The 72,089-nt window shown below is 42.5% G+C and overlaps 1 protein-coding gene and 1 non-coding gene across 2 annotated transcripts; one reads left to right on the forward strand and one right to left on the reverse strand.

Annotated features, from left to right (window-relative positions):
• The first annotated feature begins 30,402 nt into the window (after positions 1 to 30,402).
• Positions 30,403 to 30,477, forward strand: Trnas-cga (transfer RNA serine (anticodon CGA)). The gene has a single exon. It is a non-coding gene; the product is annotated as a tRNA-Ser (tRNA).
• An 11,074-nt stretch (positions 30,478 to 41,551) lies between these two features.
• On the reverse strand, positions 41,552 to 58,268 carry LOC126419608 (arylsulfatase B-like). Its single transcript, XM_050086798.1, has 8 exons — positions 58,167 to 58,268; positions 55,827 to 55,986; positions 52,242 to 52,465; positions 49,332 to 49,581; positions 48,973 to 49,121; positions 45,293 to 45,428; positions 43,289 to 43,447; positions 41,552 to 42,030 (listed from the first exon to the last, which is right to left on the reverse strand). The coding sequence occupies exons 1-8, from the start codon at positions 58,266 to 58,268 to the stop codon at positions 41,552 to 41,554; spliced, it is 1,659 nt and encodes a 552-aa protein (XP_049942755.1).
• Positions 58,269 to 72,089: the final 13,821 nt, after the last annotated feature.

The raw sequence follows: 72,089 nt of genomic DNA on the forward strand, positions 1-72,089 counted from the left end.
CTCTGTGGCATGCTCGAAGTTAGTTCAAAGTTCTACATCTGAAGACTTCTCTCTGTTCAGAATGACATCTGTCTTTGGTCTCCCAGAATCTCTACAGTCCAGTCACACAGTTGCACAGAGGTGTTCTGATATTCGTTATGCTCGTATTTTGTTCATTAGGCGGAAGTGCAGAACCACATCGAATGCTTTCTGAAAGTCAGGAAACATGCCATCTATCTGAACGCCTGAACCTACAGCTTTCTGGGTTTCGTGGATGAAAAGAGTGAGCAGGGTTTCACACGAGCAGTAGAGCAACCTCCGTTTTGGGCCATTTTGGAAGTGTGTGTTGCCTACATCAGGGGCAGGTATGCACTCAGGTTTGCACCCGAGTTCATACCTGGCCCTGATGTTGGCAACATGCACTAACAAAATGGCCCAAAACGAAGGTTGCTCTACTACTCACATGATCCCCAGCCTTCAGAAATGTTGTAATAAGCGTGCATAAAATATCTTCCAAAATTCAAACTGACCTACACCATAGATATAGGCCTGTGATTCTGTACTTCTCTTCGACGACCCTTCTTGAAAACGGGACTGCCATGTGCTTCTTTCTAGTTATCAGGAACACGTAACTCCCCTAGAGATCTACAGTTCACTGCTGCAAGAAGTGGCGGCAATTCTTTCGCATACTCTGTGTAAGATCGTATTGTCATCCAGTTAGATCCACTGGCCTTCCTTCTGTTGAACGATTTCAGTTTCTTTTCTGTCCCATGGTCATTTATTTCGGTTTAAGCGATTTTCTTGTTTGTCCGACGATTTAAACGAGGCACTGCAGTCTGATCTTACTGTGTCATCCTCCGTTTCAATGCCGTTATGGCCATAGTATGTCGGGAAAGATGGCTTTCGTCTGTTTAGTGACTTTGCATAAGACCAAAACTTCTTAGGATTTTCTGTCAAGTCGGTAGACAGAATTTTACTTTCGAATTCGTTGGACACTACACGTATTACTCTCCTTATGCTGATATGGTTCCGTTTAGTTTTTATTTATTGTAGCTTTTGGTATGTTGAAATTTGCAGTGAAGCTGTCTCTGCTTTTGTAACAGTTTTCTGACATGACTGTCGAATCACGGTGGATTTCACAACTATGCTTGGCACATATCTGTTTAAACCCTATTGTATATTGCTTTCGAAACTTATCCATTGATACTTAACGTTGTTAAGGCTGGAGATGAAACTTTCGTCCTGATTGCTAAGGTAAAGCGAAATCTGTTTATTGTCGCTATTGCTAAACAGAAAGATCTTCCTCCCATCCTTTGTATTCCTATTTACTATTCAGTATGGTGGTAACCGCTTTAAGGCCGCTGAATCTCTGTTCTGCGCCAACTGAGTCAAAAAGTTCGGGTTTGTTTGTCACCAGCATGTCAAATATGTTATCTTCAAAATGGTTCAAATGGCTCTGAGAACTATGCGACTTAACTTCTGAGGTCATCAGCCTCAAGAACTTAGAACTACTTAAACCTAACTAACCTAAGCACATCACACACATCCATGCCCGAGGCACGATTTGAACCTGCAACCGTAGCAGTCCCGCGGTTCCAGACTGAAGTGCCTAGAACCGCTCGGCCACAGCGGCCGGCAATATGTTATCTTCTCGAGTCGGTTCTCTGATTAACTGCTAAAGGCAATTTACCAGATAAAGCACTTACAACAATTTCACGCGATTCTCTGTCCTTACTACCTGTCGTAATCATTTGTGTGCCCCGTACTACAACTGGTAAGTTAAAACCTCCACCAAAAATTATAACATAACCAGGAAAATTACGCGAAGTATTCTCCAAGTTTTCTCTGTATTGAGATACTAAACTACAAATAGTGAATGAGTACTTAAAGTTTTAAGCATCTACACAGAAGCGCCAATGAAACTGGTATAAGCATCCACATTCATATACAGAAATATATAAACAGGCAGAATATGGCGCTGCGGTCGGCAACGCCTATGCAAGACAACAAACGTCAGGCGAAGTTCTTAGGTCGGTTACTATTGCTACAATGGCAGCTTATCAAGATTTAAGTAACACAGCATCTCCTACGTAGCGATGAAGTGGAGATTTTCCCGTACGATTATTTCACAAGTGTGCTCTGAATATCAGGAATCCGGTAAAACATCAAATCTCCGACATCGTTGCGCCCGGAAAAAAATCTTACAAAAATGGGACCAACGATGACTGAACAGAATCGTTCATAGTGACAGAAGTGAACCCTTACGCAAATTGCTGCAGATTTCATTCCCCAGGCTGTGATTGAGGCACGCCACCGCAGTAGCCTTTCTTTCAGGAGCATTAGTCCTGCAAGATTCACGAGAGAACTTCTTTGAAGTTGGGAAAGTAGAAGATGACGTACAGGCGGAAGCAGAGCTGTGGGGGCCAAGCAGGATTAGACGAGCGGTCTAAGGCGCTGCAGTCATGGGCTGTGAGGCTGATCCCGGCGAACGTTCGAGTCCTCCCACGGGCATGGGTGTGTGTGTTTCTCCTTAGGATAATTTAGGTTAAGTAGTGTGTAAGCTTGTAAGCTTAGGGACTGATGACCTTAGCAGTTAAGTCCCATAAGATTTCACACACATAAAAAAAAAAAAAAAGAGAGAGAGCCGTGGGGAGCGGACGTGAGTGGTGTTTGGTTTTCTCAGTTGGTAGGGCACTTGCTCAGGAAATATAGAGGTCCCACGTTCGAGTCCCGATGCTGCACTCGTCTAATCTGCCAGGAAATATCATATCAGCACTGACACCACTGCAAGGCGAAAACTTCATTCTACATAGAAGAACTTGTCATTCAAAACTATTAAGATTAATTTTCTGTTTGAAAATACATCAAGATTTATGTTTAATGAAAATAACTCGAGCTAAAAACGTTCTAATTTATCTAGATTATTTTTCATTTGGTTCAAAATGTTATTGATCAATCTCCTGCCTGAAATGATGCATGTACTACAATCTAATATTTAGTAACACTGTATTTTGTATTGAAATACTGCATCCAAAGTTAGAAGACGCTAATAAGAGAGTCTCTTAGCAGAGAACTTGAGATTAATTGGAGATTCGCTATATTCTTATTTCCCCGTTATTGTGGTGAAGAAATGTTTCGAAATGTCATAGATTCCCACGCGTTAATTTCAAATCGGCTCTTGTCGTAAAGAGCTCTCTGTAACGCAGATGTAGTATTACACGCATTTTCCGATATAACTTAAGATAATCATCAGCAACGATAGCAAACGATTTTCAGAATGCCAAGTATAAAGAGACTTTATAACGTGAAGTGCTGTCCAACATTATCTAATCTCAACGCACAGCACGCGCTAAGAAAGCAGATTTCGAAATATCGTACGAAAAGAATTTCCAGTTTGAAACCACAGTTATTCGCGAAGACTGACATGTATCATTTAATATGTTTGCTTGATAATGTTCTCTTAACAACTGACGATGCATCAAACTGCAACTTTTGAAAACTATAGACGTTTATTCACCAATAAATTCAATCACTGCTATTGCTAATTTATACGGATCTCGTTCCGAGACGTAGAAATCTGATTTATGTTGAAAACTTCCTCCACACCTGCAAATCGCTCTGAGGAGCCTGAGAGAATGTACTTCACGTTGTACTGCTTACTGGAGCTCTCTCGTGTTCCATTCGTGTATGGGGGGCAGGAGGTAAGATTCCCTTTGTGCTCTCTGCAGTTAGACTAACTTTCCGTTAGTGATCCTTCTGACAGCTATACATAGAGGTCGTAAATTCCTGACTTGGAGCTGGTTCTTGAATTTTTTAAATACGCGTTTATGAGATAATTTTCCTACATCTTCAAGTACCTTCCAAGGTAATTCTTTCAGCGTCTGTGTGACATTCTCCAATGTATAAAATGAACCTCTGATTATTCGTGCTACTCTTCTTTGAATACGTTTAGTACTCGTTGTTAGCCCTATCTCGTATGCGTCCCACACACCTGAGCCATATTCCTGAATTGGTCGCACGAGGGATTTGTAAGCAGTCTCGTTTGCGGACAGATTGCATTTCTCTAGCACTCTACCAATGAATCGACGTCTGTCACCTGCTTTCCCTACTGCTGAGCGTATGACGAGTGGATCGTTTCATTTAATGTTGCTGTTGTAGCCCGAAGATTGGGTTGATGCAGTTATACATACTACTCTATCCTGTGGAAACCTGTTCGTGTCTAGTAATTGTGTCTTCCCGGAGCTGTGTGTTTGCATGTGTTTTCGCTGGTGTTTGTATGGATGTGTGGATGGGTGCCTTACACAATCCCAGCGGTTGAGCTTTATTCATGCTAGTGTAGCGTAGCAGTGGGGCGAACAGCTGTGGTGCAGGTTATAGTTTGGTGTATTTAACCTACACCATCCCTGCTCGTCCCACTGCTCGCAACGATCTTCGATTATATCAAACTAATCTTTTTCGCCGCACTGCTACCTGAAACTTGATCTGTGACTGGTTGCTTAAAGGTGATTCCACCAGCGCTGCATTTTTGCTGTCTTCACTCTGCTCGATATGCGAACAGCTGCAGGGAAATTATTCCCGGTGGCCAGGCGAGTAGCGAGCAGTGAGGTATGATGTACCACCAGAGAGCAGGGCGGCTGCAACATAAACATGCTCTAGGAGCCCAGAGAGCAATAGTCGCCGCATCTCCCAGAAAACTGCGGGCAGCCGCAAATAAAGAAGAGGATTTTGGCCTCACATAAATGGTGCACATACGGAATTCAACGTTACAATAACTCACGGGCGACGATGTAGATCATTGACTACAGTCTACGGAAATGGTGACATGCAAGCCGTACCAAAAACATCTGTTCCGAGTTGATGTAGTGTTACGTGTCAAGCTAATTTCTATGTGAATGGAATCACAGATGTTGGTCAAATGTCAGCCTTCTTGGATGAATAGATCAAAGGTAATTGGCACATACAAAGTGCTGGCTTGGCGTGGTATATGGGGGTTTCGCATTGTTGGGAACTACTTCATTCAAAGTACACTAAGACCAGCCCATTATCTGCAGTTGTTAAACGAATGTGTTCTGCCATTGCTGATGTCTGAAGAAGGGACATTTCTTTTCCCAGAACAATGGTGCCCTATCTCATTACATGCTAGCTCTCCGAGCATTTCCTGTATACCCCGTTTCCTTGTAGTAGTATAGGATGTAGAGGCTGTCACACGCTTTGATTTAAATCGATCAGATTGCTATCAATGTGTGCCTAAGATTAGAAACCACTCACACCTCAGAAAGCAGACGGTTGATGTCGCATTGTGGTGCATGTGTTGGTTAATGTTCAGGAAGAATGGGTGAAAAGAATAACAAGAACCTCTCAACATGCAAAACAGAACGTGGAACACATCCAGTAGCCTTCATCCAATATCATCGGCATTTTACTCGTTTTGTGCAAAATACAACGTAACTCGGGAATGCTAAAATGAACGGCATCATAGTTTCTCTTGAAAAATTCTATATCTGCGTGACATGCCAGATGATCATCCTATGAGTTTAAATCTACTTTGACCGATTCATATTCTATATGATATGAAATCGAAGTGTGCATTCATCACCATCATTATTCCACTTAGCTGTGAAGTTATGAATAAAAATCTGCAGACTACAGCTATTCCAGCGTGTAGATGGAAGGAATTGTGTATCTTCAGCCTAGGAATGGGCGATTTTTCCTTGTTGTTCCCGCAACAAGTCAGGCCGCAAACTAATCCATATGCGCTAACCCTCAGGAACTCAGTTGAAAAATATCTTGTGTCAAACGAAACATGAAACTTGTTAAAGTTTCTTTCCAGTTTCGAGACTCTTTTTTTCTCTCTCAATATTGAATTGCTTGAAAATTTGTTGAAAACTTTGAAGACCAATGTATGTAAAAATATAGACTCTTTTCCCAATTTAAAAAACAGGCGGTGTGTTTCGAGTCTTTGCGGCTCATCTTCAGGTGTTTGTACAGTCTACATCATTTTTCGAATTAAGGTTACTACTGATTCTGTTAAGAGTACATAGCTAAATTGCAAAGTGGCACATTGTGACTACAATTGCCTTACGAAAGTAATACAGTCACAGAAGCAATGCTGACAAAAAAAATTATTGTTTTGGTAAAATGTTGTGGGAATGAGGGCGTAAAGCCCAAAGACTCTCCTCCATTTCCCATCCTCTAGATCAGAGCCTAAAAGTGTGGACAATATCTGACCACCAGCAACATTCCTCAACTATTCTACCCAGTGAGTATGACAGCTGGCAGCTTCGGGATGTTGGAATACACTTGTTTCACGGTTTTACACAAACAATCACGAAAATTAATGGTGATTTGGTGGTTCTTTCAAGTACTGAGTGCCTGTTCTACTTGTGGAGTACGTAACTGTTTACAAGTGTCAGTACAGCGGTGAGGCCGGCAATAACCAGCGTTTCTGTAAGTTTTGTGTTGTCATGTCGTATGACTTTTAATGGACGATGAGTGTTTTCCTGGTATTCCTGCACGTGAGATTCATGAAGGAAGTGACTTGTTTATGCGATTATATTCGTGATACGAGTGATAGCACGTACTGTCCATCTCCTGCACTTTCATCCATAATCTACTGATTAAGCAGATGTGTTTGCAAGGTAATGGAGATAACAGGGCATCTGAAGAACCAGTTCAAGTAGTTATCCCACTGTAATCTAATCTTGCAAGGGACTACCAAGAAGGCACATTTTGGTGAATAACATGCCTGTGTTTCTAGAAAGTGCATATAACGACGAGCACTGCGTATTTAGTCTAAACAGGTAATGGCATATGTCTTTCTTACCATTTTTACCTCCTTCTCCGTAAAGAAGAATCACGAATGATAAAAAACTAACTGCTAAAGGTTACATTTTCCATTTGCCATTTCAGTGAACCTGCCTCATAGACTAAATATCCAGGATTGGAATGACTTCTGTGGTACGAGCGTGAATTTCAAATGCACTCTCACTATATGTGTTCTCTCTGACCGGAAAATTGTATTATCAATTGATATGAGAACACATTTGTCTGTCTCGTTCCAGAAGATGATGAGAGAGCTACATATAATACTGACTCTCGTATATGAACACGTAATAGAAATTCCTGTGAAATTGTCAAGGACCTAGGACCTAATTAAGGAAATAGAGGTAGTCCTTATGGGATATTTGAATGGTCGAAGAGGTTCAGAGGTGGATGATGATATAGTAGGACAATGTGCAGAGTATTTCGTAAATGAAAATGGGGAAAGATTAGTAAATACATCCACTGCATTGGATCTGAAAATCTTAAATGGTTTCTTCCCACATAAATGAATATATACATACACATGAATTTGATATTTGAGGACAATCATTGATTCTAGGCAGCGTGGCTGTCGTAATGGTATTTAGATGCCTACAGATGTCTGGAATGTGACTCCGACTACTTTTTGCTTGTAGCAGAGTTTGTCATTCCACCTTGGAAAATAGTGTTCCTATTTAAAATTCTAAATTACGTTAATTATAATGCATATATTGTCAAAGATGAAAGTGCGAAATTACTTTAAAAAGTGAGACTAGCTAGCAGTATTTAAAGTTTTGATGAACGCAATAATACTGAAGGGAAATGTGAACAAATTAAAAGATGCTTTCATGAGGCAGTATATGAGTGTCAACAAAGCAAAGAAAGAAAGCAAAGCATGAAGAAGAAAAAGTATAAGGAGGACGAGAGGTCTTGAAGATAGGGAAAATGAGATTTGGGAAAAATTATGTGAGTAATCAGATAGACGTATGGGAGGTACAAAGGCAGCAGAACCTTGGGAAACAGTGAAGAGTTCGAGATGTGAAAGAAGGGATAAATATGACAGTTTTGGCGACAGAAAATGAGAAAATCATTTCAAGACACTGCTAACGAAAAAGAGAAAGAGGTATAAGTACAGAATTTCGAAAATGAATTACTACTGGATATGTAGACCCAATAACTGCGGAAGAAGTTGAAAATCTGTGAAAGAATAGGAAAATCTCCTGGACAAGGAAACATACCAATAAAATTAGTGCCGGCCGGTGTGGCCGAGCGGTTCTAGGCGCTTCATTCAGGATCCGCGCGACCGCTACGGTCGCAGGTTAGAATCCTGCCTCGGGCATGGATGTGTGTGATGTCCTTAGGTTAGTTAGGTTTAAGTAGTTCTAAGTTCTAGGGGACTGATGACGTCAGTAGTTACGTCCCATAGTGCTCAGAGCCATTTGAACCAATTTTTGAATAAAATTAGTGAAGTATGTGTCGGATGAGTAACGGAAATGTTTGAGCAAGTTGTTTAAAGCTTGCATGTTAGAGGGAAAAGAAATGAACAAGGAATGGCAGTTTGCATGTTTAACTCCATTTTATAAGAAATGGAGTAATAAGATATGTGGAAATTATCGTGGAATCAATGTTACAAACACCATTGGTACACTTCACGGTCGGCTCCTAAAAGTCGGGATAGAGGAGATGTTGTTGGACAGAGTAAAGTGGATTCTGGAAAGGAAGAATCTTGCAATAACAACATTTGTACTTTAAGATAGCTAATGGCAAGGTGACTGGAAAGGAATCTGAGTAGCCTGTTAGTGTTTACAGATTCCGAAAGCCCTATCACACCGTGTCACTGAAGAAACTATTTTTAATCCTGAGGGGCAGTGAGCTTCAAATGTCATGTGTTGGAGATACACAGTAAATGCAACCCTTCCAAGTCTGCAGAATGTGTAACCAAAATGGGGAATAAAATTTCGTCACAGTCTTTCAGAATTAGGAAAGAATTAAAACAAGGATGCTGCTTATCTCCTACAGCATTTAAAATATACATTCAGAAAGCCTTACAACTAGCCCCAGTGCAGAAAATATTCCCTAGTTATCTGATGAGGCAGCACGCAATGACAGCCACCGACAGGCGCCACCCCCACACCTGCCAGCGGGCCAAAATGAACGAGGGAAGCTTTTCCGGCATTTGGCAGTTCCGTTGGCGATGAACTGTGCTGACAGAATTGAGACACACACCCTGCAGTTTTTCGCAAACGATTTTACAAAAACTAATCGGTAAAAAAACTGATTTTTCTTTGTAATCTAGAAACTTAACTACTAGCTTCGTTCCATTAAGGCCCTTGAGGCTATTTGATTTTGAAGTTAATTATACTGTCTGGAAATAATTTCATAATGACAGAATATGTAGCTACACGTATAAAATCACACTTCAGGGCCATGAGGATGTGGAAAAGCAAAGAGTATTGTTTTACTTCAATGGTCACACATCCTTTTTCCTTTTGTCCTTCCTGCCATGTGTAAGTATGAATGATTGTGTGTTTGTGCTAGTAGCAGAAAGACTAAACAAAGATACAGTGAGGGTGGGTGTTTGGAAAGATGAAACTGTAGGGAAGGCTGGGCAAGAAAAGTAGCAAGCGTTAAGGGTAGCGAGTATCCACAGCTAGAGAGGGAGTCAGACGGCTCAACCGATAGCAGCCCTCTTGTATGGGGCAGAGAATGCTGTGTTTGGGATATGACATTGTGGCAGTGTGTTCCATTCTGGCTGAGAAGGAAGAAACCTCACGCTCGAAGCCAAAAGTGTAAGAAAAGTGTCCAGTAAATGAGGCACAGAATCGTTGATCTTCAGAGCAATGAGTGCTTTGTAGTCAGTGTCAATGGAGAAATATATCATAGCACAATTATTTTGGCGATTTTGGTCTAATTTACTGGTGGTAAGATAGAGACTTAGGTTCTTCAGATGGAATACTGCCTATCAGATTCGTACCAGCGTAAGTCAATAGTTGGTAGCTGAAGGTGTCTCAGTGCATAGCTCAAGTGATATGGTGCGATCTCTTGTGCAGTTTGTAATTGTTGAATGATAAAGTTACATACCTATCTATCATAGTAGAGTGCACAATTGACGCAAAAACGGACAGGGGTCTTAAGCCATGAAATTCTCAAGTTTCTTTCACCGTTCTGCGCTAGAAGGGTTTTACTTGTTTGTGGAAAAGAAGCATCGTTGGTTTACATCAGCGAATTTGAAATTTTTGGAGAATATTTTTGTGTTGGTTACTGGTACAACGGTTTGTGCTACGCGCTGACAACGAACAGTACATTCTGGCTTTAGATACGAAGTAACCGAGTAGTTAGCAGAAATAGCTGTGAATTCAAGCACAACTTAATGTGGGATAATTTTCGGTATTTTGTGCCATTTCCTTTGTGCTTAACACACGGGAGCGCACGTCGCGACAAATCCTTTAGTGGGTTTGAGTTGGCTCATATCCTCATGTGTGTTCATTAGTATAAATTTAGGTATTATTTAAAGTCAATTGCAGCCCAGTCAGTGTATTTACATGATATTATAATGCCTATCATGTGTACTGTAACTGCTGCCATGTGTAGGATCAATTAGTAGGTATTGAGTATTTGTGTTAGTCTGTTCTAAGAAGCGTGATGGGCACCAGACGCTTGTAATGTTTCCCGTGGTTTCAGCAATTCAGAATAATAATATTGCTTGTTGAATGTAGGGGAAATTTTCAGTTCACGATAATTTATCGTAAGTCGTGGCGTTCCCGAGATCGATCGCATAACCAGTCAGATGCAATTAGAAAGCACAGAGAGTACAAACCATAGGATAATCAAAGTTTCTTCCCATTATATTAAAATAACTGAGTATTTCCGTCCTAAATCCTTCACTGAGAGCTAAAACAATTTATTACGCGTTATTCTGCTAGGTCCAACTAGGTCAGCCGCTGCACAGTGATTTTATAATTGTAGTAGCTTAGATTATCGTACGGTTTGCGTTCCCGTGTGTTGAATCCGAAACATTTTGTTTCACATAATTATGTATTCCACGATGTTGCAGCGCCTATGTTATTCCGAATTATTATGCAATGTTCCTCCGGACATACATGCGTGATGTTGCATCGAAATTCGGAATAACACAGGTGCTGCAATATCTTACTTATCCGCCGACAGTCGGCAAGCGACTTTCAAGTAAAATGTCATATTTGTACGGGAATATATATAGATGTCTCAGTACAGGTTGTAAGCATATGGCAGTGTCGTCATATCATTACACAGGTGATGATTGTCCATAATCACAATTACGAATACATTTCAGGTATTATGTATTCCCCTTGAGTCCTTTGTAGTGTGACACCCTTAATTAAGGATTAAGAGACCCATTGACAATAAACCTAAAGTAATGACAATTAATTCTGCATATACAGAAAATGAACTGAACACAAGTAATGTTTCTGAAATAGAAAATATATCGTGATTATACTCAAATCTCCCCATTGATAAGAGATACCTCCTGAGACTGTCATCAACCGGATGTCAAGTCATATACCTATAGAGAAATTTGAGATAGTTCATTACAGAACGAAGCAGATGGGTAAATACACAAACTTCACCATCGTTCTAGACTGCTCGCTCTGAATGCAGGGAAGTGTAAAAAAGTTTCAGTCCTGACGAGAGCTAAGTTGTCTTTTTTCTTGTCGTGCCATTAATAAAAAAATTACCCTGCTGCCTAACATTCACAATGTGCAGAGGGCGGTAGCCTCCAAAATCAGATCAAATAGTATTATGCCATTGCACAGTGGATTTATAAGAGGCAGTACATTGACTAGCAGGTCGAGAGTACGTTTGCAAGCTTCATGGTAAAGTGCCCATACTTGTGATATTTGCAGTTAAGACGCTGCGCGAATTTCGAAAATTCTTGCAGTGAAAAGTATGGTTCGCTATGATGTTGTCTTTTGGGCATATTACACCATACGTTGTTGCGAATGTTATTTAGCTAAGACATTGAATTTTTCCTTAGACTTTGTAGGAGGCCCCTGTATTTGTCAAATTTCGAGAAAACGGAGTTCATGTGGCAATTTCAATTCCGCCCACACTCACACGATAATGAAATATTCATAACATCCCTTATGTGTCCTAAACCGTTCGAGATATCGATAAGAGATTTTGGCAAATGATAGCATCCAAAGAGGAGAGCACTTTGCCACATAGTTAACATGCAGTTGCTTTGTCGGCTCCCTTTCCTTTTGCTAATTGCCCGTCTCGTCCGCATGAGTTTGCAGTCGCAGTACAGAGTGCTCTGTTCATCTAGAGGGCGTGGAAGCTGTGGCACCATCGGAGAAGTGAGGCTTTGCCACGGGTAGTAGAGAGGTGGGACTTCTCGTGCTTGGTCGGCGACGTCCTCCCCTCCCGGTTCTTAATGCGTCAAGTAGCTGGAATTTGTGGCGATGCACACTGACTTTGGGCATTGGGAAATTTGTGTGTGTATAACGGCTTTCACAGTCTAGAGCTCACTCAAGTCTTGCGGATCTGATTAATTTGCAGTGTGGTAATCTATCTGCGCTTGGTACCCGATTCGTGGCCGCGAAATTAAGCCCCCTTGTTCCTTGTTCACCTAATTTTGGCTCCGGAAAGCCCATTTCTTCTCTAAGAGGATAGCTCGAACTTTTACGAGCGAGCGTAATTGTTCCGGTCTTACTACGTTACTGCCTTACGGCCTTACTGCCCCATATGTCTGTTTTCCAGTGCCTATGCACGAGGGTTGCCCAGAAAGTACTGCACTGAATTTTTTTTTCTCAGCCGAAATGCTACGAATTCGAAACGTTACGCATGTATTATTTGAAGTCTCCTGAGTGAGCGCGCCAAGTTTCCGTCACTTCCGACAGTTGTAGGACAGTTTCAAAATGGCGTCTGTAGGTGATATACGCTGCAAGCAGCATGCCGTCATTGAATTTCTGACTACAGAGAAAGAAACTGTGGGGAATATTCACAAACTCTTGTGCAAAGCCTATTGGGCATCTGCTGTCGACAGACGTACAGTTAGTCCCTGGGCACGGAGGGTGAGGTCATCAGAAGGCTGATCGGCGATGCTCCACGATTTGCAGCGGCCGGGGAGACCATCCACGGCTGTCACCCTTGACATGTTGCAAAGAGCTGATGTTGTCATTCGCAAGGACAGACGCATTACGACTCGGCAGCTGGCGCGGCATCTGTCAGTCAACAAAGGAAGAGTGGATGCAACTAACTCTTGGATATTGAAAAGTATGTGCAAGATGGGTCCCGCTGTATCTAACGGTGGACCACAATAATGGTTCAAATGGCTCTGAGCACTATAGGACTTAACGTCTAAGGTCATCAGCCCCTAGAACTTAGAGCTACTTAAACCTAACTAACCTAAGGACATCACACACATCCATGTCCGAGGCAGGATTCCAACCTGCGACCGTAGCGGTCGCGCGGTTCCAGACTGGTGGATCACAAATCGGGAGCTGTAACGGCAGTGGCTTTAACGGAGCTAGTGCTTGGTTTGGATACAGTTTACTGTACTTCGTAGGCGCTTTACCTAGACGCAACCAGGTTGCTTTTAGCCGGTCGGAGTGTCACAGCGGTTCTAGGTGCTACAGTCTGGGGCCACGCCACCGCTACGGTAGTAGTTAAGTCCCATAGTGCTCAGAGCCATTTGAAGATTGTTTTTAGTTCCTTACTTTGTCAAGTCATCGTCCTGTTGAGTTCTGTTTATTTTTTCGTGTTACCAGTCAGCCTTGTAAGAGGTAAAGCATATAATCTGCCTTGCGTAATTAAACCTCGTGCTTAACGAGATTTATCTCTGACGAACATTTTGGTCGTGCGTTGTTAACTGTCACCAGTCTGGTACAGTGCAGAGTTCCTTGGTACAGAATATTTTATTTAAAAAAAAAGTAAAAATTAAAAAAAGGAAAGGAAAAATGCAGGGAGAAAGAAAGGCCACAATGTCACTTATGAATTTTTTTTCTCTCGTTTAATTCTAAGGTTAGCTACGGTTGTTGTTGTGGTCTTCAGTCCTGAGACTGGTTTGATGCAGCTCTCCATGCTACTCTATCCTGTGCAAGCCTCTTCATCTCCCAGTACCTACTGCAACCTACATCCTTCTGAATCTGCTTAGTGTATTGATCTCTTGGTCTCCCTCTACGATTTTTACCCTCCACGCTGCCCTCCAATGCTAAATTTATGATCCCTTGATGCCTCAAAACATGTCCTACCAACCGATCCCTTCATCTAGTCAAGTTGTGCCACAAACTTCTCTTCTCCCCAATCCTATTCAATACCTCCTCATTAGTTACGTGATCTACCCACCTTATCTTCAGCATTCTTCTGTAGCACCACATTTCGAAAGCTTCTATTACCTTCTTGTCCAAACTGGTTATCGTCCATGTTTCACTTCCATACATGGCTACACTCCATACAAATACTTTCAGAAACGACCTCCTGACACTTTATACTCGATGTTAACAAATTTCTCTTCTTCAGAAACGATTTCCTTGCCATTGCCAGTCTACATTTTATATCCTCTCTACTTCGACCATCATCAGTTATTTTACTCCCTAAATAGCAAAACTCCTTTACTACTTTAAGTGTCTCATTTCCTAATCTAATCCTCTCAGCATCACCCGATTTAATTTGACTACATTCCATTATCCTCGTTTTGCTTTTGTTGATGTTCATCTTATATCCTCCTTTTAAGACACTGTCCATTCCGTTCAACTGCTCTTCCAAGTCCTTTGCTGTCTCTGACAGAATTACAATGTTATCGGCGAACCTCAAAGTTTTTATTTCTTCTCCATCGATTTTAATACCTACTCCGAATTTTTCTTTTGTTTCCTTTACTGCTTGCTCAATATACATATTGAATAACATCGGGGAGAGGCTAAAACCCTGTCTCACTCCTTTCCCAACCACTGCTTCCCTTTCATGCCCCTCGACTCTTATAACTGCCATCTGTTTCTGTACAAATTGTAAATAGCCTTTCGCTCCCTGTATTTTACCCCTGCCACCTTCAGAATTTGAAAGAGAGTATTCCAGTTAACGTTGTCAAAAGCTTTCTCTAAGTCTACAAATGCTAGAAACGTAGGTTTGCCTTTTCTTAATCTTTCTTCTAAGATAAGTCGTAAGGTTAGTATTACCTCACGTGTTCCAACATTTCTACGGAATCCAAACTGATCTTCCCCGAGGTCCGCTTCTACCAGTTTTTCCATTCGTCTGTAAAGAATTCGCGTTAGTATTTTGCAGCTGTGACTTATTAAACTGATAATTCGGTAATTTTCACATCTGTCAACACCTGCTTTCTTTGGGATTGGAATTATTATATTCTTCTTGAAGTCTGTGGGTATTTCGCCTGTCTCATACATCTTGCTCACCAGATGGTAGAGTTTTGTCATGACTGGCTCTCCCAAGGCCATCAGTAGTTCTAATGGAATGTTGTCTACTCCCGGGGCCTTGTTTCGACACAGGTATTTCAGTGCTCTGTCAAACTCTTCACGTAGTATTGTATCTCCCATTTCATCTTCATCTACATCCTCTTCCATTTCCATAATATTGTCCTCAAGTACATCACCCTTGTATAGACCCTCTATATACTCCTTCCACCTTTCTGCTTTCCCTTCTTTGCTTAGAACTGGGTTGCCATCTGAGCTCTTGATATTCATACAAGTGGTTCTCTTCTCTCCAAAGGTCTCTTTAATTTTCCTGTAGGCAGTATCTATCTTACCCCTAGTGAGACAAGCCTCTACATCCTTACATTTGTCCTCTAGCCATCCCTGCTTAGCCGTTTTGCACTTCCTGTCGATCTCATTTTTGAGACGTTTGTATTCCTTTTTGCCTGCTTCATTTACTGCATTTTTATATTTCCTCCTTTCATCAATTAAATTCAATATTTCTTCTGTTACCCAAGGATTTCTATTAGCCCTCGTCTTTTTACCTACTTGATCCTCTGCTGCCTTCACTACTTCATCCCTCAGAGCTACCCATTCTTCTTCTACTGTATTTCTTTCCCCCATTCCTGTCAATTGTTCCCTTATGCTCCCCTGAAACTCTGTACAACCTCTGGTTCTTTCAGTTTATCCAGGTCCCATCTCCTTAAATTACCGCCTTTTTGCAGTTTCTTCAGTTTCAATCTGCAGTTCATAACCAATATATTGTGGTCAGAATCCACATCTGCCCCTGGAAATGTCTTACAATTTACAACCTGGTTCCTAAATCTCTGTCTTACCATTATGTAATCTATCTGATACCTTTTAGTATCTCCAGGATTCTTCCAGGTATACAACGTTCTTTCATGATTCTTGAACCAAGTGTTAGCTACAAGGCGGCTTCCTCTTTCATTTCGTCCCCCCAATCCATATTCACCTACTATGTTTCCTTCTCTCCCTTTTCCTACTGACGAATTCCAGTCACCCATGACTATTAAATTTTCGTCTCCCTTCACTACCTGAATAATTTCTTTTATCTCGTCATACATTTCATCAATTTCTTCATTATCTGCAGAGCTAGTTGGCATATAAACTTGTACTACTGTAGTAGGCATGGGCTTTGTGTCTATCTTGGCCGCAATAATGCGTTCACTATGCTGTTTGTAGTAGCTAACCCGCACTCCTATTTTTTTATTCATTATTAAACCTACTCCTGCATTACCCCTATTTGATTTTGTATTTATAACCCTGTAATCACCTGACCAAAAGTCTTGTTCCTCCTGCCACCGAACTTCACTAATTCCCACTATATCTAACTTTAACCTATCCATTTCCCTTTTTAAATTTTCTAACCTACCTGCCCGATTAAGGGATCTGACATTCCATGCTCCGATCTGTAGAATGCCAGTTTTCTTTCTCCTGATAATGACGTCCTCCTGAGTAGTCCCCGCCCGGAGATCCGAATGGGAGACTATTTTACCTTCGGAATATTTTACCCAAGAGGACGCCATCATCATTTAATCATACAGTAAAGCTGCATGTCCTTGGGAAAAATTACGGCTGTAGTTTCCCCTTCCTTTCAGCCGTTCGCAGTACCAGCACAGCAAGGCCGTTTTGGTTAATGTTACAAGGCCAGATCAGTCAATCATCCAGACTGTTGCCCCTGCAACTACTGAAAAGGCTGCTGCCCCTCTTCAGGAACCACATGTTTGTCTGGCCTCTCAACAGATACCCCTCCGTTGTGGTTGCACCTACGGTACGGCCATCTGTATTGCTGAGGCACGCAAGCCTCCCCACCAACGGCAAGGTCCATGGTTCATGGGGGGTTAGTTACGGTACCGGAATTTTTCTCGCTGGAGATAGAGGCAGCATCTAGTCCTGACATTTCATGTTATATTTTTTACTTTTAAAATTCAAACCGTTGCGTTGTAGATTCATCTTTGTAGCCCTTTCATGGGCAACGGGATGATACCTACTCACATACTTTTATGTCCTACAGGGTCCAAGTAACTCGACATTCCCACGCCCTGCTCGTGCTGCCATCTGCATATTAAAAAGAGCAAAGTTGAACATTCCCACCGGTGCCAGCAGTTGCACTGGCAACAATTGATGGAGTATTATATACATGTTGTGCCCAATATGATGATAGAAAGATGTCGTTCTGATGATATTTCATGGTTTTGTTTGTTTCTCTAAATACAATGACGTTTGTAAGCACTCCACCGTACTTCTGTCATGTGTTGTGCAAATTTCTTGATGTTAATGATAATTTCTAATCCAATGTAACACATCAAAAAATGTTGTAAACATGAGGGAATAATTGCTCCCATGGTCCGAGCTGGCCATACATCTAGCAGTTTCACACATTTAGTGTAGACAAAATGCTTATTTACTGAGATGTTACTAGCAATATTCACTTAGCTTAGATATTTCTCATTACAGAATTACTTTACCAGAGAGGAAGATATGCCGGAGTATCTTGTTCCACTTCCTCGTGAGTCATTTTTCGACATTGAATCAGACGATTTTTCAAAATATTAGGAAAATAATATACTGAAAACCGACACACAGTCTCGTGCTACTTTTCAAGAAGTGCCCTCAGTTGTAGACAATGTTTCAGTCTACGAAGTGCCTGGTTGATGCTAAGACAGGCTTCATACCTATGTTCCAGATCTGTTGTGGAGAAGGGGAAGACAATAATGCCAATATTCCTTTTGGTAAAAGGGTTGTACTTGAATTGTGTTCACCCTTGAAACACAGTAAATGTATTGCTGCATGTGACAACTATTTAACTTCACACGCTCTTATGAAAACACTTTTGGATACTGGAATTTATTCTGTAGGTATTTGAGAGTCAACAGAAAAGGTCTTCCGGAAATGATGGAGAAAAAAGACAAACTTTCATTAGGCGAGTTCAAGGCACAGATCAAAGATTCACTCCTTCCGATTAAGTGGCAAGACACAAGAACAGTAACTGTTCTCTCTACAGCAACAACTCCCAAGGATGTAACATTTGTTTCGAAGAAACTAACGGATGGTGCCATCTGTAGAAAAGCTCATGAGAGTGTCGTAAATTTGTACAACAATGTAATGGGTGACGTGGATCTCTTTGATCAGAAGAGAGCACGGTATGTAGCCGCACCTCAGCAATTTGGTCCCTTAGGAATTCACACACATTTTTGTAGAAAAAAGAACAAGAATAATATGTACCATTGTGCAATGTCGTTTTGTGTATAGATCCATATTCCAGACTATTTGATAATATCCAGTGATTAAATTTTCGTTAATATTTTGTGGATAAAGGATAATCTAGAAATCATTTCGTTGTTTCACAGTGTCAGTTTTAATAGTAAAGAAATTCCTAAAATATTTGATGTTATAACCTCACGGTCCATGAGAGTTTTCATCCCATATAAATTTTCAAAAAAACTGGTGCCTAAGAAATTTTATTTTTCGATGGTAAGGCGTAGGTGGTTCATAGTAAGTCATGTCACCTGAAATAAGCTCAGAAAAATGTGCCCATGAAAAGGTTTGTTGAGTCAGCCCCGTGGGGCAAGTTTGTAACGTTCTTGTCAAAAAGTAATAGTAAATTGGATGTAACTTAATTGCGCCTGTTACTGTTTTCTCAAGCTGTGTCCTCTGTTAGATTATAGACAGTCTGTGGTTTAAATGATCATAACACTTGATTATGATTTGACATTAAGTGTTTCCAGTTTATGAACTTGTCTATAAGAACTTATAATTTGATAAAAGGCCCTGTGTCATTTGAAAACTGTCATTGATATCTGAACTGTTGTTCCCTTTTTAATTGTTGTTTAAAGCGATTGTTGCTGATCTCAGAAATTCTCTTAGCATATACATACAGTGTTTTTTATATGGTAATAAAGTTTGTGAAATGGTGAATGATGTGTACTTAAAACCTTTCTAGGCCCTTTCGCGGGTTTGATTTTGGTTGTGCCGCACTATGCAAGGTGGATTTTCGTGCGGAACTTTTTTATCTACGGTGATATAGCAGAATCTATGGTTTTTATTTTATTTTTTCAATCCACTACCGTAATTTCTTCAGAGCCTTCGACAGCTGGTGAAAAGAGAATTCACTAGTATAAAATAAAAGTGGAATTTCTTTTTTTATGTTAGAAACACCGAGGTTTTCCATAAGGTGTTGATCTCTCTACTCTCCTATGGCTTCTTTAATAAAACACTGTGTTTTAAGATTAGCTCAATAGCTGCTGTAAGGTGATTTTGTGACATTTATGGTCTGTTTTAGCAAAGGAAGCAAAATTAAACACATCAAAAAAAGAAACATAACCGTTACTCATAACTGATGCTGCTTCTTCAAATGAGCAAAGATTAACAGTTCAGACAAAAATACCCCACCAACTTTGTTGCGACTTTGGCAGAATCCCGTAAACCATCATATTGTTAATACTGAACGACTGAACTGTAAACTTACAAAAGGATTTTCTCCTTGTTCTTCATCTAAGAAATATGAAAATAATTTTCAGCGAATAGTATACCATCTTTCTGTTCCTATCGCCATTCAGTCGTGATCCTCTTCATTTGAAGAGTCCTTTGATGCGTTAAAAATATATTATCTATTTTAACTTTGACTACTCTAAAGCGGTTCATAAAGTAATGACTATCATATTTTTATAACATTGTGATCCAGAGACACACAGGTACCACGTTTGTTATTTCTAATGGAAAAATGCTGGATTTTTGCTACAGAGTAGAACTGACCCAATAAAACTCTTTCGTACCCATGAAGCTGTGAACACAATGGCGACTCACAGAACCTTGCCAACTATTCGTGAAAGTCAATATTACTGGCGAATTAAAAGGTAAGAAGATTCATTCCCTCGCTCTGTGCAGGGACAAGAACGGAAAGATGGTACAGTATTTGCTGTACTTTTTCATATATCAAATATAACTGAAGTGCTGAAAGAAAATCGTTTTGTGTCAGTCACAGTCGCCCGTTATTAAAAATACACAGGGTTACAGGATTCTCCTGATCCTGCAACAGAATTCGCGATTTATTTTCGTCTGAGTTGCTAAACTTTTTTCTTAAGAGAAGTGTCATCAGTTACGAGTTTTGAGTAACACATGCGTTTATGTAACTGCCTTGTAAAATTTTGCTTTTTTTCCAAAACACACTATAAACTTTACAAATTTCACTTTCAATAGGTATCGCGATAGAAATTTGAAATAGAATGTCTTATTAAACAAGCAATTGACGACCAGAGAGGACAATATCTTTCGGAGAACCACATTGTGTCAGATGTGCTGTAACATAAGAGAAGAAATAGCACCTTTATTTTCATACTAGCATATTCTGGTATTGATAGCTATAATTAAATTTTTAAATCTTACAATACTGGACTGAAAAAAATTAAATAAAAACTGTAGCTTCGGTTACATCGACATAGATAAGGAAGGAAGTTTCTTATGGTAAGCATATGGCAAAATACTCTCCTTATTGCGTGTCATCATTTGCCAAAATCTGATTTCGATATCGCGAGGGGTATGAGGTATGTTATGAAGTGAAAGTGCTACGTAAATTCCTTTTTCTCGAGGTTGGAGGCAGATGAAGATCTCCTGTAGTGTAGAGAAATATTAAATATCTTAGCTAAATTTCATCCGCAGCAACATTCGATGTAATACGCACCAATCGCAAAATCATGCTGCGAGCATCACAATAACTATGACCATTAGCGAGACGATGGGCACTTTACCATGAAGGTGACATATATACACTCCTGGAAATGAAAAAAAGAACACATTGACACCGGTGTGTCAGACCCACCATACTTGCTCCGGACACTGCGAGAGGGCTGTACAAGCAATGATCACACGCACGGCACAGCGGACACACCAGGAACCGCGGTGTTGGCCGTCGAATGGCGCTAGCTGCGCAGCATTTGTGCACCGCCGCCGTCAGTGTCAGCCAGTTTGCCGTGGCATACGGAGCTCCATCGCAGTCTTTAACACTGGTAGCATGCCGCGACAGCGTGGACGTGAACCGTATGTGCAGTTGACGGACTTTGAGCGAGGGCGTATAGTTGGCATGCGGGAGGCCGGGTGGACGTACCGCCGAATTGCTCAACACGTGGGGCGTGGGGTCTCCACAGTACATCAATGTTGTCGCCAGTGGTCGGCGGAAGGTGCACGTGCCCGTCGACCTGGGACCGGACCGCAGCGACGCAAGGATGCACGCCAAGACGGTAGGATCCTACGCAGTGCCGTAGGGGACCGCACCGCCACTTCCCAGCAAATTAGGGACACTGTTGCTCCTGGGGTATCGGCGAGGACCATTCGCAACCGTCTCCATGAAGCTGGGCTATTCTCCCGCACACCGTTAGGCCGTCTTCCGCTCACGCCCCAACATCGTGCAGCCCGCCTCCAGTGGTGTCGCGACAGGCGTGAATGGAGGGACGAATGGAGACGTGTCGTCTTCAGCGATGAGAGTCGCTTCTGCCTTGGTGCCAATGATGGTCGTATGCGTGTTTGGCGCCGTGCAGGTGAGCGCCACAATCAGGACTGCATACGACCGAGGCACACAGGGCCAACACCCGGCATCATGGTGTGGGGAGCGATCTCCTACACTGGCCGTACACCACTGGTGATCGTCGAGGGGACACTGAATAGTGCACGGTACATCCAAACCGTCATCGAACCCATCGTTCTACCATTCCTAGACCGGCAAGGGAACTTGCTGTTCCAACAGGACAATGCACGTCCGCATGTATCCCGTGCCACCCAACGTGCTGTAGAAGGTGTAAGTCAACTACCCTGGCCAGCAAGATCTCCGGATCTGTCCCCCATTGAGCATGTTTGGGACTGGATGAAGCGTCGTCTCACGCGGTCTGCACGTCCAGCACGAACGCTGATCCAACTGAGGCGCCAGGTGGAAATGGCATGGCAAGCCGTTCCACAGGACTACATCCAGCATCTCTACGATCGTGTCCATGGGAGAATAGCAGCCTGCATTGCTGCGAAAGGTGGATATACACTGTACTAGTGCCGACATTGTGCATGCTCTGTTGCCTGTGTCTATGTGCCTGTGGTTCTGTCAGTGTGATCATGTGATGTATCTGACCCCAGGAATGTGTCAATAAAGTTTCCCCTTCCTGGGACAATGAATTCACGGTGTTCTTATTTCAATTTCCAGGAGTGTAGTTCTACGTAACTAAAAATCAAATTTTTTTGATGAGTTGTTTCTGTAACATCTTGTGAGAAAGACTATAGAGATAATGGAGCGCTCATGTCATCCTGTCCGTAATGGCTCAGCTACACCTTCTCTACCAGGCTAACCAGCGTTCTCTGTGTGCTTCCGCAGGCGCGTATGGCTGTGCTGTGCACCGCGGCGAGTAGCAACGAAAACTGCCGGCTTTCTTTCTCTTCTTATACTTAGACTTGTGAAATAGTAAATGTACAGGAACGGGAATTCAAATAAAAAAAAGTATCACTGTTTGTGTGCATTGGTTCTTCTCAGATGATCAGGCAGTGGTGAAGATAATATACAGGGTGATTCAAAAAGAATACCACAACTTTAAAAATGTGTATTTAATGAAAGAAACATAATATAACCTTCTGTTATACATCATTACAAAGAGTATTTAAAAAGGTTTTTTTTTCACTCAAAAACAAGTTCAGAGATGTTCAATATGGCCCCCTCCAGACACTCGAGCAATATCAACCCGATACTCCAACTCGTTCCACACTCTCTGTAGCATATCAGGCGTAACAGTTTGGATAGCTGCTGTTATTTCTCGTTTCAAATCATCAATGGTGGCTGGGAGAGGTGGCCGAAACACCATATCCTTAACATACCCCCATAAGAAAAATTCGCTGGGGGTAAGATCAGGGCTTCTTGGAGGCCAGTGATGAAGTGCTCTGTCACGGAAATCGATTCTTTTAATTTTATCAGCTGCAGACAGTGCTTGAACCTTTGTCGTAGGACTCTCCATACAGTTGATTGTGGAATTTGCAGCTCTCTGCTAGCTCTGCGAGTCGATTTTCCTGGGCTGCGAACAAATGCTTGCTGGATGCGTGCTACATTTTCATCACTCGTTCTCGGCCGTCCAGAACTTTTCCCTTTGCACAAACACCCATTGTCTGTAAACTGTTTATACCAACGTTTAATACACCACCTATCAGGAGGTTTAACACCATACTTCGTTCGAAATGCACGCTGAACAACAGTCGTCGATTCACTTCTGCCGTACTCAATAACACAAAAAGCTTTCTGTTGAGCGGTCGCCATCTTAGCATCAACTGACGCTGACGCCTAGTCAACAGCGCCTCAAGCGAACAAATGTACAACTAAATGAAACTTCATAGCTCCCTTAATTCGCCGACAGATTGTGCTTAGCTCTGCCTTTTGTCGTTGCAGAGTTTTAAATTCCTAAAGTTGTGGTATTCTTTTTGAATCACCCTGTATGCTCTCAGCTAAGAAAATTGTTAGAAGAATTTGATAAGTGGAGATTCAAGGTAAATTTTGAGAACACTGTATACCTGTGCTGCGGTGAAAATGTAGCAAACTTGAAAGTAGAGGGCCAGCATGTCAAACTTACTAGAAAAGATAAAAACAAATTGAGAGTTGTGGAAATGGACTGTCACAAAAGATCCTGTGGAATATTTCAGTGAGACCACGAAATAAATACAACGATTATGGAAATTACCCAGAATCAAGAAAGCTAGCCTGGTACTGATGGACATAAAACGCGAAGTCCGCATGGGAAGCAGAAGGAAATTTATGTGTCATCCTTGGAGAGTAGCGCCTTTAAACAAATGAGACGGGACATTTTGCAACAATGAGGGCCAACCTCTGCAGGTTGCTGTAGCAACCAGATAAGCAAGTCACCAAATTCATCCTACTTTTTTCCCCATCTTAAATCTTCTTTTACCATTACAATGTTTAGCCTTGTTCAGACGTTCGAACCACTTATCGAAATGTTTTCGATGTCACACAGTATTTTATTGCGCCTACTCATCCCAGCAACTAAGAAAGGTAGTCAGACCTACTTGAATATGATGTTGGCACCTGTGTTGGAGTCGAAAGAGGGGAGTGTGACGAGATCGCTATCAGGTGCTGAGAAGCACACTCTCTGAGTCTGCAGTTATTAGCTGTGTAACTACAGATAACGAAAATCACTCACTACATTGTTTTCAGCTCGTCATGAATGACTATCCACTTTAAATGTCGATAAATGCAAGATAATGTGATTTATTAGCAGAGAAATGAAACGTTAGATATGATCACTTCTTTAGCGATATACTTCTCCATCCAACTATTCAGTCTATATTAGTCGTGATAAAGAGCCGTTACGGTAGAATGAAGACATAAAATCTGTTACAGAGACGGCAAATCACAAGTTCGTCTAATGAGTGAATTCTTATAGAGAGTGGTAATTGTAAAGGGAAGAGAGTATAGAAGTAAGTGTGACCTCCTCTTTAATAACGGTGCAGTCCGAAATGCTTCAAAAATGATGATGATAAACATTAAGAAGAAAAAGTGAAATAAACCAGTCATCAAGCCAAGTTCGTCAATGATGAAACACTAGAAGACAAGTCTACACCTGACAAATGACAAGAAAACTGTGATAACTGAGTCGATTAGGACTTGAGAGACACAGAAGGTTCAGTTCGAGCCCCTGAACTTTTAGCACTAAATCCAGTTCTATCAGTACTTAATTCAAAAGGATATAGTTTCGTTATCGAAAGCAGCAATGGCTTAAATAATGTGGTTAATCGTCTGATGTACATGGATGACATTAAGCTACATGTTTCAATAGAATCACAGATGACTGACCTCCTGCAAGCTGCAAAAATGATGCTTGAACAATAGCATGTCATTTTGTTAGAAGAAAGAACATAACGAAGGGGAAGATCGATCCTAGTAGATTTGAGGAGAATGGTAGATACATAGTTGAACTTATGTACGAACACGACCCAGAACTAATTAGGTCTACAAGGAAGACTGCTGATGTGTGTGTGTGTGTGTGTGTGTGTGTATGTGTGTGTGTGTGTGTGTGTGTGTGTGTGTGTAAGACAACAAATAACGAGTTCATATATTAACGTAATATTCTCATCTTATTGTGATGGAACCCTCAGGTGACGTTGTCTTCCATGTTGCGTTTTTGAACTCTGACTGCTGCAAACACATTGCATTTCTTTTTTCTATTTACCCCGACATGTTTCGACACCACCGTGTCTCCTATCTCGTCTTATTTATTTAAAAATGTTATACAAGTTTTTGGTTGTTTTCTACTTTAGGTACAAAAATTATAGATTATGCATTTCGATTTTCGTTTTTCTGCTCACCTGGAACTACCTTGAGGAATTGGCTCGGTACAGGTTGACTTGCATTTACTCCTTTTTACGGTATTACAGCATGTCAATTGCGAAGCAGTCGGAAAACTTAGAGAGTTATTCATGCTGAAGTATTTTTTAGAGAGTAGTGGTAGTGCTTGTCCTAGGTTTGCATTTCCAATATGGTTGTACATCATTGATGTGCTTTGTTGTTTGATTGTAATTACATACACAATCTTCCACACCTGTTACACTTCTCCCACACCTGGTACCACACGTTTTCGTACACAGGACAGGACAAGATGTGGGAGTAAACTAACGTCGCATTAGTCACCGAGAGACGCGGTTATTGTCGCTGCTCACTTGTTTCAAGTTTTGTTTTCGTCCAGTGCGATGTTCATTTTGAATGCTTCTGTTTCAAGTTTTCATGGTGCGTCTACTAGAGAAACTTACTTGATTTCAAAAAATGGTTCAAATGGCTCTGAGCACTATGGGACTCAACTGCTGTGGTCATCAGTCCCCTAGAACTTAGAACTACTTAAAACTAACTAACCTAAGGACAGCACACACATCCATGCCCGAGGCAGGATTCGAAACTGCGACCGCAGCAGTCGCACGGTTCCTGACTGCGCGCCTAGAACCGCGAGACCACCGCGGCCGGCATCTTGATTTGTATATGTGTGTGTGTGAGAGAGAGAGAGAGAGAGAGAGAGAGAGAGAGAGAGAGAGAGAGAGAGATAGAGAGAGAGAGAGGGGACGAAAGGGGTTGATAAACAGGTGATTTTGGAGTATCGATCATGTTTCATCCACTATGTTTACTTTGAAAAATTAAGCGTTGCAAAAAGAGTGTTTGTTCCATTGTATTGTGAGTTTTCTTTCCTTGAATTACTGGCTCTTCAGAGTCGTAGTTATGCTCTATTATTAGCTTTTGGTAGAGTGTGTTGCTTTATGTATCGACAGTTTCAGTATTATTTGGATGGTGATTTTCTTCTATGACATAGTTTGAAAAAGTGAAGCGTGTATTGTCATTTTTTAAGGCTCTGGCGTGTTCAGAATACCTAGTTGTGAAGTGCCTGCATGTTTGACTTACGCAGACCAATTTACATAGCTGACAGATTGTATAGCGGAGTCACGAATGATCACTGGTGAGTTTAGTCCTGTACGGCGCATCTACATCACGCATTCTCCGACAGCCAATGTGAGCTGCTGTGTAGTGCTCTGAGCGCTCCGTTCTGAATTTTGTAGCCAACGCGAGCACTGGAAGTGATCGTAGCTAGTTATTTAGCAAATTTGTATTCCATCTGTTGTTAGTTGTCATCGGTGACGCGCGCGGCAGACATAATTTGCATGATAAATGCTTTCTTCAAGCGGAAAGCACGTGTATGCGAGTACATCAGCTGTTGCTTGGAACCGACAGCAATGCACTTTCCACCTGTGCCTCGACTTCAGTGAATCACTGCGGTTCGTGAATCGAGTATATAATTTTGTTCAGTTTGTCTGTGTAGGTGTTGTTGCTGAGTTTTTTCTGTACTATGTTCCTTGTGCGCTGTGATATTTATACTAATTGTTTTTTCAGTATGTTCGCCACCCTGTGGACGTTTTTGTTGATGTGTGTTACAACATACCGTGCAGCATTCCTTATGAAGTGTGCCGGCTTTGCTGTGTTTGTCACGTGTTGGTTTCCCAGGCTCTTTGAGGTTGTTGATATTTAATTCTCGGTTTGTCAATTGCTCTTTTTATTGTGTTGTTAAGTTTGTTTATTGTTTGTGTGTTGTACCGATTTTGGCTATCAGCTCTATTGTGTTTAGTTTTTATCCGTTGCGATTCTATTAAGCGAGAATAATTCAGTGTCTATTGACGAGTCAGTTATATAAGTTTACTTCCAAATCTCGTTCTTCGTATAAAATATATGATACCGGATGAGGGAGGACTGCAAAAGATTTGATAAAGGCGTACGTAATTACAGCTGTGCCGTGAATTTGAATTTCGCTGCACGCCGCACGCCTTTCTTCTTCCCTCGCCGAGCGCTGACGTCACGCTAGTGTTGGACTATAGGTTGCAGTCTGGGGCGTGTGTGCCGAAGCTAGCTCCGCTCCTAGCGGAGCAAGACTGCTAGTTGCTCTGCTTGCTACGGGGAAACGTCTCCCGGAAGCGAGTGCCATGACCTTGGTGAAGTGGTCAGGAAGCCGCATATTTGCATTCGAAAACAGTTCAATATTATTTTCTACTTTTCGTCGCAAAGGGATCAAATGAAATACGTTTTTGAATTAATAACATATTTATTTACAAAATATACAAACTAGACATGAAAACTGCTACATTATATACATATAAAATCAGGGTGAGGACGGACAGTGATCTCTTCAATGCAAAGCCGCACCAGGCTCGAACGCTTTCCGGAAGCGGCGAAATGTCGCGAGTCACGGGGATAACGAGTAAGTGCGACTACGTTAGTAGTCTGTGGGTAAGTTCAGAATTTGGGTGGCGAGAGGCGTGCTAGGGTAATCGATGCAACCGCAGTGACCATTGTGTCTGTATGTCGCAGTGGTCATTGCATATGCCTAGTAAGCAGAAAACCAAGGTTCGAACACTGGTCCGGCACAAATTCCCAACTTCCTGACAGATTTAAATCAGTGCCCACTCGTAGCGAACGTCTACAATTTCCTTGTGTCTCAATACACCCTCATTCAATGTCAAACAGTTGACCTCGTCCTCTTCACCACCTTGACCTTCCTCTGTAGTTTCGTCGCAGCCACTTATATCTAGAGATAAATGCAATTTGCTTACGTCGATTAGAATGACTGCCTCTTGCGAACATGGGACAGTTTCCTTACAGTGCCTAGGTCGGCTACTGTTTAAAAATGGGTTCGAACTTTCTAACCATCTGCGTAGTACACCTCTGTTACAATCAAAATGTTACGAGCAAAATTTATTCTGGACTGCCGCTTCCTGAGGTCACTTACTTCTTGTAAAGTTTTAGGAGGTCGTCCCGGTTTTTTTTCATTTTTTTCCCCTCATGTGCCGCAGGTCTGTAAGGCAACTGACCCAAAGAGTTAAGGCATTATTTATTTATCTCGAAGAGACGTTCATGTTTGTATCAAGCCGCTGTCCATTTTTTTCTGGATGTCATTTTTCAAATACCTCAAAGCACTACTTAAAACAGCTGTTTGATGAGCTGGACGTTTTAATATTGTTGCAAGTCTTACTTCCATGAATGAAAACTTGATGCCTGTAAAAGAAATACAGCTCGACAAGATCCGACAGGTAACTAAAAACATTGAAATCTGAAGATTTTGGAATAACAAAAATTCCCTTACAAATACTGTCTATAAACGCTCAATAGAAACAATAAAACAACGAAGGTATTATGTCAGATAAAGTATATATCTTTCTTTTCCATATTCAGCTGCTCTCTTTACCTAAACTTAATTACAAAAGCGATAGAAACGAATGTCATAAACAACAGCGCACGGATAAGTGAAAGTATTTCTCAATACGACAGGTTTTCAACTGACTTGACAACAGGTGGCGTGAGCGTAGGCGAAGGTTCTGGCTACCGAAAGATTGACAGGTTATCGACTTCGAAGATTAATACGTTTGAAAGGATTGTAAAGTAACTTGGCGGCTTTGGTTTCCGTACGGTTTCAGAGTGCAAATACTCCGACGTGCGGGATTGTCCCTTTGAAAGAGCATAGCCGATTTCCTTCCCCATCCTTCCGTAATCCGATGGGAGCGATGACTTCTTCCAAATCAACCAACCAAACCCACTGCGATGTGCGCCGGTGGCCAACGCGGGGCGTGACTGAGCTAGCGGTGTTGATGAAGCGGGCTGCGCTTGAATGTCTGGGCAGTGGAGTCAGATACGGTGAGATCAAGGAAACACACCCCTGGTAGCTGTGGTGCGAGTAGCTGCCATGGGCCTGTGTGTGGCGTTGGCCTGACCCGTCTGAAGTGGCGTCAGGCCGAAGGTTGACTGAGGTGGCAGTTACAACTGCAAGGATGGAAGCGGTCAACGTGGGCAGTGTGTGGACAGCCAATTACGAAGCCACTGAGCTGGTGTGCCAGAGACGCAGTTTTGGCCCTCCACGAAGTGTCGACACGGGACGTGGCCTCAAAGTGTGGGTTCAAAACCTGGTCAGAAGGGCTGTTGATGTCCTTTCCGGGCAACAAGACGCCAATTCCAAAGGATACACAGACATGGGCTTCCGCATTACAAGAGAAGCACTAACAGTTTGCTTTAGTGACCGATCGTGGAGTACTGGTCGGTTGATCTGATTCAAGCCGTGTTTGGCGTAGACTGTAGGGTGAAGAACACAAGCGGTGTGCACTGAGTGTAACAATTTCTCAATCACACTTCACACGGAACATCAAAGTCCGTAGTGTTGTGTATCGAGGTTAGTTTGCTTGCAAGCTGGGCGTGTTTCTCTTGTCGTAATGGGAGCTATGTTAATATCACCTGTTATTATTACGCTGTGGCTGTAGCAAGGATTAAAAATGCTGGTGTACAGGTAATTGTAACTGCTAATTTTGCATAGGTAGTGTTTTAGTTGCTTGACAGTAGTGTCGCTAATAGTGAGCAGCTGGTGAGGAAAGTGGTTAGCAGATCTAGTATTTTAAATGTAAACATATGACACCCTAATTAAATTTGAGGGCCGATTTTCTTATGTAATTCTATAATGAAATTTTCACTCTACAGCGGTGTGTGCGCTGATATGAAACTTAGACTAAAACTGTGTACCGGACCGAGACTCGAACTCGGAACCTTTGCGTTTCGAGGGCAAGTGCTCTACCAACTGAGCTACTCAAGCACGACTCACGCCCCGTCCTCACAGCTACTGCCGCAATTATGGCTGTGAAGACGGGACGTAAGTCGTGCTTGGGTAGCTCAGTTGGTAGAGCACTGGCCCTCGAAAGGCAAAGGTCCCGAGTTCGAGTCTCGGTCCGGCACACAATTTTAATCTGATGTAATTCTGTTTGCAAGCTATTTACAGTCTGTAAAAAAAATTATGAAAGCAATCCGTCCATAAGCCCCGGTGGGAATATAGTCACCGACTGACCACCGTGTCTCCCTCTCCCAATGGCGTCACTCAATGCGATTGGAGGGAGTGGCGTCAAAACACCACTCTCCCTGCCGTTATTAGTTTACGTGCGCGGGAACCGCTACTGCTTGGTTAAGCAGCTCCTCAATTGGCATCAGACGGCTGAGCACACCCCCACCAAGGAAAAATCCCTGGTAGTAACGGTGGTCTAGGGGGACCGGCACGGTAGCTCAGTGTGTTCGGTCAGAGGCTTAGCTGCCCTCTGTAATAAAAAAACTGAGTGAATGGATCAATAACGAACTTCAACGGGCGTCAGGGGACGTCCGCCACGAACAATTGCAACGAACTATAACGAACAAAATGAACTAAAAAAAAATAAGAAATAAAAAAAAGGGGTAGCGTCTTTGATTCATAATCAAAACGTCTTCGGTCCCGGGTTCTATCCCCGCCACTGCCTAAATTTTGATAAATAATCAGCATTGGCGACCGAAGACTTCCGGCATAAGAAGTCAGCCTCATTCTGCCAACGGCCTAGTCAAAGAGGGCGGAGGAGCGGATAGAGGTTCAGGGCACTCTCTTGTCCTAGGGGTGGGAAATTGCCCCTAAAGGCGGAAGAATCAGCAATGATCAACGACATGAGGATGCAGAAGGCAATGGAAACCACTGTATTAAAGACACGTAACGTGTATCCAGAGGACATGTGGCCTGTAATTGAAGAAGTGTCATGATGATCTCTCCATTGGCAAAAGATTCCGGAATAGTCCCCCATTCGGATCTCCGGGAGGGGACTGCCAAGGGGGAGGTTACCATGAGAAAAAGATTGAATATTCAACGAAGGGATAACGTTCTACGAGTCGGGGCGTGGAATGTCAGAAGCTTGAACGTGGCAGAGAAACTAGAAAATCTGAAAAGGGAAATGCAAAGGCTCAATCTAGATATAGTAGGGGTCAGTGAAGTGAAGTGGAAGGAAGACAAGGATTTCTGGTCAGATGAGTATCGGGTAATATCAACAGCAGCAGAAAATGGTATAACAGGTGTAGGATTCGTTATGAATAGGACGGTACGGCAGTGGGTGTGTTACTGTGAATAGTTCAGTGACCGGGTTGTTCTAATCAGAATCGACAGCAGATCAACACCGACAACGATAGTTCAGGTATACATGCCGACGTCGCAAGCTGAAGATGAACAGATACAGAAAGTGTATGAGGATATTGAAAGGGTAATGCAGTATGTAAAGGGGGACGAAAATCTAATAGTCATGGGCGACTGGAATGCAGTTGTAGGGGAAGGAGTAGAAGAAAAGGTTACAGGAGAATATGGGCTTGGGACAAGGAATGAAAGAGGAGAAAGACTAATTGAGTTCTATAACAAGTTTCAGCTAGTAATAGCGTATACCCTGTTCAAGAAGCACAAGAGGAGGAGGTATACTTGGAAAAGGCCGGGACATACTGGAAGATTTCAATTAGATTACATCATGGTCAGACAGAGATTCCGAAATCAGATACTGGATTGTAAGGCGTACCCAGGAGCAGATATAGACTCAGATCACAATATAGTAGTGATGAAGAGTAGGCTGAAGTTCAGGAAGAATCATTAGTCAGGAAGAATCAATACGCAAAGTACTAAGGAATGACGAGATATGTTTGAAGTTCTCTGACGCTATAGATACAGCAATAAGGAATAGCGCAGTAGGCAGTACAGTTGAAGAGGAATGGACGTCTCTAAAAAGGGCCATCACAGAAGTTGGGAAGGAAAACATAGGTACAAAGAAGGTAGCTGCGAAGAAACCATGGGTAACAGAAGAAATACTTCAGTTGATTGATGAAAGGAGGAAGTACAAACATGTTCCTGGAAAATCAGGAATACAAAAATACAAGTCGCTGAGGAATGAAATAAATAGGAAGTGCAGGGAAGTTAAGACGAAATGGCTGCAGGAGAAATGTGAAGACATCGAAAAAGATATGATTGTCGGAAGGACAGACTCAGCATACAGGAAAGTCAAAACAACCTTTGGTGACATTAAAAGCAATGGTGGTAACATTAAGAGTGCAACGGGAATTCCACTGTTAAATGCAGAGGAGAGAGCAGATAGGTGGAAAGAATACATTGAAAGTCTCTATGAGGGTGAAGATTTGTCTGATGTGATAGAAGAAGAAACAGGAGTCGATTTAGAAGAGATAGGGGATCCAGTATTAGAATCGGAATTTAAAAGAGCTTTGGAGGACTTACGGTCAAATTAGGCAGAAGGGATAGATAACATTCCATCAGAATTTCTAAAATCACTGGGGGAAGTGGCAACAAAACGACTATTCACGTTGGTGTGTAGAATATATGAGTCTGGCGACATACCATCTGACTTTCGGAAAAGAATCATCCACACAATTCCGAAGACGGCAAGATCTGACAAGTGCGAGAATTATCGCACAATCAGCTTAACAGCTCATGCATCGAAGCTGCTTACAAGAATAATATACAGAAGAATGGAAAAGAAAATTGAGAATGTGCTAGGTGACGATCAGTTTGGCTTTAGGAAAAGTAAAGGGACGAGCGAGGCAATTCGGACGTTACGGCTAATAATGGAAGCAATGCTAAAGAAAAATCAAGACACTTTCATAGGATTTGTCGACCTGGAAAAAGCGTTCGACAATATAAAATGGTGCAAGCTGTTCGAGATTCTGAAAAAAGTAGGGGTAAGCTATAGGGAGAGACGGGTCATATACAATATGTACAACAACCAAGAGGGAATAATAAGAGTGGACGATCAAGAACGAAGTGCTCGTATTAAGAAGCGTGTAAGACAAGGCTGTAGCCTTTCGCCCCTACTCTTCAATCTGTACATCGAGGAAGCAATGATGGAAATAAAAGAAAGGTTCAGGAGTGGAATTAAAATACAAGGTGAAAGGATATCAATGATACGATTCGCTGATGACATTGCTATCCTGAGTGAAAGTGAAGAAGAATTAAATGATCTGCTGAACGGAATGAACAGTCTAATGAGTACACAGTATGGTTTGAGAGTAAATCGGAGAAAGACGAAGGTAATGAGAAGTAGTAGAAATGAGAACAGCGAGAAACTTAACATCAGGATTGATGGTCACGAAGTCAATGAAGTTAAGGAATTCTGCTACCTAGGCAATAAAATAACCAATGACGGACGGAGCAAGGAGGACATCAAAAGCAGACTCGCTATGGCAAAAAAGGCACATCTGGCCAAGAGAAGTCTACTAATATCAAATACCGGCCTTAATTTGAGGAAGAAATTTCTGAGGATGTACGTCTGGAGTACAGCATTGTATGGTAGTGAAACATGGACTGTGGGAAAACCGGAACAGAAGAGAATCGAAGAATTTGAGATGTGGTGCTATAGACGAATGTTGAAAATGAGGTGGACTGATAAGGTAAGGAATGAGGAGGTTCTACGCAGAATCGGAGAGGAAAGGAATATGTGGAAAACACTGATATGGAGAAGGGATAGGATGATAGGACATTTGCTAAGACATGAGGGAATGACTTCCATGATACTATAGGGAGCTGTAGAGGGCAAAAACTGTAGAGGAAGACAGAGATTGGAATACGTCAAGCAAATAATTGAGGACGTAGGTTGCAAGTGCTACTCTGAGATGAAGAGGTTAGCACAGGAAAGGAATTCGTGGCGGGCCGCATCAAACCAGTCAGTAGACTGATCACAAAAAAAAAAAAAAAAAAAAAAAGAAGTAGCTAACGGTAATCGATCCTGAGTCCTTCACATGGTAGGCAACCTCAGGTACGTCTGCGGACGTACAATGACGGAAAAAATAGCAACATCAAATAATAATTAACGCATATAAACGTAATTTCTGGAGTAGTTTTGTCTAGGTATTTAACATTGAAAGCAATTGACAATGTGAACTGCTGGTAAATTAACAACCGGTGTAACCTGCCAGAATGCTGAATGCAAGCATGCAAACATGAATGCATTGTGTCGTACAGGTGCCGGGGGATGTAGTTCCTGGCCTGTTGCGCTTGGTCGCTCAATACAAGGACGGTTAATACTGGTTGTGGAAGATGCTGGAGTTGTTGTCCGATAATGTGCCATATTGGAGACAGATTTATTGATCGAGCAGGCCAAACCCATAGGTTGGTACTCTGTAGAGCTTGTTGAGTTACAACAGCGGAATGTGGGCGAACCTTATCCTGTTCGAAAGGCTCCTGGAATGCTGTTCACAAATGGCAGCACAACAGGTTAAATCATGGCATTGGAGTACAAATTCGCAGTCAGGTTGCGTGGGATAATCACGAGAGTCCTCCTGCTGTGATACGAAATCACATACCAGAACATAACTCCAGGCGTAGGTCTGGTGTGTCTAGAACGGAAACAGGTTGGTTGCAGGCCCTTAACTGCCCTCCTCCTAACCAACACACGTCCATCTCTGGCACAGAGGCAGAACCAGCTTTCGTCAGAAAACAGACCTCCATCAGTGCCCTTCAATGAGCTCTCCCTTGACACCACAGAAGTCACAAATTGGGGTAGTTTCGTGTCAGTGGAATGCACGCTACAGATCGTCTAACTCGAAGCTGTCCTCCAAGTAACCGATTTGTAACAGTTTGTTGTGTCACTGCTGTGCCAACACCTGCTACAGATGCAGTACGATGCGTCTGAGCAATATACCGAATTCGATGGTCATCCTTCTTGTTAGTGCTACGTGACCGTCCGGCGGCTGGTCTTCTTGCGACCGTATTTTCTGCTGACCACCACTGTCAGCAGTCATGTACAGTGGTTACATTCCTGCCAAATCCTTCTGCAGTATCGAAGAAGGAATATCCAGCTTCTCGAAGCCCTGTTAAACGACCTCGTTCAAATTCAGTGAAGTGTTCATAATAGGCATTCTTGACTAGCATCAACTCATCACGTCCGATCTGAAAGGTAACTAACGCTGGTGACGTCACAGCGTGTATTTAAAGCAAATCTGATTTGCATCCCGATAGTGGGCTACTAGCGCCACTTTTAATGCGACTGGAGTCAATTTGATTAGATACCATCTTTCAGGTGCAGAAACATTTCTATCAACTTTCGTTTATGCCCCACAACTCCTTCTTGGTATTGTGGTTTCTTTTTCGTCAGTGAATTTTCATTTTGTGTTTACTGTATGTTGTATTTTTCGGCCCAAAAGGGCGAACATTTTGAGCTGTTTATGTTCTTTTTGTTGCCTCCAATTTTAAGTGTTACTGCGACAGTATTAATCTCAAAATTTTTCATAATTGTACTGAATATATTTTGATTCATTTGCTGGCTTATTCTAATGTATGAAGTGTACCGAGCCCAAATATTTAATTCAGTTCATCAGATTCCTATTTTGTTAATTCTCAAAGAAGATTTTTTTATTGAATAAAAATTGTCAAAATAAGCCCCCATCTGCACAGCTCTAGCTCGAACCCCACTCTACTCAAATTCTACGCTATACAATCAGAAAACAAAACACACAAACGACGCACAACAGGAATAAAAACATATGTACAGAACGTACACCGACACCACTGAAGTAAAACTGTTTTAAACTTAAAAGCTCGTTAAGTAATGTCTTCGGACTACCTTCCCAATGACATGCTGTTAAATTATAAAAATGAGTAAATGCAATACATGTACAAATTCACTTTCATAATTAATCTAATTTTACGTGAGCAATCAAAACAAACACGATCTCGCAGTTTTTAGGTCTAAAATAGAAAAACAAACAATGAACATTATGTAATCCATCTATAAAAATAAAACAGTGGATAACCAATAGGTGTCGAAATATGTCCGGGTAAAGTAGAAAAGTGAAACATTAGGTTTTGCAGAAATCCGAGATTAAACACTTAGATAAAACAGTTTCAGATATCAAAACGAATCTGAACGGAAAAAAAACACCTTCATAGACATGAAGACATATGATTTTCGATCAGCTTTCGATAGGCTGACTATACACTGAAGCGCCAAAGAATCTGGTATAGGCATGCGTATTCAAATACAGAGATATGTAAACAGGCAGAATACGGCAAGGCCTATATGAGACAACAAGTGTCTGGCGCAATTGTTAGATCGGTTAGTGCTGCTACAATGGCAGGTTATCAAGATTTGAGTTTGCCACGTGGAGTGCCATGCCACGGATTGCACGGCCCCTCCCCGAAGGTTCAAGTCCTCCCTCATGTATGGGTCTGTGTGGTGTTCTGAGCATAAGTTAGTTTGTGTGTAAGTCTAGGGAGCATAAGTTAGTTTGTGTGTAAGTCTAGGGACCGATGACCTCAGCAGTTTGGTCCCTTAGGAATTCACACACATTTGAACGTTTCAATATGATTTGAGTTTGAACGTGATGTTATAGCCGGTGCACGAGTGATCGGACGCAGCATGTCCAACGTAGCGATGAAGTGTGGATTGTCCAGTACGACCGTTTCACGAGCGTACCGTGAATATCAGGAATCTGGTAAAACATCAAAGAAATCTCCACCCCCTCGTAATCTTATGGAGTTATGGACAGCCCTGCAGGATTTATGGTGTCAATTCCCTCCAACACTTCTTCAGACATTAGTCGAGTCCATGCCACGTCATGTTGCGGCACTGCTGCGTGCTCGCGAGGGTCCTGCGCGATGTTAGACAGTTGTACCAGTTTCTTTGGCTCTTCTGTGTATACCATACGTACGAAAGGAATCAGAAGGCTAACAAATATATTTTGAAGCAGTATTTCTACAGCAGCTACTAGTCACTCCGAAATCAGTGGTAACCGCATAAATTAATCACAGATCACTCGGTCTCGCGGAAACACAGTCCCGAGGTCTGAGTGAGAAACAATTGAAACCAAGATAATTCTCAGAATGCAGTGCTATCATCTTAGTCGAGAGAAACGTACTTACAAAGTTAGAGAACAAGATGACTGGATAGATGCTACAACGGCGCTTTGTGCATAAAAAGTTGGGAGAGGTCAGTGGAAAGGACGCATTTATAAGAAAAAAGCTGAACATTCAGCAGAAAAACTAAAACAATAATTTACCAACAGCCGTATGTATTATAGAAATTTCTTTTATGAACTTCTTATGTGCTACCAGTTTCGGTATAACATTGATTTAGTTATTAAGGTTACGGATATTCAGAGCAGACGGGGGTTTACTACCGCTGCTTGTTCTCACTTGTCACTTAGTCTCCCACTTCATCTCCTTACTCAATGTCTCTGTGCTTGACGCATGAGAACTAACTTTCATAAACAACAATCTTCTATTCGAAAACCGTCGTTAATCACCGTTGTTAATCCTATCTATTTCCACCACTCATGTCAAACATCTTCAGTTCTTATCGAGCTGTGTTATTTATCATATAGCTTGAACTTTTATCAGTTTACTTCCACTGAGACATTTCGCTTTTACTCTTGCCATTTGAACTCTTAATATTCAGACACCGATTTCTCTTTTATCCACCGTCAACTTCTACTTTCCGTCTTTTGACATTATCTTCCACCTTCCTCATTTGCTGTAGTTTCATATTTAAATTTTCTCTTTACATAAATTACATTCTGTATCTCCTATGTTAACCAAGGATTTATAACAGCGTTTGTCTTTTGCATCCTTTTTCCCCTTCTGCTTCAATTATTTCATCTCTCAAACCTACTTGTTCTATTGTACTCTGCGTGGGGGCTTAATTAAATATTATGCAAATACTTTTAATGTTAGTAGCTGACTGTCCGGTTACGCAGTCTCGGAACCGGTTGGCCCTGTATTAGTACGCAATCTGACTGCATAGAATAACAACAAAGAGTGAAAGAAAACTTCCGTTAACACAACTAATTAATTAAGTCCCCAGCAACTATAAAACCTACGAAACAACAAAACACAAGTGTAACTGTTCTGTGTGTGGAAGTGAGATTCAACGTACACATCTGGCACGGTTCTTCCTCAAAAAGACAAGATGTTTTAAATACCATTTACACTGAATTAATTAAATAAAACTGAAATACTATACTTGCACATAGAAACCAGAATTACACTCTAATACATGAACACAAGCCAGATGCTTTGTTGACTGAACCTGTGACCAAGAGGCATTATTGTTTAAGACATTTGAAATAAAAATAAAAAATTTATTACCTTCACATATATTGACGAAACATACACTCTGATCATTACAACATCCGCAATCGAACAGCATCGGCTGTCTAGCCCATCAGAACAACTGCATACAACATGCTCACAACTAGTCACGGCTACATCGGAACTCCTACTGCCCACTTCTCAATGTGCACTCTCCACGACGACTTGTCGACAAGAACTCTCCACCACCACATCTCAACAAGCACTCTCCACTACCACATCTCAACAAACACTGCCAGTGGAGGCGGCTGAATAATACTCTTTGGCGCAATCTCTGGCGCTGTGACTCAGTGTAGCCACCTTTCAACTCCTGTCATCCGTTTCAGTCAATCATTGTCTAATGTCCCATTTCAAACTGTCAACAACTTCATGTTTTTTCAATTTATCACATCCTACCTTATTAATTTCCTACTTACCTCCATTTTCCTCATTTTTAATCTACAAGTCATTACCAATAAATTACGATCAGAATCCACTTCTGCTCCTGCATTTATTTTTCTGTTTAAAATCTAGTTTTGAAATCTCTGTCTTCCTGTTATGTAGACCATCTGAAACTTTCTGATATCTCCAGCTCGAACTGCTGCATACTGCCTTGATTCATGAGTCTTACACAAACTGGTAGCAATGATTAAACAAAGCTATACCACGAAACTACCCCTTTCATCTGCTTCCCTGAGCCCATGGTCTCCCAACATATTTCTATCTCTTCCTTTTCCTACAAATGAATTCCGATCCCTCACTACGATTCAAGTTTTATCTCCCTTAAATATCTAAATAATTTTGTTTTATCTCATCAAATATGCCCTGCAAACCTACTAGGCACATAAACTTGTATTACCGTGGGGTGTATTGACTTCGTGTCCATTTTGACTTAAGCAGTGTCTTCAATATGCTGTTCATAATATCCCTTACCTTGTATTTCTCTTCTTATTTGTTATTACAGCAAGTCTTACATTACACTTGTTGGATATTGTATTTATAAGCCTGTGTTCATTGATCCGAAGTCCTTATTCTCCCGCCTCACTAATTCCCATTATATCCAACTTATCCATTTCCCTTTCTAAATTCTTTAGCATATCTAACACATTTAAGGGTCTAACATTACATGCTTCGACCCGCAAATGCTAGTTTCGTTATCCCTGATAATTTCTTTCAGAACAGTCGCCAAGAAGATGACATAATCATTAAGCAGCCCTGTAGAGATCCAAGCCGTCAAGTAAAATTAATACCGTATGTGGTTTTTGTTTGTTTTCTGATACTCATTCCCACTACATAAAGCCTGTGTAAGATAGTATTACAAGGTCTGATCAGTACATCATCCAGAATGTAGTTGCTGTAACTACTTAAAAGGCTACGGCCCATCTTCAGGAATCACAGGTTAGTCTGGGCTTCCGACAGAGTCCCCGCTGTTGTGGTTGGAGTTCTGATATGGATGCCATTCAGGCCATCGCTCCATAGCAAAGACTATTGTTCAAATATTTTAGAGAGGACAATCCTATAACAGAGTTCCTGGCATCCTCACGTTTTTTTCTGTTCTGTTGATCGAATGCACACACTTATCTTGGAAGAGTTCTTTCATAGCGGGTTCGATTTATAGTACCTAGATAATTTTGTTTTGGCATTTGTCAGATCTCCCTGCACTGCAACAAAGTTTTTGCTACGAACAGCAAGGGGCCGTATCATCAGCACAGAGAAAATTTAATTTATTCGAAGTCAGCGGTTGATTCTTGTGCTACATGTTGAAGAGCGATGGAGGTAGTCCACTTCCTTAAGTAGGCTATTTTTCTGTGCTCTCCAGTCAGTACTATGTCTTTGGAAGTCAACGAAAAACAATCACCGTCGCAGAAATAAGGTGCTAAACTCGGTGAAATGTAGTACCTGGGAAGGTTGTAGAATTTATGTACCAGCCAGTGACTGAAACTGTCATATGCTGTTGTCAGATCCGCGAAAGCCACACTAGTAACATAAAGAGTTTCAAACTCATACTTTACTAAGATTCAAGAGCTGCCATGTGCAGCTTCGACCAAGTTGAAACGCTGCAAACAGAAGACCGATAATACACACAAATCTGTTCAAAAACACTCGTTCTAGCTGTTTGTAAAGGCGGCTGAAAAGGCTAACTTGTATATAGTGCTTGGCAGTCGTTTCTTCCCTTCCTTGGTTTAAGATGAAGTATACTGTACTCTTCCGTCATATCTGTGGTATTTGGCATCTGCTGTTACAAGTGTTGAGAACCTGTAGGATCCACTATTTTGTTGATAGGTGACAGGTCTTAATTTGCTCTAATGGAATGTCGTCTAAGCCGGCAACTCTAGCGGTTTTCTTTTTCTTGGCAGCCACTTTGAGTTCTAGTATCTGAAATAGGCTAGTAAGGGCGTCACATTCCTTCACCCCTACATAGTGTATCTCAGGCTTCGTGTCTGAGTTCTCCATTCATGAGTTGCCTGGTCTACATCGTTACTGTAATGTGCAGTAACCTTAATTGTGTCGTTATTGAGATGTTTGCATAATTTCCAGACTTTGTCGCTATTTCTAGTTATATCCGGTTCTTCAACAGTTTCTATCCCAGCTTCCCTTTGAATGCTGTCACTGACATGAAGAGTTTATGACCAGTACTGCTGTTTGCAAAGACTGGAACGCTGGCCATCTTTTCCTTTTCAGGACCACAGCTGATCATCAGGTTGGTGAACGAATATTGGTATTTCAACAACTTAATTAAGGTATAAACACAAGGGTAATGGTTGTAAGATTTGTACTGGAATTGGTATTAAGGTACACATACTGTTGAGAAAAATTCAAGAAGTATGATATGTGACAGCCATTTATTGCTCTTTACATAGCTACATCAGACTATTGAGGCAAAGTAAGTGCTGAAAGACAGAGCGGCCACTACGTGACGACGTTGCACATGGGGTCTGCGTTGTCGGCGATGCAGTCGACCCAGGGCACCCAGGTGTTGTTCCAGCGCTTGGGGTCGGCCAGGTCGGTCTGCGTGGCGTTGGCCCCCGGCTGCGGCATCAGCGGCTGCGACAGCGTCTCCAGCCGCTCCAGCAGAGTGTCCACCAGGCCTTCCGGCATGTCGGCGGGAGCGCCGTCGCCCGCCTCGCACGGGTCCTGCCTGATGTTGAAGACGCACCAGCCGCTGGTGCTCGTGATGTTGCACAGTCCGTGGGCGGGCCGCTCCGGGCAGGACACGGTCGCCTCAGCGCGCAGCCGCAGCACGTCCTCCGCCTGCGGGGACGCCCCGACCACGCTGGAGAGCGCCTGCCCCACTGGACTGGCCAGCACCTCCTCCGGATCGTAGGCTGGCGTGAACAGTGGGTCCTCAGCACCGCTCGCCCCGGCGTAATAATCGTTGTTCTGCACACCTGCCGCACCAGCACACCGCTTACAGTTTCGATTCAAACAACTTACAACATTAAATTTACACTAAATGGCCCAACTTCATAGAAACTCCTATTCTTCATACTCTCCCATTCCTCCCACACCTGCCACTCTTTTTCTCACCTCATCAGAAGGCGCAGTGTGCATTAAATTATTTAGATAAATGTAGCCACCCTTCTTTGGCCACTTGTTAGGGCTACCAGCTGGTGTTGTACCCATCTCACGGAAACCACTACACGATGTGCGAACACCGTATGAATAATCACTTTCAATAATGCACACTTTCCATCTTTAGTACCGCCGACACTGGTTTCCATAGCACAATGCCAGTGGCAACAAAGTAAGAAATGGTCCCCTGCTCTTCAACAATCGAGTATCCATTATTAAATCTTACTGTGCCCTCTCGATCCCCAGGTTTTTTGCTATATGCTTCCTTATCCTTCATGGCCAAAATCTGTTCACAAAATTTTATCATCATATAAATACGTGACAGAATCCTTCCACCTAAATATCTCATCGACTTACCCATTTATCACTGAATAGCCTTAAGACAGCAAATATTTACAAATTTTTTTTCGATCTAAGAAGTACGATTTCACTGAAAATAAAGAATAATATTTATAATACACACGTCAGACTTATACAGGCTGTCGTGGGCGTAAGTGCAGATACTTGCGTTGGTGACTGAGGATTCTGTACTGAACAGCATTACATCAGTATGTACGTCATTTGCACACTAACAATTATAGCTATCACAAGTCGTATCTCTCAGTGGTGGATTGTACCTGCCAGAACATGTGGCAAGAGTAATCCCTTAATGCTAATTTTCCCCTGGACATCAAGTCAGGTATTGAAGCATGAACACGTGGACACAAAACGTTAAGTCTATACCGACAGCTGTAGTCCACTTAATGACGCAGTTACAACTATGCAGAAAACATCAGGTAGTAAACTATGTGTGGCGTTTGCGGGAATCCTGTGAGATGCAGAGAAAAAACAACCTATACACTGATGTGTTTACACATTTAATGCACCACATATAAAGCTATCTGCAGTTGTACTCGTTACACCCTCTATACATGAACTCTATGCTCATCGTAGCCACAAAGTCTGTCACGTATCATTTAAATGTGCACTGTTCGCTGTGCCATTCCACAACTGCAACTGCTGTGGGATGTTAACTGACCCGGTAGCAGAACGTCTGATGTATTTGATAGGTTCCAGACAACGCCAGCTACTCACCTTTGACGAGCTTCCAGTCGCCGACGCGGACGGCGCCGTTCTCGGCCACCTCGTCGTAGTTGAGGAGTATCTCCGTGCGCTGGCTGGGCTCTCCAGAGACCAGCCGCGGCCACATGTTCACGCCGTCCAGGTCGTCCGGCAGATCGGATGCATTACCTCCTGTGAAAACATTAAGAAAAATTGCGTTTAATCAATTACCACTTTTAATACACAATGGACTGTTTGATATGATACATCATGCTTTGACATGAAGGACTTTTGTTTCTAATCGCAAAAATCACAATAGACAACCTTTGTACAAGAGAGTAATGAATGTGCTCGAAAATATCCATTTTATTGCCCCAGTACGATAAGCAGGTGTTGGCCACAGGAAAGATGCACGGAGTTAGTTTTTTCAAAATGAACGCGAAGTTGGTACTTGTGCTCTGCAGAATAACGTTGCAATACAAATATTGTAAAATTAAATACAATCGTCTCAGTGCTACGTTTCAGAAGTTAATTAAGCCTACTGCAAAACTGAACTGCTACACTCCTTGACGGAAAGTAATAATTTCAATAGGGACATTTTTTTAAATGACGTGAAATATGACCCACAATCTAATCGCGGTGCACAGCTGTGCCAACTAAATGGCGTGACGGTAAAGATCACACTGAGAGGGGGAGGAGGAAACAAACCAAAACTTCATGGGCAGAAAGGATATGTGATGTTATTTCAGCGATTACAAAATCGAATCAAATACACAAACAACTTGGTATCTCAGCCCACCTCTATGTGTGATGATGCAACCTCCCCCCTCCACCACTGGTCGGTCTGTATGTAGTTGGGAAGCCTGTTATGAAGCTGTTGTATCCACTAATGAGGCAAGATATCCCACAACTGAATACCTATTCCTGATATCCTGAATACTGGCACTTACGAGTTGACGTCTTCAGTGGTAGAATGCAAGTTCTGTTGGTGGCAGATCTGGGGGTCTTGCTGGCCATTTGAGTACCTCAACACACGCAACAGACAAGTGCTGTTTGTGGACGAGCATTGTCTTGCTGAAAAGTGACACTACGAGTCTGTCGCATAAGATGTAACATATAAGTATGCAGAATGTCCATGACATACTGTTGCGCCTTCTTGACTACCAGCTGCGACTGAATTCATACCCAAAGGCCCCCACACCGTGACTCCATAAGTAAAACAGCTGGGCCCCTCCAAAACATTGGAAGAATGTTCCTCTACCCAGGTCGCCACCATATTCACCAACGATGGTCATCGAAGGTAGTGCAGCACCTCGATTCGTTACTGAACATAATTCATTAGCAGTCCATGCTTCCTAGTCACCGCACCACTCCATATGCACCCATCTGTATTGTACTGTTAACAGCAGGCCATGCATAGGATTGTAATTCCCTAGTATGGCTCAAATGAATGCCACAGTAAGACACGGTATGTTGTACAGTGTTAATTCCAGAATGAGATTTTCACTCTGCAGCGGAGTGTGCGCTGATATGAAACTTCCTGGCAGATTAAAACTGTGTGCCCGACCGAGACTCGAACTCGGGACCTTTGCCTTTCGCGGGCAAGTGCTCTACCATCTGAGCTACCTAAGCACGACTCCCGCCCGGTACTCACAGCTTTACTTCTGCCAGTACCTGTGGCTAAGCCATGTTCATGTCCCTCATATACCTTACCACACCTGATGGCAACAAAATGCTAATGCACTCTGCTGAATGTTATAACTGTCGCAGAGAACTGAAATTCTAATCAGTGATACCTGCTGATGGCGTGTGGCTGTGTAAACGTACATTCACAACAGATCATGTCTTCTTGGTACTTCACTCTTTTTTGTCAGGCAGTGCAGTTGTGTTACATGTATTTCAGGACATAGTGTTTGTGTGGAATGAGTGGCATTAGATGTGAGTGCTACTGATGCGGGCACTGCCTATGACTGTTTCCCTGGTTACCAAATGAGCACTCTGCCCCCTCCTCCCTCTACCTCTCTCCCTTGGACGTACCTGCTGCGGCGTACAGCGTGGGCAGCCAGTCCGATATATGCATCAGCTCGTGGTCCACCCTGGACGTGTTTTGCAGGAGCGGGCTCCATACAGCAGCCACGCCGTGCACCGCACCCTCCCAGAGGCTGTTCTTTATCTGCAAGCAAAACAGCACGACACGTCACAGCACTTCAGACATCATATATCATATTACATATTGTGAATGATTTACATTGTTTAACGGATAAGCTTCAATTTTTCGAGGCCCAACACATTGGCGAGAGAACCGATGTGTAAATTTTTTGACCCTGTTGTGGCAAGTGTGGAGCTGTGCAGATGTAACTGGAAGCTGTACACCTCCTGCAAAACCTCTGTGCTACACATCTACAGCTATATACAAATCTATATTAGTACTGTGAAAGCCATCGCATATATGAGGTACACCAGCACAAAGGATACCCGTCCCCTTCAAAAGTTCAAAAGTTTTGACGAAGATCGACTGACTGTACACCCTTGCATATGTCGGATTTCTGTAGTCCCCTTATCGTGAACATAGCGTGATTACCGCATTGTTGAAAGTGATACACGGTGCGTCTCAGAAGAACTCTTCTAAAATATCTAACGCTGTGCTTTATGTGGTGCACGGCTTTAATCTAGCATCAGACTTTGCAAACTTTAAAGTGTATTTGTGGCATTGTTGTATTGAAGTACGGGAAACAGATGCTTTCATGTTTGTTAGTACACCATTGTCAGTGGTGGGAAGGAGACAGCACATATGTCACTCACTTCAGGATTGTCAGCCGTTTCAGTAGCTAAGTAAAAGTGGCCGATAGATCACATGTGTTCACGTATGGTAAACGTTTTTTTCCTAGATGCTGAGAATGTCATTGCAATGTGGTGGATGTTTATTTGGTATTTTAATCGCACATCTACATCTAGCTATACAATACTATGAGGGGTAACAAAACTTCAGAGGAACAGGAAACATTCTTAGTGGAATTGAAAGCTGCCATTAAGGAGAGGTGTGCTTAATTGCCCAGTACCAGTTGGCCCGAGGTATGAGGAACTTCTGAGAAAGAGTTACAATTGTAACAAGAAGATGGCCTCCACTTGATGTTAATCTTTGATTTTGTATAAATTTGTAATTTCTAAAAACCCAATAGCTATTATCCATTTGAAACCATCTTGCTAAGATGCGTCACCATGTATAATCGTCTCAAGAAATTCTCAGATGTTCTTTCACTCTGCTGTGGCTAATTTCTTAATTATCTTGGTAAACAATCCAGGCGAAAGAATTAAAAAATGGACAGGCAAAAAATATAAAAAGTTCTGTTTACATTACGTAAAGTATTCACGTATTCTTCCAGTGAATATACAACTTTCAGGAACAACCGCTCTCCAGTGGAAGTGCCAAATCTAGGTTATTCTTACAACGGCTACTCACTGCAGCTTGTGATAAAGTACAGGGTAGTCAGAAAATCTGACACCTCACCCTGAAAGCGTTTCTCTATTGATTGGCTGTTATATGAACCACAGTTCATATAAGGGTTAGCTGAGCCATCTCGTAACCGACGGTTATGGACATTCCAAGTGGAACCATCAGCAAGAAACGGAAGCAAAGAGTCCGAGAAGAATGTTCTTGATCTCCTGGAGGACACGCAAGAATGACACAGAAGTGTCAAGATATACGAGGAATACATTTTTTCATGGTCCTATCGGTCGCAAAATTAAAACCACGGTGAAAATCCCACGAAGGTTTGCGCAGATGTGTCGTACAATGTTTCTAGTATGCTCGTCGATGGCGTCATGTCGTACTTGTCAGTTCTGAGTGCATAGTGAGCGCGTAAAAATACCTAGAACGATGGTGTCACCCGCCAGGTGTGAAACGTATACTGTCATTCGACTGCTAAATACTGAGGGGTTTCGCCTGGTTGCATGCAGCCCAGATAACGTGACTGTCATGCGTGACAGCAAAGTGTGGCAATGATGCCAAAACTTTGAAACGGGACGTACAAACTTCCATGATACATGCGGCCAAGGAAAGAAGCGAGTGTCAACCAATGGTCTTGTCCAGCTATGGATCAAGTCGTGTATGAAGTTCAATTCTGGACAAGCGGAGAGGAATGTTGTCATGAGGCGTTGTCCTTCATGACAATGCCCGGCCGCACACTTGATCTGGAACAAAGAAGCTCCTGCAACATTATCGATGCCAAGTGTTTTGACCACCTACCGTAAATCCCGGACTTCGCTTTCATCTTTTTTCTCACATGAACCGCTGGCTGTAGGGACGACATTTTGGGGCAGAAACTACAGGCAGGGAACTGGTGGAAAGCACGGGCGGCTGCCTTCTAAGACGAGGGTACTGACCAGTTGCTACAACGCTATGACAAATATCTAAGGCGGAAATTTGTGGTAAGGACTAAGGGACCAAACTCCTGAGGTCATCGGTACCTAGCCTTACTCACTATTTAATATTAAACCAACTTACGCTAAGGCCAACACACACACCCATGCCCGTGGGAGGACTCGAACCTCCGACGGGGGGAGCCACGCGAACCGTGACAAGAACCCTAGACCGTACGGCTACACCGCGCGGCTTATCTAAGTCGGAGCGGCAACTATGTAGAGAAGTAGTGGAAGGTGTAGCTAAATGTTTCAAATAAAGCATTTTTGATTTTTGTTGTCGTTTTTATTACGCGACCAATCGGACCTTGAAAAAAAAAATTGCGTTTGTATTTCCGGAAGAATCATCATCAGGAAGAAAAAAATAGCAGAAAGTTTATGCGCCAGTTGCAAGAGTTTTGTGTTCCTTGTCTGGACTATGAGAACAACTACGACGTATGTTTTACAACAGAAAGCGTGACACTTGTAGCTACCAACTGCAGTTAAACTTCGTAGAATTATCTTGCGTTAAAACTGCTCCAGTCAACAAGACTTATCTTCCTACACTATTGCGAGTCCCATCTATTGTATTCGTAATGACAGGTAAGGTAAATGAAAATACCTCCCTCTAGTAGATACCCCAATACAGAATCTCTCTGCCGACCGGTGTGACCGAGCGATTCTAGACGCTTCAGTCTGGAACCGCGCTACCGCTACGGTCGCAGGTTCGAATCCTGCCTCGGACATGGATGTGTGTGATGTCCTTCGGTTAGTTCGGTTTAAGTAGTTCTAAGTTTTAGGGGAGTGATGACCTCAGATGTTAAGTCCCAAAGTGCTCAGAGCCATTTGAACCAGACTCTCTGTAGACGTCTGCTGACGGTTTTAAGAGCAGTCGACGACCTCCACAAAACGATTCGTTTACAACAGCAGCTGTGACATTAGTTTTAAGTTACTGTCGATGCTTTCACATTTTTGATCTGGTGTTTATTTGTCCTTAAATAGTTCAAATGGCCCTGAGCACTATGGGACTTACCATCTCAGATCATCAGTGCCCTAGACTTAGAACTACTTAAAGTTAACTAACCTAAGGACATCACACCCATCCATGCCCGAGGCAGGATTCGAACCTGCGACCGTAACAGCAGCGCGGTTCCGGACTACAGCGCCTAGAACCGCTCGGCCACAGCGGTAGACTTATTTGTCCTCACAACATATTTTATTTACTAGTGGAAAATGTCGAACTGGCTAACAGCTTCTGAAAATGAAGCAACACATTATCGACTCCACACTGTACGAGAGTGTAGGAGAAGTTGACTCACGCCTCTGAACGGGAAGTTGGAGCCCCAGTTGACGTCGCTGCCCGCCCCGTTGTCGGCGACGAACACTATGATGGAGTTGTTGAGCATGTCGCGCTCGTGGAGGGCTGTCACCACACGCCCCACAGACTCGTCCATCTTTGCCATCACCGCTGTCAACACAAGAACACTCCCACTTATTATACCATAATTTACAGACCGTGGTGTATAACAATATCTGAGTCATATTAATACCATAAGCTACGAAAAAGACGCTGAAGTGCCATTTTGGACACTAAATGTTCCATCCCAGCATCACCGCACTGTTGGTGAAGGTGTTGATAGGAGGACGGAAAGCAGTAACAGAGTGCGACGCGGCTCACCTGCGAGTATGCGGCGGTCGGGGTGCGAGATGTAGGAGAAGCTGTTGATGAGGTCCTGCGGGGCGTTGATGAGCTGCGAGTGGTCCCCGGGGTGGCAGGCGAGGTGCGCGAAGTAGAGGAACAGCGGCCGCTCCGTGTCGTGCTCCCGGATCAGCCGCTCCGCCTCCTCGGTGAACACGTCCGTCGCGTACTTGCCGTTGTACTGCCACGCCGTCGTCAGGTTCTCGCGCAGGTCGTATCCGTGGGCTCCCTGCCAGGTAAAACGTAATACTCAGACATTACATGATTTTCCATAGCAAAAGCTCTAGCTCTCATTACACCCCGTACAGTACGTAACAAGAATAGTCTCTCTTCAAAAGGACATATACTGAACAGCAACAACCGAATAATTGTAATGCGAAATGCGGCAATCTAATCCTCATTTTCATCACCTAAAGAAGCACTAAATCAGTACGTGCCCATAAATGATAATCACCAAATCTTCTGAACCCCTTGGTGAGTTACTACAAAATCCACGGAACATTTTGTATCGTAGTTGTTCATTCATTTAAGACAGGTAAGATGGGTCATTCAAAGACGATATGTGGAGCGTGGAACTTGCAGTCTGCAACTTTTTGGAGATATTCGACCCTCTTCAGACAAACGTGGCACATATATACCGGAAATGCTTGATCAGATGCATTGACGGTCGTTGTAGAATAAAGAATGGTTCGTCAGGGCAATCAGGAAGTCATCTTTTTCCTCTGAAGTGAGTATTCTGTTACAAGGCTGGTGGTAAGTTACTGCAGACTGTCATATCTCCTACCTATCTAAAGTAGTATTACAAAGCTATGTGGAATGGTATCAATACGTCAGATGAGTAGTGGAGAGGTCAGATGAAAACATCGACTTCTTTCTGGTAAATTGCAGTGCATCAAATAAATAAGAGCGACTAACTCTAGAGCATTGTGCCATTATGTAACGACAACAGAGACTGGAAATAATTCAACAACAGATGATAAGACGTTAATACGATTGATAGATAAGGGATATACAGACGGAATTTAATGCGTGTATTTGAAGGAAGGAGACGTAGCTTACCAAATGAGTAAATTTAGGGAACAGGTGTTGAGCAACATTTGGCGCAGTTCATTGTCGTATAACCTGAATAAAGATCACGAGAGTAACATCAGAGATACTACAATAATACTGTGATATATGAACAGTTTCTTTTCCCTCACAGGAACTTGTTATGTTGGTACGACTTTGTTTCCACTATGCTCAGTACAGTATTTTCCGCGGTACATAACGTTGCAGTGGCGTACAGGTTTTCTGGGAATGATCTTGATACAGATACATGCTGTATCAGATAAGGATGTCAATGACATGTTTTCTACACTGCTGGCAGGCTCAGCTGTATATGTTGTCTCATAACAGGGTTTGAAGCACAGATATTTCTACACGGTGATTGATGTAATGCTCCATATGTTTGTGATATGCAGGTTGGTCCACATAAACGTTTCAGCGCAAATACCTTTGGAACAGCTATAGACACTGAAAACAAACTTTCACGGTCATGAGTGGAAGGCAAGGGGCTCACGAAAGTAAATAGTGTGAGACATTCTCAAACGTAAGCAGCTATTATCTTCAACGTAAACTTACATTTTTTTTAAAAAAGGGTGCCCCATGTCATTTCTTACGCAATCGATAGTTTGAAAAATCATAAAAAGAATGGTCTTGATTGCAACGTAATAAGTCAATTACATAACGAGAAATTGCAAAACGAAGATCATGTTTGAAATAAACGAAACGCGAGGCTATTGCACATCCCGAGATGCAAGCGTGAACCCCACGTTGGTCGTAATCATGACGTTCTACGATGCAACATTCTAGTATTGTAGTAGCGATAAATGAAGTATGAACCAACAAACCCTGTCTTTATTTTTCATCGTGGGTGATGGGACCTCTATATTGTTTCCAGTCAATTTAATAAGCAGTGTAAATAGCAATATGTACAGCGTTTGTTGGCTCGTAGTACGTCGATCACATCGCGATTACGAGCAATGTGGAGTTCACACTTGCATCTCGGAATATGCAACAGCGGTGAGTTTTGTTCATTTCAAACAACAATTTCCCTTTGGAATTTCTCAGGATGTAATTCACGTATTGCGCTGCAACAAATGCCATTCTTTTTGTAATTTTTTATGTTATTGATTCTATAAGAAACAGTATGGAATGTCCATTAAATAAACATAAGTTTGCGTTGACAATAATATTAGTTGACGTTTTAGAATAAGTCGGTTTTCAATATCTATAGTTGTTCCAGAGATATTTTTGCTGAAACATTTAACTGGGCACCCAATAGGTTGATGCCAATATACATTTGTTTTATTTAAAAAGATGACTATGTTTTCATACGACATAGATTGGGAACACCAAATGAACGTGTGGTGTTGACAACCGCTCTGAAAATTTTGAGGCAGGCACAAGTGTACCTTTATGTTCATCTCATATGTAGCCACTTGGGAAACTGTAACAAGGCACAAATTAAAAATTTAAAAGAGTTAAGGCATTCTTAATAAAGCTGCAAGTAAAATTTCCTGAGACTTTATGAGATGATTAAGCCATAGAAATCAATCTCTTGGTCACAGTCTCTTGATACTGATGACTTCTTTTGATCTTGCAGTCATCATTAAATTCAAGGAATATAGCAACGATGTAAACACGCATAGTCAGTACTGCATGTCATTGTAGTAATCGTTGAATGATATGATGACTCCAAAACTGAATCTGGCTATAGAGTTTAATGAAGTAGTCACCAAGACATTGATTACAATAATTTAATGCTTTTACACTGACTACCGACCCCTCTGCAGGTCCTAGGGAATTTGTGAGATGAATTGAAGCGCAGAAAAGAAGCCGACTGGTTACCTGGTCTGCAAATATGTAGTCGTAGTATCCGACGCCGGCGTTCCAGTAGCCGAGGTGGGAGTCGAACCCACGGTAGGTGGGCGTGTAGACCTTGGAGTAGTGGCCCAGGTGCCACTTGCCGATGGCCCTGGTGACGTAGCCCAGGTCCTTGAGGTACTGCGGCAGGATCTTGCCCTCGGGCAGCGCGTGCACCTCGTCCCCCAGGATCACGTGGCCCTGCATGCCTGCAACAACACGAGGGATCCATTAGCCATAGCGCGCACACATGTAGAGGGTACATGTGTGGAGTAACTCATCTGCTGGGAACGCGAAAACATTTGGTCACCGAAGTTAGTGGGGCTTCACTGATGTAGGAAAACGGGTTTCAATGGGCAAATATCGTCGTCAGTTACTGGCGAAATCGAAAGAAGGAGGTAGCTTACAATTTTGCTTCCCACTGAAGCAGAGGTATTAAAAATTGGAAACCAGTTCTCAGTGGTCAAGAATGGGGACTGATATCTCCAAGGGTCTAGTTCAAAGAACAATGCTATGAGAAATGACAGGTGATCCAAGTCAGATGGCCGTTAAGGGTCTGGAAGCCGTTTCTGATCAACACGAGTTCTGTTGCTGGACACAATAGTGTAAAATATTTACACAAGAGACTTTGTCTCGAAAATTCGAGGATTGGAACTTTAGCAGTGGATCTATGTGTTTACAACTTATGTTTCAAAGTTGTATTGGCCCTCAGAGTAGTATTGTGTATAACCTGTTGCCAGCGATTTGGAAGTCGTAGGATATACTTGGAAGCGCTAGTTGTGTTTATAGTTCGAGTGGAGCGATCTATTGCCCAACGAATTTATGTAACAATTATAAAACGAATGCCATGAAGTGCATCCTTCAATTTAGAAATGAAATTGAAGTCACGATGGCTTAAGTCCTGGGAGTGCAGTGGTGGTACGGCACACTGCAGATCTAGCAGATCAATTACAACTTGCGCCATATGCGTCAAATAATTATCCTGTAAAATGATGAGTGGGTCCAGCAAAAAGTGCCCTCACTTCTTTCTCTGTGATGGTCGCAGGCTGTGTCGCAAAACTGATCAGCCAAGAGAAAGAAGCGGCGACACTTTTTGCAGGAACCGCCCATCATTTTGCAGGACAATGCTCTGGCGCATATGGTGCAAGTTGTAACTGGTTTGTTCAGTCTAGGGGGCTGGAAAGTACAGTACCATCTATCACACTGCCCAGAATTAAGCTCTTGTGACTTCAGCTTGAATCGTAAACTGAAGGAAGCACTGCATGGTATTCCCTTCAAAACTACTGCAGGGATTCGTCAGGGAACAGACCGCTCCACTCGAACTACACTCCTGGAAATTGAAATAAGAACACCGTGAATTCATTGTCCCAGGAAGGGGAAACTTTATTGACACATTCCTGGGGTCAGATACATCACATGATCACACTGACAGAACCACAGGCACATAGACACAGGCAACAGAGCATGCACAATGTCGGCACTAGTACAGTGTATATCCACCTTTCGCAGCAATGCAGGCTGCTATTCTCCCATGGAGACGATCGTAGAGATGCTGGATGTAGTCCTGTGGAACGGCTTGCCATGCCATTTCCACCTGGCGCCTCAGTTGAACCAGCGTTCGTGCTGGACGTGCAGACCGCGTGAGACGACGCTTCATCCAGTCCCAAACATGCTCAATGGGGACAGATCCGGAGATCTTGCTGGCCAGGGTAGTTGACTTACACCTTCTAGAGCACGTTGGGTGGCACGGGATACATGCGGACGTGCATTGTCCTGTTGGAACAGCAAGTTCCCTTGCCGGTCTAAGAATGGTAGAACGATGGGTTCGATGACGGTTTGGATGTACCGTGCACTATTCAGTGTCCCCTCGACGATCACCAGTGGTGTACGGCCAGTGTAGGAGATCGCTCCCCACACCATGATGCCGGGTGTTGGCCCTGTGTGCCTCGGTCGTATGCAGTCCTGATTGTGGCGCTCACCTGCACGGCGCCAAACACGCATACGACCATCATTGGCACCAAGGCAGAAGCGACTCTCATCGCTGAAGACGACACGTCTCCATTCGTCCCTCCATTCACGCCTGTCGCGACACCACTGAAGGCGGGCTGCACGATGTTGGGGCGTGAGCGGAAGACGGCCTAACGGTGTGCGGGACCATAGCCCAGCTTCATGGAGACGGTTGCGAATGGTCCTCGCCGATACCCCAGGAGCAACAGTGTCCCTAATTTGCTGGGAAGTGGCAGTGCGGTCCCCTACGGCACTGCGTAGGATCCTACGGTTTTGGCGTGCATCCGTGCGTCGCTGCGGCCCGGTCCCAGGTCGACGGGCACGTGCACCTTCCGCCGACCACTGGCGACAACATCGATGTACTGTGGAGACCTCACGCCCCACGTGTTGAGCAATTCCGCGATACGTCCACCCGGCCTCCCGCATGCCCACTATACGCCCTCGCTCAAAGTCCGTCAACTGCACATACGGTTCACGTCCACGCTGTCGCGGCATGCTACCAGTGTTAAAGACTGCGATGGAGCTCCGTATGCCACGGCAAACTGGCTGACACTGACGGCGGCGGTGCACAAATGCTGCGCAGCTAGCGCCATTCGACGGCCAACACCGCGGTTCCTGGTGTGTCCGCTGTGCCGTGCGTGTGATCATTGCTTGTACAGCCCTCTCGCAGTGTCCGGAGCAAGTATGGTGGGTCTGACACACCGGTGTCAATGTGTTCTTTTTTCCATTTCCAGGTGTGTATAAGCACAACTAGCGCTGCGAAGGATATTCGGCCGTTGTGGCCGAGTGGTTCTAAGCCCTTCAGTCTAGAACCGCGCGACCACTGCGGTCGCAGGTTTGAATCTTGCCTCGTGCATGGATGTGTGTGATGTCATTAGGTTACTTAAGTTTAAGTAGTTCTAAATTCTATGGGACTGATGACATCATATGTTAAGTCCGATAGTACTCAGAGCCATTTGAACCATTTGCTAAGGATATTCCACGACTTCCACAATGGGAAACACGTATCTACTTTGTATAAGTTGTAAATAAATAGTTGTCACTATGATAGTTGCAATCTTTGGTGTCTAAACACCAACATTTTTAACTTACGTTTGATTATTTTTGGCCAATGTACTGCGATATTCTTTCCCGATCAGGTGCACAAATATACAAGGATAAGTTTTTAATGTTTTATTCCGGGTTTTCAGTTCGTACATAGTGTGAACAGTGTCCGTCGTCAACTAAGAGGTTGTTTGAAAAATTGTAGACAGAAAACGTTTGTGTTTTGAGCCTGGATTTGAAAGTGATGACAGATGTAAAAGTAAGACCACTCGGCTGTAAGACCGGGATTCTTACTGATTTAATGGAGCAGTAAAGCAACTTCAATCGTGAAGTGTAGTAACCTACAGTTTGAGAGCTGCACTGCAATGAAAAAGGAGGAACGAAAACTTGTGCAGGTATTATCAGAAGAAACCATGCACAAAGCAAGTTAGAAAGTTGGTGAAGGATTTCAATGTATACGTTGTACTCACGAGCCGTTATGACGAAGAAGTGCTACTTCCGAGCTGACGTCAGACTCACCCAGCCGGACGGGGTACTTCCCGGTCATGATGGCCGACCTGGACGGCGTGCAGACTGGCTGCACGTAGTGGCCGTTGAGGATCACCCCGTGGTACGCCAGGGCGTCGATGTTGGGCGTGGGCACCTGGTCCGAGCCGTGGAAGCTCACGTCGTTCCAGCCCTGCAACACGTTTTGCTACGTCACACACATTCTTCGGCTCAATACCACTTGTCTTCACTAGCCGCTTGGGCCTATTCCCCAAACGTAATAAATTTTCGTTTAGAAACTGAAAACAGGGTATTGGTGAACAAAATATCACAAAATAAAAAGACAAGTTTTCATCGATACAATTACTACACGTTTTAGACGTGACACGTTTGACTGAACTAATCTCCATTGACTACTTCCATTGCCTAAAAAAATGAAATGAATACTTACGCACATACGGAAAAAATATAACGTATAATTTTACAAGATTTTGGTAGATTTCTTTCCCTACCCTCTCTGATCTGAAACTCAACTTCATTTGTTACATTTATTTCAAAAGCCTTTTTAAGACCTATTTTTCGGATGGTGCAGGTCGTTTCTTAGTACAGTTGTTCAACTGTTTACTTTTAATTTCTTGACAATAATTTCCTCGGTATACATAGCATGATTTTGCTTTAGGGTTTTAAAATATGAGAAGAGTGTACTTAATTGTTGAACTATATTCATGAACAGTTCTTTTAGCAGGATTTTACTTTCCTCTGTGTTGCTTACTACTCTTCCGCTTTCTTACTCTTTTCCCTATTACTCGAATATGTATTAGATACCTGATTTACGTTGCCGTTCCGTTTCAGTCATCAATTTTCTTACAACCTTTCTCAAGAAAAGCAGACCTTAGGAAGTCATGCAGGTTTTTATATCAGTTCTGGAATTCTTTTGCACTTGATTGGAACTGTACTGTGTTCAGATCACTGCATAGATCGTTATATGTTACCCCTCTTCTCTATAACCTTTCTAATTACTGTTGCCTCATTCCCCTTGCAAGTAATTTTTATTTAATTTCTCAACTGTAAAGTACAAGTCTATGTCTAAGTTTGCGGCTTATTATCGCTCAACCTGATGATTCGACTGCAAAACGTGAGGGCTATTCGCAAAGCAAGGTCCGATCGGTTCGCGAAATGGAAACCACAGTGAAAAATCCGATGAACCTTTGAATAGCTTTGTTGGGCATTGTCTCCAGTATGTTCGTCGATTGCGTCACGTCGCTGATTTCACTTCTGAGCGCACAGTGAGCACGTAAATACGCCTAGAACAACAATGTCTCTAGCCAAGTTTGAGTGCCTGTAACAAGTTTCACCTAATTTCGTGCCGTTCACACGACGTAATTGTCATGCACTTCCTTGTTCGTGACAATTCTCGCCCACATAATGCAGAGGCAATGAGAACGCTCCTACAGCTTTTTCTATGGAAGGTGTTTGATCATTCACCATACAGCCTAGACTTGGCTCCCGCTGATTTTTGTCTCTGTTCTCATGAAAATCTGGCTAAGACGGTAACATTTTGGCACAGACAACGAGCTGTAGAGTAGCTTAGAGAATTGGCGGAACGCACAGGCGGCTGCCTTCTATGACGATAGTACTGAAGAGTTTGTACAATGCTACGACAAATGTCTCAGTCGGAGCGGTGACGATGTAGAGAAGTTGCTGGAAGCTGCAGCTATCTGTTGTAAGTAAAAAATTTTAGATTTTCCTTGTGGATTTCGCGGCCGAGCCGACCTTCCTTTCCGAACAACCCTCGTAGGGACGACTATTGAGTATCCTATGAACACGTGCAATTATGATGAGAGTTGACCCCTGACACAGATCCCAGCAGTGAGCCAACCTTGTTACTCGGAATGTAGAGACGACTGAGTAGTAGATATCAGTCACTTCGAAACACTAGTTTTAATTGATTCTCTCCTTTGAAATATCATAGGCTTTGTCACTCATGCAGTGAAGATTGCTGGACGAGCCAATTACACCAACCAGCAGCTGGAGAATCTATAATGAACTGTAAACTCTGCACATGCTGATGGTGAAATCATGGCTCCCATGAAATGAAGTCAATGTGCCAAATAATGTAAAGTTGCCTTGGAGTTAAATTTCTCTCTTACAAACGTATAACTACTGCAATGAGAAGCAATGAAGCTAGAGACTTTATATCATCAAAAAGTTGTAACATGCTATCTGGTGTCTCGTAATTCTGCAACAAATTGACGTCGGCAGCTCAAGCCCTATAACTGACGTATCTGTCCGATGTTTCCTTATGAAATCCTAAGAAACAGGGATGTATAATACTATTTGTCCAGTTGATGGCAGGACAGGACGGCGACTCACCATGTCGTCGGCGACGATGAAGACGATGTTGGGCGGCTTGGCCCCTGCCTGCCCCACGGCGGCTACCAGCCACACACTCGCCACCACCAGCAGCAGTCGCATCCTCCCCAGATGTCTCTGCCAACAGTCAGACAGAGCAGGTGTCAGTACAATGCCTTGTTCTACTGGGAATGTACACTTGGTTGTCATACTAATGAAATTCATTTGTAAGTCTTTCAGAGCCGTGCGACCAGCTTACAACATTCAGCTAGGAAGGTAATTTGCAATGTGCAGCAATCCAGCTCCTGAGTAAGCAATTATTACTATTAGCTCTCGGCCACACAGTCAGTCTTCTCTAATGTCTTAACTATTTTCCCTGTCTTGAAATGGAAATTCGTGTCAGCTGCCATGAGCTTCCACTTAAAAAAGTTTTTAACTTGTAAGTAATTGCCGGCCGGAGTGGCCGAGCGGTTAAAGGCGCTACAGTCTGGAACCGCACGACCGCTATGGTCGCAGGTTCGAATCCTGCCTCGGGCATGGATGTGTGTGATGTCCTTAGGTTAGTTAGGTTTAAGTAGTTCTAAGTTCTAGGGGACTTATGACCACAGCAGTTGAGTCCCATAGTGCTCAGAGCCATTTTTTGTAAGTAATTTTTGATAACACATTTGCTTAATTTGATTTTACTTACTGATTATTGGCTTGTAGTAGTGTAGTTATTTGAAACAAGCACTGTTAAATTTGAATATAATGTTTGTCCCTAGGTGCATGACCATGTTGTATCTTAGAACAGTTTTTCACATTTTAAAAACTTTAACTTCAGGAAGAATTTTTGTAACTTCAGAAAAAACTGCAGCACACATAAAGCGAAAGTTGTCATTTCAAAATAAACTTAGATTACAGGGCCGACAGTCCGGAAAGTGTTCCAATTATGAAGCTGTGCTGAGAATTAAAGCCTCCAAACTTTCTATGTGAAAACTATCATAGTTTTTTAAATGAGACAAACGTTCTTAACATTCTACATGTTTATTGTTTACATGTACACATTTGTTCCCCGAAATAGTCAACCTGAAGACGAACGAGATTTCTGGCAGAGTGCAGTGCATCTCTAAAACATACTCCTTACAGGACGTTAGATGCACCCATTCTGCTCCGGCACGGGGAGTCATCATCGAGTAACCACGGCAGGAAATACCGAACTAGTCCAAAAGCGTTGTGATAGAACCGTAGTATATGCGAAAGTAGCAGATCTGCTCAGGGAACGTAATTGTGAATCCTTGGAAGAAATGTAGATGTATTCTCAAGGAAACACATCCCATTTATAGTGAGCTCTTTAGTTCCCACGTTTTTGGATGAGGTAATATGAAACAAAACAAGAAAAAAATGTGTGGTGAACATGGGCTCTGAAATACCGACCTTAACAAACGTGATCACTTGTTCATCTTCGATACTGTGGAATACATCTTTTTACTGATCAAGTTCACATAGCTCTTAAGGTTTGCATTTTTGAACTCTTGTTCATGAGACTTTTTTTTTCGTTTTGGTCCACTCTACCCCCTCTGTAAGTTGCCTACCCTACAGTCTCAACAACAACAGTACTAAAGTACCAGTACATGCTAATTCATGGCCAGTCTTCTACATGAGAACCTATTATTCCAATTCAATTAGTTCATGTACTGCTTCGAACATGAATTAACTGAACATAGCACAAAATTATCTTGTGGACTTGAAGACCTCTTCTCTGCGTTGACAGTGCCAAGTTAACGCGTTAGTTCTCTCGTGGGCAATAACCTGCATTAGAATAATCTAACACCCTTAAAGGTAGTACCCCAGAACACATATAAGCAACGCCCAAATTTACTTTTGCAACAGGTTTATTCATCGGTACCATCACGCTTGCGATTAGATGAAACACTTTGACTTTTTTTTAAGTACCCGTGGTCTAGGGGTAGCGTCTTTGATTCATAATCAAGACGTCATCGGTCCCGGGTTCGATCGCCGCCACTGCCTAAATTTTGATAAATAATCAGCATTGGTGGCAGAAGACTTCCGGCATAAGAAGTCAGCTTCATTCTGCCAACGGCCTAGTCAAAGAGGGCGGAGGAGCGGATAGAGGTTCAGGGCACTCTCTTGTCCTAGGGGTGGGAAATTGGTCCTAAAGGCGGAAGAATCAGCAATGATCAACGACATGAGAATGCAGAAGGCAATGGAAACCACTGCATTAAAGACACGTAACGTGTATCCACAGGACATGTGGCCTGTAATTGAAGAAGTGTCATGATGATCTCTTCATTGGCAAAAGATTCCGGAATAGTCCCCCATTCGGATCTCCGGGAGGGGACTGCCAAGGGGGAGGTTACCATGACAAAAAGATTGAATAATCAACGAAAGGATAACGTTCTACGAGCCGGAGCGTGTAATGTCAGAAGCTTGAACGTGGTAGGGAAACTATAAAATCTGAAAAGGGAAATGCAAAGGCTCAATCTAGCTATAGTAGGGCTCAGTGAAGTGAAGTGGAAGGAAGACAAGGATTTCTGGTCAGATGAGTATCGGGTAATATCAACAGCAGCAGAAAATGGTATAAAAGGTGTAGGATTCGTTATGAATAGGAAGGTAGGGCAGAGGATGTGTTACTGTGAACAGTTCAGTGACCAGGTTGTTCTTATCAGAATCGACAGTAGACCAACACCGACAACGATAGTTCAGGTATACATGCCGACGTCGCAAGCTGAAGATGAACGGATAGAGAAAGTGAATGAGGATATTGAAAGGGTAATGCAGTATGTAAAGGGGGACGAAAATCTAATAGTCATGGGCGACTGGAATTCAGTTGTAGGGGAAGGAGTAGAAGAAAAGGTTACAGGAGAATGTGGGCTTGAGACAAGGAATGAATGAGGAGAAAGACTAATTGAGTTCTGTAACAAGTTTCAGCTAGTAATAGCGAATACCCTGTTCAAGAATCACAAGAGGAGGAGGTATACTTGGAAAAGGCCGGGAGATACGGGAAGATTTCAATTAGATTACATCATGGTCAGTAGGCAGTACAGTTGAAGAGGAATGGACATCTCTAAAAAGGGCCATCACAGAAGTTGGGAAGGAAAACATAGGTACAAAGAAGGTAGCTGCGCAAAAACCATGGGTAACAGACGAAATACTTCAGTTGATTGATGAAAGGAGGAAGTACAAACATGTTCCGGGAAAATTAGGAATACAGAAGTACAAGTCGCTCAGGAATGAAATAAATAGGAAGTGCAGGGAAGCTAAGAAGAAATGGCTGCAGGAAAAATGTGAAGACATCGAAAAAGATATGATTGTCGGAAGGACAGACTCAGCATACAGGAAAGTCAAAACAACCTTTGGTGACATTAAAAGCAACGGTGGTAACAATAAGAGTGCAACGGGAATTCCACTGTTAAATGCAGAGGAGAGAGCAGATAGGTGGAAAGAATACATTGAAAGCCTCTATGAGGGTGAAGATTTGTCTGATGTGATAGAAGAAGAAACAGGAGTCGATTTAGAAGAGATGGGGGATCCAGTATTAGAATCAGAATTTAAAAGAGCTTTGGAGGACTTACGGTCAAATAAGGAAGAAGGGATAGATAACATTCCATCAGAATTTCTAAAATCACTGGGGGAAGTGGCAACAAAACGACTATTCACGTTGGTGTGTAGAATATATGAGTCTGGCGACATACCATCTGACTTTCGAAAAGCATCATCCACACAATTCCGAAGACGGCTAGAGCTGACAAGTGCGAGAATTATCGCACGATCAGCATAACAGCTCATGCATCGAAGCTGCTTACAAGAATAATATACAGAAGAATGGAAAAGAAAATTGAGAATGCACTAGGTGACAATCAGTTTGGCTTTAGGGAAAGTAAAGGGACGAGAGAGGCAATTCTGGCGTTACGGCTAATAATGGAAGCAGGGCTAAAGAAAAATCAAGACACTTTCAGAGGATTTGTCGACCTGGAAAAAGCGTTCGACAATATAAAATGGTGCAAGCTGTTTGAGATTCTGAAAAAAGTAGGGGTAAGCTATAGGGAGAGACGGGTCATATACAATATGTACAACAACCAAGAGGGAATAATAAGAGTGGACGATCAAGAACGAAGTGCTCGTATTAAGAAGGGTGTAAGACAAGGCTGTAGCCTTTCGCCCCTACTCTTCAATCTGTACATCGAGGAAGCAATGATGGAAATAAAAGAAAGGTTCAGGAGCGGAATTAAAATACAAGGTGAAAGGATATCAATGATACGATTCGCTGATGACATTGCTATCCTGAGTGAAAGTGAAGAAGAATTAAATGATCTGCTGAACGGAATGAACAGTCTAATGAGTACACAGTGTGGTCTGAGAGTAAATCGGAGAAAGACGAAGGTATTAACAAGTAGTAGAAATGAGAACAGCGAGAAACTTAACATCAGGATTGATGGTCACGAAGTCAATGAAGTTAAGGAATTCTGCTACCTAGGCAGTAAAATAACCAATGACGGACGGAGCAAGAGGACATCAAAAGCAGACTCTCTATGGCAAAAAAGGCATTTCTGGCCAAGAGAAGTCTACTAATATCAAATACCGGCCTTAATTTGAGGAAGAAATTTCTGAGGATGTACGTCTGGAGTACAGCATTGTATGATAGTGAAACATGAACTGTGGGAAAACCGGAACAGAAGAGAATCGAAGCATTTGAGATGTGGTGCTATAGACGAATGTTGAAAATTAGGTGGACTGATAAGGTAAGGAATGAGGAGGTTCTACGCAGAATCGGAGAGGAAAGGAATATGTGGAAAACACTGATAAGGAGAAGGGTCAGGATGATAGGACATCTGCTAAGACATGAGGGAATGACTTGCATGGTACTAGAGGGAGCTGTAGAGGGCAAAAACTGTAGAGGAAGACAGAGACTGGAATACGTCAAGCAAATAATTGAGGACGTAAGCTGCAAGTGCTACTCTGAAATGAAGAGGTTAGCACAGGAAAGAAATTCGTGGCGGGCCGCATCAAACCAGTCAGTAGACAGACGAAAAAAAAAAAAAAAAGAAAAGAGAATTAAAAGTGGAAACTCCCTACATATTGATATAATATACATTCACTGTGAACTACAGAACTGAGAAGCAGCAGAAACACTTACAGTTGACGTCGGTGACCGTAAGATGTATGCAGGCTACTACAACCCTATAGTGCTCTGTCTGTTTCGCGAAGAAACTTATATACGTCTTGTTTACGTAATTATCTTGATTTCAGTATGCAGTATCATGAAAGCAATCTTTTGTTACCTTAGATATATGATTTATCGCAGGTGGAACGGAATCTGTTATCACATATTGTGTAACAAATCGAAGTAATGCCACTGTGCGGAAATGAGATGTTGTCAGGATGACACACTACGTGATTTGGGGACAGCTTTCCCAGGGGTCGGAATGACTTGCGATAGCAAAGCACTGGGCCGTACTATGAGTCAGCAGCTAAGAGAGAAATGAAAGTCAGAATGTGCACTAGAGGACAGCGAAGCAGTTTTCTGAAACTGTCTGTACATGAGGCTAATACAAACTTGGAACAATTGACAAGACAGACGCAGGCGACTAACAACGGTACAACCCTCACACTAGAGCTATACGCTCGCAGGTTTGTTGGCATACGTTTCCGCTATTTCCGGTAAGGACGTTGAGCTCCATTTGCGCTCACATGTTACGATACGAGTTACTACAGTTGAAGGGATTATAATAGGAAACAATTTCCATAGATTTCAGATATTGATATCAAAGTATCAAAATCTTGTGCTGACTTCGTAGCATCCCCTTGAGGCACCTTCATAATCAATGTATGACTCAAGGACGTTGAGCTCCATTTGCGCGCACATGTTACGATACGAGTTACTACAGTTGAAGGGATTATAATAGGAAACAATTTCCATAGATTTCAGATATTGATATCAAAGTATCAAAATCTTGTGCTGACTTCGTAGCATCCCCTTGAGGCACCTTCATAATCAATGTATGACTCAAGACATCTTATTTGAAAGTATGCAGTAGTGTGTATGTGCAACTGACTTGAAATTATGAACTCATCTCACTAATCGAGATGAAACTGATGTTACTGCATTTCACCTAAGTGTAGCCTGCCGGTGTGGCCGAGCGGTTCTAGGCGCTTCAGTCTGGAGCCGTGCGACCGCTACGGTCACAGGTTCGAATCTTGCCTCGGGCAGGGATGTGTGTGATGTCCTTAGGTTAGTTCTAGGGGACTGATGACCTCAGATGTTAAGTCCCATAGTGCTCAGAGCCATTTGAGCCACCAAATTGTAAGTAATAAATAAGCCCAAGCTACATATTGCTTTCAATGAAATATGAGTACCACATAACTACAATCCAGTATGTCTGGAAATCGTTCTGGATAGACTCTTGACATTCAAGCAACTGTGCATCAAGTTATCTGAGAAACTAGTCTCAAGGGTAAATCTACTTCTCAAGATTGCCGGAAGTAGCTTGGATGCGGACTCATACTCTACGCATTGTCGCACTCCCAACTGTGAATTTCTGGAGAATGGTGATCTTCTGTGTGGGAAAACAGTGGCCATCAGACAATGATTGATGTGCAGCTTAATGAAGGCATGAGAGTCACCACTGGTACTGTCAGACGTTCTCCCAGTCAGTGGCTGCCAGTCTTGGCTAACATTGTTCCGCAGGGGCTAAGGAAGAAAGGAGCCAAGATAAGCTTGCTCAAAAAGATTACTTCTCTTAAGAATTCCCCATTGTATGATACCCTACAGGAACCACCAACAACTCGCCTCAGACACACAAACCACCCTGGGCTGATTTAGAGGGTAGCTGTTGTTTTGACGTGACCTGCAAATGGCGACACCGCTGCAACGGACATCCACCCAACAACGCTCACACCGTTCAAGGCCCAACAGAGCAGGTCCAGGGGTTCGAAGTACCACCGCAAATCTGGTCAAGGCTGAACCGCATGAGGACTGACCAAGTAAGATAGGGTTACACCATTAAGAAGTGGGGTTTCTGTCCATCCGCTGACTGTGACTACGGAGAGGAGGAGCAAACAATAGTTCACGTTGTTAATGAGTGCCCACTTCGAGCATTTCCCGATGATCTAAGGACTTTACATCAAGTGAGTCAAAGTGCTCTTGACTGGTTGTCACATTAGGACATTTCCATTTGACTGTAAATACGTTGTGTACTTGTAAAACTATACGACAAAATAAATAACTCTTTTCCCTTCTTTACGTGCTCCCGATTTCTTTTGAAAAGTTAGTCTACGCAATAATACTGACCCACGTTCCTGAGAATAACCTTTCGCTTCCATGAAGGGTTGTCTTCTGAGAAGGCTTTATATGACGTCATGAACTCAGTTTTTGGGCAACTTAATAATAAAATCTCCCTGCTGGCGTTTTCTGTAACCTTGCCAACGCCTTAGATTGTGCACATTAGAAAATTTTCTCAGAGAAACTAGGGCGGTGTGGAATTAAATACTTGCTCTCCATGAAACTCAACAGCAGAAGACAGGAGGCCACGTTAACGAGTGATACGACAGATATAAGCCTACGTTGGAAGTAAGGAACATTAAAAATGGAATCTCGCAATTTTATGTGCCTTTTTCGCTGCTGCTCTTGACCTATATAAGTGATTTACTCGGAAGTTGTTTAATTTTTAAAAACCTCTCATGTTTGATGATGACACATATTTAGTGATAAAAGGTTCAACCATATTCGTAAGAGACACACGTAGGAGGATAGTGTAAATGGCTTACAAAACCTTCACAGCAAACAGCTTAATCTTTAGTCGTATAACATCTCACAAACTGAAAATGAAAACAAATAACACTGTCTGACGGTCATCCTAAATATAACTCGCCAGGCATTCACTGGGTGACACTCCACGTGTGATAATTCTAGGCGACTGTGTGGATGATAAACTTACGCAGTGTCACTACATGGATAAGTTAGCGACAAAGCTCAGACCTGCCTGCTTTGTACATCGAAATTTCTAGATGACATTGGTCGCATGCTATGGGCACTTACACTCGATCTTGTCCTTTAACATGAACTTCTGGGGAAACCCAACTCAGCCCCCACTCAAAAAGAGAAAAAATCTTTTAATAAGGGTGTTCTGTGAAGATTGTAACTGGACATCTCTCTGAGTCCACTTCAGGGAATTAATAGGGACTTCAATGAACTGTGCAATTTACAACCACAATATCTGAAATAAAAATAATTTCTAAACATACTGTGCCTCACACTCTAGGTATCTGAGTTATGCTGCTCATTTTTGGAACACGACCTACGACCAGCTAAGAGACAGAAGTGATGACACTTTCTGCAGGACCTGACCATCATTTTGCAGCACAATGCTCAAGCTCGTACAGTGCAGGCTGTTACTGATTTGTTTGAATGATGGAGCTGCTAAGTGCTGTACCACCTACTGCACTCCCCTGACTGAAGCCCTCGTAAGTTTAACTCGATTTCTAAACTGAAGGAAACACTTCACGTCATTCACTTCAGAACTGCTACAGATTCGTCGGGCAATAGACCGCGCCGCTCGAACTGTCAACACAACTGGCACTTCCACATCGCTAGCAACGGGTTATGCACAATTCTGGTTACTAATTTGTAGGTCAGTAAAACTTTGAAACTTGTTTCCATTTTGTACGAGCTGTAAATGAATAGTTGCCATTATTTAAGTTCCAACCCTCGTATAATAGGTTCCAATCAGATAGGAAACTGAAAATCCATGTACTTCAAATATAATGTAAGAGAATGCCTCATTAACTACTCATTCTACATCACTTAAAACCTCCTTAGTATTAGACCATGGTCCATGTATAAAGCTATCTCCTGACAGTTGGCCATTTTACCTCTGAAGATGTCTCCCTCAATCGGGGAGGAAACGTTAGGAGAAAGTTATACACGTCGACCACTGCCTAATAACCCGGAAGATTTGTGTGATGTCAGTACTAGATGTGAAAGCTTGCGTTATACACTCATTCTACAGGTTGTCAGGGTACTGTAACTGAAGGATGTGAATACTGCATAGTTCTATTGTTTGTATCTTTGTTCCTATGAAACCGTCGATTGTGATCTCTGTAAAGGTATGTAAATGCATTTTCTGGAGTTCGAAACGAAAGTAACAGTTGTGTTGTCCAAGACGAGAAGCAATGGTTTCTTTAAAAGTAGCTGCGTCCTCCTAATCTGTGAACTTTTACTTTTTTTTCTTTTCTGTTGTTCCATCGCCCTCGCCCTATACGGGCAAGAGGTGGACTGGTATAATTCTCCTTTCTTCATCCAACAGCCTTCTTAAAAATATGACATAGATGAGAAAATATATGAGGACTGATTTTCGTTTTTAAGTTAAAAATAATAAAGATGGACAGCTGAAAGGACGAAAAATACAAACGGTTTAAAAACACAAATGCAACATGATAATATTCTTCGATGAAAAAACTCTTGAGCATTGCACTTTCTTTTGAACTCTGAAGGACATGCATTGGGTGGGAAATATTGTGGGAGGAGAGAGTATGTTCCATAGGTTTGAGGCGTGTGGGTAAAAAGATAGGGGCCAGTTAGATAGGAAAAACTATACAGATAATAGTTAGGAAAGGCAGAGGGTGAGGAGTAGTATTGTATGTGGATAGGACAGTGGTTACAAGAGGAAAGAGATAGGGATGAATGTAGAGGAAAAAGGAGAAAGGAACCCTGATTTGGAGTGGGATGGTTGCAGAATAGTTAAAGTAGGGAGGAGGGATAGACATTGGGGAGGATCTCATTGTCTGGGAAAGGGAATTGATTGAAAATGCGTTATGATGGGATATGGAGCGTGTATAGATCTAGGAAAAGAGGAATGTGTTTGTGAAGGTGTGGCAGCTTACCAGGATTGATGACCAGAAGGAAGTCAATTGGGTTATTGTAATCTAGTTTCCAGATAGATACAGAGGTGTTGTATGTGGGTGTGGAGATTTGGGAATCTGATGAGGTGATACAGGATCCATGTAGCGAAAGGTAAACAGATGCAGAAAGCGACGTGGAGTGCATCAAGTTTGATGATATGGAGGGACTTAAAGAACTTTAGTGGGGTGGAGATCCACACAACGTTTGCATCACAGAGGATGAGACAGGACCCATGTAGCGAAAGGTAAACAGATGCAGAAAGCGACGTGGAGTGCATCAAGTTTGACGATATGGAGGGACTTAGAGAACTTTAGTGGGGTGGAGATCCACACAACGTTTGCATCGCAGAGGATGAGAGATCAGATTTTGTAGGTGTGGAGAAGAGGGGAAGGGTCTAAACCCAAAGTTCGGACTGTTAGTACTTTGAGTAGTTTTAGCCTATTGCGGCCTTCTGTTGGGTGGTTAGTAGGTGAAGTTTCCATGTTAGTCACTGGTCAAGGATTAGTCCAAGATACTTTAGAGTGTCAGTTAACTGGATAGGACATTTGTAAATGGTGAGTTAGAAGTCATAGAGGCAGAGGGTGCTGGTGGTTCATCCTATAATTATTGCCTGGGGTTTGCTGTACTATAAGTGGGGTACCAATAATGCAAGATCCACATTGCACTACATATGGGAATAATATTAGATGTGCATCCAGCTCACGTCACATCCTTGATGTAGTATATGGGATGGATGAGTATATTAATGGGTTGGATCCATGGACATGATAATTCCTAGATTACGTTCGTAATGGACCCACCCCTGTGTATGGTCTTAGGTGGCGCCCGAATGGTGGATCCGCCTGCAGTAAGTCCAAGATTATTGTTTGGAATCTATCTGGCATGTTATAATTCCAGGAACATTATTCATGCTGGATCCAGCAAATGGTTTTTTTTGTGGGAGGAGGGGGGTGGGGTGAATTCACTCACGGAAACTCGAGGGTAACTGTTAGGGCGGGTCTGTCTCAGGCAATATCTAGAATGGATCTGCCCCACTAACTATTGCCACCAAGTATAACTCTAAAAGTATGATAGGAGCTGTAAAGTTTGTGGGACAATGAAGAAGAGAAATTTGTTAACATCGAGTATAGATTTAAGTGTCAGGAAGTCGTTTCTGAAAGTATTTCTATTGAGTGTAGCCATGTATGGAAGTGAAACATGGACGATAAATAGTTTGGACAAGAAGAGAATAGAAGCTTTTGAAATGTGGTGCTACAGAAGAATGCTGAAGATTAGATGGGTAGATCACATAACTAATGAGGAGGTATTGAATAGGATTGGGGAGAAGAGGAGTTTGTGGCACAACTTGACTAGAAGACGGGATCGGTTGGTAGGACATGTTCTGAGGCATCAAGGGATCACCAATTTAGTATTGGAGGGCAGCGTGGAGGGTAAAAATCGTAGAGGGAGACCAAGAGATGAATACACTAAGCAGATTCAAAAGGATGTAGGTTGCAGTAGTTACTTGGAGATGAAGAAGCTTGCACAGGATAGAGTAGCTTGGAGGGCTGCATCAAACCAGTCTCAGGACTGAAGACCACAACAACAACAACATGCAAGCGTAGATTAGACGTGGTTCAAAGAAATAATGTCGACGCCAATTGAGAGATGTATGCCAAATATTTTAATAACAGATGATACTCAAGCCACGTGGTACACAAAACAGGTCAAATCACTATTGCGTAAGTGACGAAAATAGCACGCGAATTTGAAAAGAACGTGAAATGTGTTACGTAAGCTTAATATTTAACGCGAACTTCAATGAGAGCTGCTTTTAATGGTTTCCACAACGAAACCCCGTCTCGAAATCTGCCAGAAACCCAAACAGATTCTCGTCGTACGTAAAGTGCACCAGTGGCAAAACACAATCAATACCTTCACTTGCGATAACAGTGGTGATGTTAATGGTTACAGTGTCACTAAAGCAGAATTACTAAGCACGGTTTTACGAAATTCTTTCACAAAAGGAGACCAAGTAAATATTCCATTAGTCGAATGAAGAACAACTGCCAACATGAGTAATTTAGAAGTAGCTAAGCTGGTTAAAACACTTGATAAAGGTAAGGCCTCTGGTCCAGATTGTATACCAGTGAGGTTCCTTTAAGAGTATTCTGATACAATAACTGCACACTTAGGAATCATAGACAACCTCTCACTAGTAGAGAGATCTGTACCCAAAGAGTGGAAAGTTGCCCAAGACAGGAAATAGGAGTAATCTGCTGAATGACAGACCCACATCACTAACGTAGATTTGCAGGAGGAGTTCGGAACATGCAGAATGAGCGAACACTATGAATTACTTCGAAGGAAATGATTTATTGACAGATAGCCAACAAGCATTCAGAAAATATAGTTTTTATGAAACGTAAGTGTCTCTTTATTCTCACAAAGTAATTAGTGCTTCCGACAGGGGTTGTCAACTTGTTACATTTCCAGAAGGCTTTTGGTATAGCTTCTTCTATTTAAATTCCGCGACTGAGGAGCATCGTCTCAATTGTGTGACTAGCTTCGTGATTTCCTGTCAGAAAGGTCACAGTGAGTGGTATTGACGGAAAGTCATCGAGGATAACAAAAGTAGTAACTGACATCTCCCAAGGAAGTGTTACAGGCCTTCTTTTGTTCTTGTTGTTCATAAACGATTTAGGAGACAATCTGAGCAACCTCTTACATTGTCCGCAGATTATGCTATCATTTATCGCCATCTAAAGTCATCAGTAGATCAAAATCAATTGTAAAATGATTTAGACAAAATACCTGTATGGCGCAAAAAGTGGATAGTGACTCTTAATTATGAAAAGTGTGAAGTCATACACATGAGCGCTAAAAGGAATCCGTTAAATTTTGGTTGCACTGTAAATTACATAAATCTAAAGGCTGCAAATTCAACTAAACACTTAGGTATTAGAGTTACAAGCAAATGGATTCATCACATAGCTAATGTTGTGAAGAAAGCAAACTAAAGTTTGGCAGACCACTTAGAAAATGTGCAACATGTCAGCTAAAGGGACTGCCTACACTACGTTTGCATCCCCCCCCCCCCCCCACGCGCCCCCTGCCCCCTTCCGCCTTCTCTGGAGTACTGCAGTGCAGTGTGGAAACCACATCAAATAGAACCGACGAATCATATCGAAAAAGTTCAACGACGTGCAGGTCGTTTTGTACTGTTGTGAAATAGGGAGGAGAGTGCCACAGGTATGATACACGAGTTGGGGTGGCAATAATTAAAACAAAGGCGTGTTTCGTTGAGGCAGGACCTTTTCTTGACATTTCAGTCACCAACTTTCTGCTCACAGTGTGAAAATAATTTGTTGGCACCCACTACATAAAGAAAAATGATAATCATTCTAAAATAATGGATGTCAGAGCCCTTACTAAAGGTTAATTTGTTCGTTTTTCCCGCGCAATGTTCGAGATTGGAACAGTAGAAAAGTAGCTTGAAGGCAGTTCGTTGAACCCTCTATTAGGCACTTAATTTTCAGTTGCATAGTAGTGATGTAGATGTAGATAATGAGCAACCAAATAGCGATTTTTCACTAATCAAGTACGGTGGAATTTGGAGTTACTTGCGATGTAATATTTCCAAAGGCGTCGTTGTATCAATAATTTTCATCTTTTTCTCTCGAAAGACTAATAAGAGTACACTAAGAGCTCCATTTTTCGATAGTCTTGAATACACAAGCAGCTCCTTTCGTTTCCTTGAGGGAGCAGGGAATCAAATTTTTTCGTATGATATCCCCTTTTGCCTTCATGATATTTTTACCGCGTTAGAGTGCTCAAACTGCATATCGTTAAATTTTCGAGAACACTCAAGATTTTAACGTGACTAATCACCACAGCTGCTCTGGAAAGTAATCGGACCTACTTGAACCTTGACCACTTGTGTTAGAGTCGAAAGACAGGAGTGTAATGAGAATTTTATCAGGTGCTGAGAGCCACCTTGTCAAACTTTTTGCTGACACTGCATTTAAGTGGACGTGTCCTAGCTGAGAAACTACATAGAAACGCAA

Source organism: Schistocerca serialis, chromosome 9 (assembly GCF_023864345.2).
Source record: "Schistocerca serialis cubense isolate TAMUIC-IGC-003099 chromosome 9, iqSchSeri2.2, whole genome shotgun sequence".
NCBI lineage: Eukaryota > Metazoa > Arthropoda > Insecta > Orthoptera > Acrididae > Schistocerca > Schistocerca serialis.

What these genes read in the sequence shown, in the direction of transcription:
- LOC126419608 (XM_050086798.1), bottom strand. Translation starts at nt 58,268, where the DNA reads ATGCGACTGCTGCTGGTGGTGGCGAGTGTGTGGCTGGTAGCCGCCGTG. An exon ending in CGACCGCCGCATACTCGCAG is followed by an intron (nt 49,122 to 49,331) that starts GTGAGCCGCGTC and finishes TTGTGTTGACAG; the next exon opens with CGGTGATGGCAAAGATGGAC. An exon ending in CACGCTGTACGCCGCAGCAG is followed by an intron (nt 43,448 to 45,292) that starts GTACGTCCAAGG and finishes ATGTTTTCACAG; the next exon opens with GAGGTAATGCATCCGATCTG.